Source organism: Lotus japonicus, chromosome 2 (genome assembly GCF_012489685.1).
Source record: "Lotus japonicus ecotype B-129 chromosome 2, LjGifu_v1.2".
NCBI lineage: Eukaryota > Viridiplantae > Streptophyta > Magnoliopsida > Fabales > Fabaceae > Lotus > Lotus japonicus.
In genome coordinates, this window is record NC_080042.1 from 95147812 (window position 1) to 95208377 (window position 60566).

Sequence of the window (60566 nt, forward strand, 5' to 3'; positions counted from 1 at the left end):
TTGCCTAGACGTGGTTCGCGTTCTTCAAGCGCCGACGGTGGCAGAGTCTTTCTCAGGCTACAACAAGATTGGAGAGTCTCTCTTAGACTTTTACCAAGGGAACATAATAACACTGTTGATTTTCTTGCTAGGAAAGCAGCTAGGGAGGGGACTCAACACCAGATACAGGGCCAACCATCATCTGATGTTTATGAGATGTTATATTTAGACGCTTGTGTGTAGTTTTTTAGCCTGTTTAATTTTCCTTTGTAACTAAAAAAATATTAACCAACCCCAACTCTTCTTTATCAACTACATTCTTCTCTATTCAAGGTAGAATATAATAATTGCACATGTTACTAGTACAATTAAATAAAGGTGTTTTAGTAACATTTTATTATCAATAAGTATTATTTTATTTTTTGTACCACACACTTAAACAATAATATTTCTGGAACGGAGGGTGTAATATTTATATTTATAGTGTAGCATTGCTTGGTATATTGGAAGTTGTATACCTCAAGGTGATATAGGTGCCATTAGGCAGCCTTTTAAGGATTTAATAAAATCACCATTCACGAAAAAGAAAAACTTACAATCATCATTTGGTGTTGCGTCATTGGGAAGTGAAATATATGAGACATGCCCAAAATAATTGTAGAAAAACCGCATATCATTAATTGAGTTTTAATACATTCACCCATAATTTTCTTTTCCATCTTATTCCACTTATTTTATCTTTCTAACTTTTTTTTTTATTTTTCTATAACAAGTAGTGAAATACTTCTCCTATTTTCTACTTGTATCTCTCACTAGGTGGGAGTGAGTTCGAGATGTTAGGAAATTGTTTTCCTTTTGAATTTGATAATTAGCCATAATATATTTTAAAAACAAAAGTTTGATAACTATACACATGTGGAACAATTTTTTTTTGTTTAACATGGTTATTTTGTCATATACTATAGATAATTTAAAATAAAAACTACTAAAAATAAAACATGACAAAATTTTATCATGTAAATACATGTGTAAAATTCGTTGAGTTGAGCTTGCATAAAAATAATTTTTAGAAATAAGTTTAAAGAGTATATTAAAGCTATACTATTGGGAGATTTAATTGGAGTATAATATATATATATATATATATATATATATCATCACATGCCCTAAGTTTTTTATAAGCATATATATCACATACTCTAAGTAATTTACAGTTGTATGTATGGGGTGCAATGTAACTAACTAATCATTTTATGTATCGCAGTTTACATTTTAAACAATAATATTAGTTGGTTGGTAAGCTTGTGGTCCTACTTCTGATGGGAGACGAGGTGACTATCCATAACCTAGCACAAGAAATGGATCGAGTTCTTAAAAAAAAGCGAGAGAGTAGTATTTATTATGATTTAGTTTGTTGCTACCTTTCAATCAATTGTGTCATAAGATAAATACACTTTATTTCGTGAAACAGTGTCTTAAATTGAGTAGCATCGTTACTTTTTTTTTTATGAAATAATTGATCTATATATTCTATGATTATACCGAATGTTATCCTTTAAATAATTTTACAAAACTAATCAGCATCAATATAATCCCCTCCCACCTTCCAACCTGAGCCAAAAGAATTGTTGAGAAACCCAAAAAAAGGGTGGTCTAGAAAAAGAACCAAAGAACACCAGTAAATAAATACTGAGATTCAAAAGGCTATTTTGTACAGGGTGATGTTTAAGGTTGAACTAACCAAAGCTCCACAGTTATATATACAATGGCCCCGTTTGGATAAACAGCTTAATTAAGCGCTTATGGTCATAAGCGCTTATGACATAAGCGCTTATTCATAAGCTATTTTTAAAAATTTATTGAAATAAATTAAAAATAAGCTGTGTATAAGCATAAGCTGTTTTTCATAAGCTATCCTGAGTAGCTTATGAAAATAAGCTGAAAATAGCTTATGGCAGACCATAAGCTGTTTGCATAAGCTCTCCCAAACACAAGCATAAGAGCTTATGCTGTCAGATAAACTCAAATAAGCTCTTCCAAACTGGGCCAATATTCGATGCTATGACTTCACAGCAAAACTTGTTTTCTCAGTGTTTTTTCTCTGGATTCAAAGATGACAACCTAAAACTCATCGTCATCTCATATTGCAGCAGAGGCCTTGTCTGCCTCTGCAATTTTCCCACAGGCACATGCAATCTATACTTAGATATAGATATGGTTGGTAGAGTAATAAAAATGTTCTTGTACTTGTAATGGTCCCGTTGGTTTGGACTTGGCGTATCGCATGTCGCGGTTCATTCATGATCATGGATTTTGCATAATTCTATCAAGCAAAAGGAAGGATATGATAGTTTCACAAAAGTATTCATTTTGAGAATTTTAGGGTTCTCATGTCTTGCTCAACCAAATCTAAGCTAATCTAATAAGTAAATCAATGAATTTTGCGTCAGAAAAATGTATTATCTAAGATTCTTCAACAGAACCTTAACCATGTAAATCGTGAGATCATGGAGAATCCAAGTACTCACTACATGCTCAAAAAAGGAAATTTGTAAGGAATCGAACTTTCTTTAGTATGTCATAGCATTTGGTCCATCTCCCAAAGACATACCACAATTAGAGTATACTACAGTAGTAATAGATTGTTCAAACTGTCTCCAAATACCCTTTTGAATCATTAATTTCTGCTAACTTGATCAGTGAGAATCAAATAAAATACTAAAGCCTGACAAAAAATACGATTAGCCAGTATTCTAGAGCCTTATTGGGAATAAGAATGATGATCCCAAAGTTTGTACGCCAATGCACAAAACAATCACTGACTTGGTTTTTCCTTAACTCTAAATATATACTACATTGCATCTCCATTTGGGAACTTCATTCATCAAAATATTGTTTCTCCAATTCCATCATTTCATGCATTGATACACCAAAGGCATCAATAAATTAAATGTACTTTTAAGAGGACAGTAATCAATAAAAGTATACAGAGATATGACAAATTTGGTTTATGCATTTATAGTTTACCGTACTATCTTCTGGTAATCTACTTCAATACTCTGGATTGTATATCATTTCTCTTAAATAAGGAAATTATCGCATTGGTCTAATAATTAAGTTCAGTAACTGCTTCAAAATAAATTTTAACCTTTTTTTGTCATTAATTTGAGGCAGATAACAAAGTAAAATCAACTGAACCTGCAGCTTCAATATTTTTACTGGGTTAAACTGCATCATTCACATTCCATTTCAGAAACTTCATGTGCAAAATAAATGCTTGGTAGCTAAACAAATTAATGACATAACTTGCAATAGAGGGGGCTGGGAAAATGTCATAGCCTGATATTTATGTTAGGGGTAGAATTAAGGCTCCTGTCACGTATAAACGGAAACGCAGAGACCACAGCTGGTATAACTAGTGTCTAGTGTGGGCTTCAGTATCTTTGATTACCCCAATAAGGTGGTTCTATAATTAAAATTTAAAACGCACATTGCAAAATTAAACGGTAAACCTTGAAATTTGTGCAGCTATCTGCAAAAATATTCAAGGATATGCTTTTGCATGTTCTTTGCTAGCTGCAGTAACTGAGATTGTGTCCTCGTGTACTATACTTCAACCTCTAGATTCTCAAAATCATTAAGATAGCCTGTGCTGTTGTAGTGCTGTGCTAAGTTAAATCTTCCATGATTATGGTTTTCAACAGTAATCACTACGCCTAATGATACATTCAGCTGGGATGGAAACTTCAAACCTTAGGATGAGCTTGGAATAGCTTATTTAGACTTTTCTTATAGTATAAACACTTAAGCAGATGTTTGATTAAAGTTGTGAAAATAGAAATAGCTTACCACCTACTTATAAGTAATTTTGAGCATGAAAAACTTTTGGGCATCCTAATAGATGGGAGACAGATATGAAACAAAGCTAGATACATAAAGCTATCTAATTGAACTGCTGTTAAAATTGGGCATCCTAATGCAATATGTGATTGATTGTAAACACTACTAAAACCAAGACTAAATATTTTTGTACTAAATCTACATTATGCTGGCTTCCACTTCCCACAGGGAATTGGATTGGAATTGAACACTCTTCTCCATTAAATATTACCTTTGAAGGAAACCCATCACCTTTTGCTATGTGGATACCAGGTGTGTGTTTCTTAGAAAAGGAAATAACAGATTGCTGTTTCCCTGGCACTTTTGGATTCGTTCCATTGTCTTGACCAATCAAATAGCTGGTTCCTTGCATTCCTTGCAGGAAAATAGTGTGGTTCATCCGTGGTAGGAATGTTCCATTGAAGGAATACACTTTATCATAACCCAGAGCTGCCTTCTTGAACTGCAGTGCAGTGAACCAGTTCTTAAAAGGGTCAGGCTTCCAATTGAACAACGTGATTCTAGCACTCCACCCACCTTTGTAATCTGAAGCCACATGCCAGTTTATGCTAACTCCACAATTGTCACCGCACGGTAACTTTCTCGGGAAGCGAAAATGCTTTAATCTAGCCCAAGCAACTGTCTTAACTGACCTGTTCTCGAACGGCACGAGCAATGCTTCCGACGGCAAAAGCATTGCTCTGGCGTCCGGGTTACAGTGATCAGTGTCGTCACACCCACAAGCACACGTGTTGCACGGGACAACAGACTCATTGTAGTAGGCAGAGAAAGAGACACAGCAGCGAGCATTTCGCTTGGTTGGTTTTGTAATGTTGCAGACAATTTGCCAGCTTGAAACTGTGATAACAGAAGCATCAAGTCCTTTAGGATCAGGAAATCTAGCAGGTTCCACTTTGAGAGGTGGTCCACATTTGTAATCCGGGTTAAGGACACCCATTATTTTCCACTTCTCTGGAGGGAAAATAGCTGTTTTGTTCATGTCAGGTGGAATTTTAAACACCTGCATTTGGAAAACAGACTTGGATTGTGTTTGATCCATGATGGTGGGTAAAATTGAGCCGTTTCTGCAGCAATTGGGTATTTTTCCAATCTCAGTATCGTTGTATTTCTCTGGAGGCAAGTCACTGATCACTGGATTCTTCTGACAGTTGAGGACTTTGGAGAAATCCATGTCCTTGTAGTACTGACCTGCAGGGCCGTTGACGCAACCCGAGTAGTCTATTTCACGCGTGAAAGCGCCTTTCATGCTAGATATGAATTCGCCTCTTGCCCACTCCCATGTTAAGTTCCAACGATCCAAGCGTCCCAGAGGGCTGTGATTCTCCATGGTCACTTGAACAAGGTAGTTGTTGTCATACACTTGAAGAACATCATAGGATATGGTCAGGTCCCCTTTCTGGCGCTTCAAGAACTTGGTCTTCTTAAGCGGAGACTTGAATTTGGGGTCTTTTTTACAACATGCCCACATGGATCTCTCTGTGAAAACAGGATCTTTCCAGTCAGATTAACACAAGAGTGAAAAGAAAAGGAATAAAGAATCAATTACTCCAAAAAAAATTAAGCTTTTGGATGAAAAGCCATAATTAATTTCATATTATATATACTTGTAACATGGCAAGAACAACAACATATATGTACTACGCAGAGATTCACATAACATGGTTGGCGTGCGTGCGTTTTGATACGAATGGAATTTGATCGTTACTAATAGTAATTAGTAATTACTACTCACTGCGAAGACTTGGTTGGGGGCACTTGTATCCATCATTGACCAACTTGATGGTTTTAGGCATGGGAGCTGCAGGGGGCTTAAGCCCAAACTGGGTGCCAGAGAGTTGAATCTGCACTTGAATTTGTGTCAAATCCATGGCTGTGTTGATGGAGGTTTCTAAATCAGGCGTAGAACCTCCAACGAAGGTAGTTCCGTTACCGACGGGAGCAGGAAGCTCGAAAGCGTCGAACATGGTGGCTCCAGCGGCAGAGACTAGAATCTCGCGGTGTTGGAAACCGATGAAGAGTTTCCACGCTTTGATGACATGAGTGCCGGCGTTGAGGACGGTGGCGGTGGAGTTGAAGGCCCAGGCTTGTGCGGTGGCGTTCTTGACGCGAGGGAATTCCTTCCTGCGGTTGAGGAAGTCGTAGGAAATGAAAACGCCGTTGCAGGTTTCTGCTGCTGGAGGAAGAGCCTCTGGAGCTTGAGCCTGAAACACATGAACGAAAGAGGAAATTAGCAACAATGCGAGCAGTGATGATGATGATGATGCAGTTTTCATTTTATTGGGTGAGGGTGAGCCTCTGCCTCATTATTAATTGAATGATAGAGAGGAAGAGGAATGGAGTGAAGACTGAAGAATAAGTCTGAACCTTAAGTTGTGCGATGGATTTGGCGGGGACAACTGCCAACCAACCGTCATTTCAATTTTCTATTTTTGTAATTAACTGCCCTCACTTATAGTGAACTACACTTTCGTTTCTATACAAAATCAATCCCTCTTTTTTTATCACTATCACTGTCACACACGTCAATTACAATATAGAATATCGGCCCAATATAGCGGAAGTATTCACCGTATATTTTTTCACTTATACTTAATCAATGTGTGATTTCAACTCACACTTGAAATCTCAACAGTCTCCCTCTACTCACACTTAACCAATATGAGACTCCAACTCACATCTTTTATAAAGTCTTTTCCTCACTCATACTTGTTGGGGTTGATTGCAATGTAAGTCCCACATTACTAATGAAGGAGAAAAAAGATCAAGTTATGGATCTTGGAGAAGTCTCACATCGCTTAGATTAGTGAGGGGTGGGAGGGTTCAAGACTATATATAGGGATCTCAGACTCCTTGTTTCAACACACCAAAGCACCAGTCAGTAGCACTTTAAGCTTATATCTGACTTAGTTCAAATATTTACTTTGGAGAGTGTGGGTGTACTGGGGTTATGGGGTGATTGAGAGTGAAGTCTATGTGTTGTAACAATTTTCACATAGTGTTTATTCTCTGGTTGTCGGTTTTGACAACGGCCGTGGTTTTTTCTTCGGTTTTGGAGTTTCCACGTTATATTCTTGTGTTGTTGATTGCGCTCCTAGTTTTACTTTACTTTTTCAGCTGTGTTATTTCCTAACAGTGGTATCAGAGCTTCCGGTTCGATGGATATCACTTTGTGTGGTATTGCGAAGGTGCTGAAGAAGTGTGACATTGTGAAGTGTTGTTTTGGAAGGTTCTGGCTAGGAACCAACCTGGTGCACGGTTTACAGTCGGTTTGCAGCTGTGATGATGCTGTGATGGAGGAGTTGATGCAATCATGATTACACAAGGCGTTCTGGGCATGAGATTGTCCAGGTAGCACACGGGCATTGGTTGATATAGATGCAAGGTGTGGTGATAGCGTGCGGGCATTGGTCGTTGATGCAAGGTACGTGGCTATGTCGATGGCTGATGAACTTCCGGAGAAAGCCAACATGGAAGTTGCACCATAAATTTTCAGCAAGGTTTCGGCATGTGAAAATTCTTGGAATGATTTAGTTCAAAGTGAAGAAAATTCTTGGGATGGTTTAGTTCCAAGTGTAGTGTACTCTTTTATGGTGGAGTATGATAATTTAATTTGTCGGTGTATAGACAATGAGAATTATGTTGTCGGTGAAGACAATGATTGTCGGTATAGACAATGAAGACTGAAGACCATTACAATCAAGGTGGAGATTGTTGGGGTTGATTGCAATGTAAGTCCCACATTTCTAATGAAGGAGAAAAAAGATCAAGTTATGCATCTTGGAGAAGTCCCACATCGCTTAGATTAGTGAGGGGTGGGAGGGTTCAAGACTATATATAGGGATCTCAGACTCCTTATTTCAACACACCAAAGCACCAGTCAGTAGCACTTTAAGCTTATATCTGACTTAGTTCAAATATTTACTTTGGAGAGTGTGGGTGTACTGGGGTTATGGGGTGGTTGAGAGTGAAGTCTATGTGTTGTAACAATTTTCACATAGTGTTTATTCTCTGGCTGTCGGTTTTGACAACAGCCGTTGTTTTTTCTCCGGCTGTGTTATTTCCTAACAGTACTTACTGAATGTGGAACTTCAACTCATACTTGAAATCTCAACAATCTTCCCAACTCATACTTAACCTTTGTGGGACTCCAACACACTTGAAATTTCAACAATCTCCCCTACCCATATTTAACCAATATGGGACTCCAACTCACACTTGAAATCTTAACGGTCTCCCCTGCCCATACTTAACCAATGTGGGTTCCAACACACATCTTCTATAAAGTTTTTTTCTCACTCATACTTAACCAATGTGGGACTCCAACTCACACTTGAAATCTCAACAATCTCCCTTACCCATACGTCAACAATCTTCCCTACCGTACTTAACCAATGTGAGACTTCAACTCACCTCACACTTGACATCTCACTAATCTCCGCTACTCATACTTAACCAATGTGGAACTCCAACTCACATACTTTATAAAGACATTTCCGCATTTATACTTAACCAATGTGAGACTTCAACTAACACTTGAAATCTCAACAATCTCTCCCACCCATACTTAACCAATGTGGGCTCCAACACACATCTTTTATAAAAAAATTTCCTCACTCACACTTAATCAATGTGGGACTTCAGCTCACATCTTTTATAAAGTTTTTTCCTCACCCATACTTAACCAATGTGGGACTCTAACTCACAATTGAAATATCAACAATCTCTCATACCATACTTAACCAATGTGTGACTCCAACTCACCTCACCCTTAAAATCTCACTAGTGGGACTCCAACTCACACTTGAAATCTCAACAACCTCCCTTACCTATACATAACCAATGTGGGACTCCAATTCACATCTTTTATAAAGTATTTTCCTCACCCATACTTAATCAACGTGGGACTCCAACTCACACTTGAAATTTCAACAATCTATCATATCATACTTAACCAATGTGAGACTCCAACTCACCTCACACTTAAAATCTAAACAATCTCCCCTACCTATACTTAACCAATGTGGGACTCCAACTAACACTTGAAATATCAACAATCTCCCGTACTATACTTAATCAATGTGGGACTCCAACTCACCTCACACTTGAAATCTCACCAATCTCCCCTACTCGTACTTAACCAATGTGGGACTCCAACTCACACTTAAAATCTCAACAATCTTCCCTACCCATATTTAACCAACGTGGGACTCCAACTCACACTTGAAATCTCAACAATCTCTCCTACTCATACTCAATTAATGTGGGACTTCAACTCACCTCACACTTGAAATCTCAACAATCTCCGCTACCCATACTTAACCAATGCGGGTTCAAACTCATCTTTTATAAAGTATTTTCCTAATCTATACTTTACCAATGTGGGACTCATGACCCCCTTTGCGAAAGTCATTACCATGGCCGCACGAACCATCAGCTCTAATACCACTAGTTGTGAGAGACAGGGGATCCCATGGAGCGAGGAGTAAGAAACCAAGAGATACCGACACCAATCTTAACCCAAAACCTTAAGGCATTTGGTTTATGGATTATATCTCTTATAAAGTATTCTCCTCACCCATACTTAACATATTTGGAACTCCAACTCACACTTGAATTATCAACATGTTAGATGATAGATTACACATGTTATGCAACCGCTCTTTTTTATATATATCTGCCACCTTTTTCTTTCTCATTCTCCCTAACGATTTCGACTTCCTTGCATTAACAATGGCATGGTAATATATACTTCTAATATAGGTTTTCATTTTTAGTTACAAGAAAGGGTAGAACGGAAATAAAATATCTTTAGAAGAGGTTGTTCATCAATTGAAATTTTACCTGGAACCTATGGCCATCACTTGTCCTATTATAAAATGTTAATCAAGCATTTAGACTTTACTTTGCCAGTAAAATAGATGTCACAATGAAACTGGTCTAAAACAATTTTATTTGTCCTCAACTAAATACTCTCATTCAGTGTTATCCGACTCGGACCGGTGATCGACTCGGTCGAGGCACTGGGTCAATGAGTCAATGGTTCAACCACTGGGTTATTGGTTCGATTGCTTGACTCGGTTTATATTAAAAAATTATAATAATTTAAAATATAACCTTAGTATATCATATATATAAAATAATATGCATTCTTCCTAACAAGAAGTAAAATGGTGTAGTGGAAATTTGGATTAGTTTTTCTCCCTCTAGATCCTGTGTTCAATTTAATATGCATTCTTCCTGTTTTTTAAATAACTCTTAATACTATAAGATTAACAGTTATAGAAAATTTATTTTAATAATAAGTAGATAAAAATATTTGTTAAAATATTATATACTATATTTAATTTATTATGAATTAATGTTTATTTAAAAAATAGCCCTGTGTTTTGAGCTTTTATTGATAAAGAACAAATTAAAATAAGGCCATGGAAACTATACGGGCCACTTGCAGAAAAACTGGCGTAAGCCCATACAGTGCACTATGTCATATTTTTTATTAAATCACATGAATCAAAGTGTGGGCCATGATGGAAACTAGACCCAACTAATAGCAACCCTAATATTAACCCTCATCTAGTCACATTCTTTGATCAAACCAAAATGCTGCGCAGCCAAACACCTTTCTTCACCACTCAGATTTTCCTTTTTACTTCTGCAGCTTCCAACAACATATCTGAGACGATTGATGTCGTGCGGTGGCGGAGGTGGAGCCACAATGGCCAGTGATGTTTTATAATAAAATCTTATTAAGTTTCATCTTCTCCACTTCTGTGATTTCTTCTTTCATGTTGTCTGTTGGAGACCGCTACTAATCATGCATTTTTTGTGCTGCATTTTAATGGAGATTTGAAAATTAGCATGTTCAAGACCTGATATAGCCTGTGATAAAAAAAACTTACCGGTCCAACCGTAGCTCCGGGTCACTGGTTTTTATGCCGACCCGGCCGGTTCAATCCGGTTCAACACGAGTTGATTGCAGCCCCAATCCGTTGCTCGACTCGAACCGGACAGGGGTCCGGTTCCCGGTTCAACCGGTCGAACCGGCCGGTTCGAGCCGAGTTTAATAACACTGCTCTCATTCTTGTTATTGTTTAATAATAACAGCGATCTTTGGGTATTTCTTGTGAACATATCCCCTCAAAAAACTCACTTGTAAGTTCCAATCCCACACTTCGGCCTCAACCATTTCAATATTCAAGAACATAAAAGCACTGACGAACATTCTACTCTAGATAATCAATTACAAGTTACAACTGCCATGCTTATCTTGTTTAAATAAGCATTGATCACTGTTTCTTTCCATGACTTCGTTTTAATCCGCAAAACTAACAAAAGGAATTATAATTTTAATGTCTAGATATGATTCACAAAAACCAAACACTCGCACACAATCCAATCACCCAGAATAACCACATTTTTCTTTTTTTTCACTGTTTTTCTCCCAACCTGTTAGCAAGTAATTTGGTTTTTCTCTGAGTGAATTAGGATAGCTGGCTCTATTTTCTTTCTTTCCCTAAGGGCATGGTTTTTGCTATTCACAATGTTGTCAAATCTCTTTCTCTGCACAAACTTCACTGTCTTGACTGAACCTGCTTGAGTTAAGCAATTGGTGCTGCTTCTCTCTCACAATACGTAGCTTTTGTCCTTGCTGCTCTTGATTGCCTTGTTGCAGCAGATGAAGCTTTGGGAGAGGAAGTTGACTTGGTCTTTTTCCGCTTCGCCTTCTTATGAACATGAGAAACCCCAGCAGATGAAATGCCTTGATAAAGGTTTGGTTTTGGTTGACTTCCTGAGGTTGCTCCAAAATCTGTTCAATCAAATTAATGGTTCAGGACTCAGGTATCATTAATAAGTACACATGGAACCAAACAACATACAAATTGGTAGCATTGTGACAACCCAGTAAGATTCAATTTATGTTGAGAAAATTGCTACATGTGGTGATTTCCTGCTGTGAAAAATCTCTAGTCAATGCAACTATGGGTTCATAGCTGTCTGGCCTTGATCGTACCATTCGAATTTCAAGAAATCAATTATATATGTATCATTGTCACTTCAAATCCCAGCCATTTAGGAAATTTTGACTGCAGGGGGAATCCGGATCCAAATACCAGTTATCTTGTGCTCTGTATAGGTAATTCATGTTCAAGAATGCTCTCCGGCCTCTCCCCCTTCAAGAAAGGCACAATAGTTCACCACTCAATGCTCAATCTTTGTGGCCAAATTTGAGTGAGGTGAAGATATTTCAAGGGAGGTGACTCATAAAACTCAACATCTTAAGGTTTTAGGTAAAAATGGGATGTCCGCCTCTCTTGATCGTCCTCAGTTGGCACTTGGCAGGCAGGTGATGATTGCAATGTTTCTCAAATAACTTGCATATAACTATATAGCTTTCTAAATTGTAAAATAAAGTCCATACCCATGCATCTAAATCATAAAGTAAGAATATAATCACACCATATTCTTATCAAGCATTATGGTCCAATAATTTAGTTTATTTTGGGAGCAAACTGCAATGTGATACCCTAAATTAAATATAATCAGAACTTTAGGCAAAACTCTGTCTTGGTCCACTAAAAAGGTGTCAAGGGTAAAGCCAAGAGTCAGTAGATTCCTGTCCTTGTGAAAGAGTTACTCGTGACAGAACTGCCAAATTCTCACCATGGGGGCAAAGAATCTAGGTAGCTTTTGCAAGACTCACGAATTTATCTAGAAGAAACTAAAAGAGACAACAACAATAATAATAAAATACACATGAAGTTACTACTAGTAGACCCGTGAAAGGTCCTTCTGTTGTATTATTCAAGCTAGGGAGACAACAACACAGTTCCAAATGAATCCAGGATATCAATATTCAATAGCATCAAATTTTGAAGCCAAGACCAAAATTTGATTGAATTAACTTCTCTTTCCTCATAATCAATTGGGGAACCCATAAACGGATTAGGGTTCCTTGCCGTTCGGCCAATCTACATTCACACGGTCTAAGAAGCTAAGTCGTTTAATCAAGATCTGCCGGCTCATATATTTCACAACATCAGACCGTAGAGATAAACTTAAAATTTGAGCTGTCATATCTTAATGGAACGGTTTAAATTCCTTAACTACGTGAATTTAAGAATTTCCTGACTGATGTGAATCAAAATTCCCGAGAAACTAGTCACATAAGCTTCTCCCAAGAATTTATTCCGGCTTTAGAATGAATTGTACAACGATTTTCAAACATGCAAATATTGATTTTAGAGAAATGAGAAGAAAAGCATACCTTGGACGGAGCGAGATGAGGTGATAGTTGAAGCATTGGGGTCTCTTCGCTCACTCAAACTACCAATTGATGTTGAAAAATCAGGTGCTGTTTTAAATTCATTCATCTGCATTAAAAAACAACAGCAAAAGAATAGAGAAAATCATGAAACATTTCATCTTAGATAATTGCAAAATGGAGATACATACCCAGCTTGGTCCAGAGCCTGTTGGACCATCCCATCCGATGTGAGCCACGTGCTTAACATCTGTTGGATACCCTATGTCCATCTCCCTCTCCTTCACAACTGCAAGAACCATTTCACAATTTAGCCCCAAGGCACACAAAAAACAAGAAAAAAACAAAGTACTGGTAAATTAACACATTGGGGTGTGCAAAGGTAGAAAAATTACCAAAAATTTGAGTAATGTATTTGAAACCTTTGCAGATCCCTTTAATCTTGGTTGCCATGGTGGATTGGAATTCACTAGCTCGATCAATGGTGCCGTATAAGGATGAGAAAATGTGGAAGCACAGAGATTTTTTTTGTTTTTTAAGGAGCAAATGGATTATTACCTGTCTGTCACAAAATGAAAATGGGTGCAGTGAGATGAGAAACGATTGATTTGTGTTATATACAAAACAAAAAGGGGGAGAGTATGTATGAGGTAAGGCTTCAGAGCATGTGATATGGAACCTCCCCTTTTTTTTATTAGTCTGTGAATGAAGATTGGTATCATTTTATCATCTTATTATTGAATAAAAAGACAATTTTATTGCAACATTAAAGGGAAGACTTTAGTTTGAAAATTGTAAAGGGAAAATGGGGTTCGGGGCTCCAAAAAACAAAAGGAAAAAAGTTTACCTGAAGAGGATTATGAAGCTAGAGAAAACATTGAAATCGGGAAGCTGGTTTTGTTCCAACTCTGGAATCCATTGATCATGTTGTTTTAGAGGGAATGATCAATGCTGGTAACACATGCAATGCAATGCAAAGCCTCTGTTTTCCACATTTCATGAAGAATATCCGTCCAAATAGCACGAGAAGTTGAGGAAAACAAAGAAAATCTAAAAATGTTTACTTAATGGTGATGGTAGGTAACGTGGGTTGAGTTGGAGAAGAGAAGAGAAGAGAAGAAGAGGGAGGGTTTGTTATGTTTGGAATAGGAGGTGGGGTTCCACGAAAATCTAAAAATGAAGAAGGGAAAGGGGTGAGAGAGAAGGGTAGAACAAAGATTTAAGAAATTAAATTATTAATTAATTAATAATAGGGGGGTATGTGTAGGTATATGATTATCATGACATATATGGGGTTGGCTGGCTTGGCTTGATAATGATAATGATAATGTGAATGAATGAATGAATGTTTGGTTGTTGAGCGAGTAAAGCGGGGGCCTACGTATCTATCTATCTACCTCTCCTAGTCCTATATCTCATCTCATCGCATGGTAATGTCAAAATTTGTCTCAAATCAAATTAAGGATGCCCTGGACACAGACGCTGTAATTTAGTGTTTGTCTTCAAATAGCACCTCATTTATTACATTCACCTGTTCTGCTGCACGTTTCCAATGCTCATGACTCCTACACCAAGCGACAAATTAAATCGTACACTTCTTATCTTTGTACCGTGAAGGAAACATAATTTTTTTTACTAAATGCTTAAAAAACTCAATTATTTACTAATTATATTGGACTATATTGAGAAATCCTTAATTATTTTCTTCATACCCACTCATCACTAATATATGGATAGTTTTCCTAGGTCTAGCATAACAACTTTCATCTATATAACGATTTAGATTCCACTCACTCATCTTGCTTGCTGCTAAAAAATGCATTTGAGAGGTGCTAAAAGGGTTTAACGAGCGGTTGGTTCAAGTAGCTAGTATGCGTTTAATTTCTCTTAATATTTTAAAAAGGAAATACTATAGGATTGTAGTAATCTTCTAATCGGGTTAACAACCACAGAAAGAAAGGAAAAAGATGAGAAAGGACGATCCTAGTCAGCAGCAAAGAAGGATGAGAAAGGACGATCCCAGTCGTCAGCAGTAGAGTAGAATTCAACCTTCTATTCTCAAAGCATGATGTTGTGTTTGAATTTTGTTGATAAAAAAATATTTACGGGGTATGCAGTCTCACCACAATATAGATGTTTCCGCCTTAAACACAATTGCATCTGATAAGGATACTTGTAAAAAAAAAAAGTTGCTAATAGGGGAAAAATATGAAATGACAACAAAAGGGACATAGAATTTCTCTCTAGCTCCTCACTCAAGACCTTATAATTTTGTTTACTTAAATCAGAGGTTAATTTTGTTTCCTTTAATTTTAATTAATTAAACTAGTTGTAATAATTCTATTTCATTGAATCACTTTCTTGTCTCCTCTTTATTACTCTCAAATATAAAACCTAATAATTTGTACTAGATGAATTCAGCCGTTACACGTTGACAGTGCTCTTCTTTTCTATATTTTGCTATTTGCTATTGCTGGCGACATCGTCTCAGTTTTAATTATAAATAATTAGATTTCAAAAAATAATTAAATATGCTTATTATCCAGTTGTACCAGCTTAACAACTCATGAAAACGATTTCAATTTTTATAAGGAATACAAGTGGGAGAAAAAAGTGAATCATCAAATTCCTTTGCTGCTGGATCTCAACTAACTGTATCCAATGGATTTGTGTTGTGTGCAATTGTATATATGCAAATAAAGAAATGAAATCCATTTTTAATTTAATAATTGCTTCTGAAGGCCACACGAAAAATGGTGATTGTTGACATTTTGCATCAAGGGTTATATAGGTCAGCATTTTTTATATATAACATGAAAAATGGAACAATATTGTTAGCTAGTACTCAAATTCCATTGCGTTGTTGGCATATCTGACATAATTGTTGGAGGCACGTTTCCAGTTGTGTTTTAGAAGGACAGCCACATAACATAACCCTCTTGCATTTCTTTCTTGGTTTCTCATTATGGAAGGAAATGTGCCCCTGCTGCTGCCTGCACAAAATCTTTAGTCAGTAGTATAATATAATTGATTCCTATTTAAGATCCTTCATTAATAAACTATGTACAAATTATAATGTAGAAATTAAATTAGAGAAAAATGATTGCATGGATACAATATATGAAGACTTCGCAGGCTTATTCCTAAAAATGGCAATTGAAATCCACTATATATTGTTTCCTTCATAGGATCTGTGCAGAGTTTGGCAAAAAAAAAATATATATATATATGTGCAGAGCTTCAATCAAAATGGCCCAAAACAAAGTAATAAAATAATCATTTATCGTCTGTAATGGTATAGGTGAAAATTACTTTATAATAATGACTTCAACATTGATAATTATAATCCAAAATAAATTTCTACAACATTTTATTTATTAACTTTACTCTATTTCCCCCTCGAGATTTCTCATAATTCCACTATATTTTCTCAAGATTTCCACTATATTTTTGATCAAAGGAATCATATCATTGATTCAGGTCCAAATAACCCAAAGCAGTACAAAACCAGGCCAGAGCCCAAAGCCAACATTCCACAGGGCTAAAATTCTAGACTCAAATCACGCCCACCAAACTAAGCCCGTAGTTTCAAAAAAAAACTCAGCCCGATATCCCCTTCTTTGTATTTTTCAACATTAATATTTAAAAACTTGAATAGAAATTTGTTTCTAAAAGAACTTTTTTTTTCCTACGTGCTTCAGTTTCCTTGCATACTAGTTCTTTATCTGTATCATATGTTCCCTACTGTTGCAAAACAATTCATGGAGGTATTTATTCATGATATAAAATGACACTGTGCAGAATAATGAAAAGACCGAGGTACTCAAATTTGTTCTATTCCATGAAATTTTCAATCAATGAATTTCCTATTTCCCCTAATGTAGAAGACTAGAAGTAAAGCCAACTGAGTTGAAAAACAAAATTGTGTCAAGAGATTAAATTGTGATGAGTTAAGTTTTTATGATCAGCCTGTAACACTTCCGCTGAAGATCTCAATGGTGTCGCCCTGCCCGACTTGGTGCCATCGGAAAGACCTGTCATCATACATAACATCCTGCTTGTGAATGAAGAAGTAACTCTGTGGAAGATCAAATTGAAGCCTCTGCTGCAACTTCTGCAGCTCCTTCCTTAACTCCCCCACATTATCAGATGCATTCACTTCTATTGGTATCTTCTCTGTCCCGCTTTGGGGCAATATCTTGAGCTTCAACTTCTTTGACTCTCCTCCTCCTCCTCCTACACCAGTGCCAGTTGCAGCAGATGTTGTTGGCACCATGGCAGAGGATGCTCGAACACTCACATCGATCTCACTATTATCTGAAACATCACAATCTCGCAGAAACTGATGATCATGCAGTTCAGTACCTGCTTTGTGCAGAACAAGATTGTTCTTTGAGACATGTTCAATGTCATGAATCTTGTCCTTTAGCTTCAAAACTGTGTCATTAACATCCATTTCATAACTGGTTTTCTATTTTGTGTTGTACTGTTGTGCGTATGAGTGAGAAATGAACTACAAATTACGAGTCCAGCTGTTCAGGTATGGAAATCGCTAAAACTCAACCATATAATAAAAGACTGAACCGCTATAAAAAGTAAACTATTTATGTTGGTCGACAAATAGAAACCGCTCTAATATTCTAAATAGATAGCGTTTCTAAACAAGCGCTATAAAAAATAGTATTTTTACTTTTTTTGCAATTTAATTTAATGTAAATAACTTCCACAATAATTCTATGAACCCTACTAAGCACATCCAATGCAAAACTCTCTTTTAACAGCCTAGAATATTAGTCAGTAATCTGAGCCTCGTTGAAAGAACAACTCTATAACTTAACATTTATAATTGGAAACAAGAGGAACATCATTTACTGAGTAACATGCCTTGATTCTAAATATAAGGTCACCCTGTTATAAACATTTATAATTGGAAACTAAGGTGTCCACAACATACTATTTGGTAGTTTCGTGGTTCAGCTGAATCTTCAAAAGGATAACCTCCAACTAGCATCACATATATAAGGTCACCTACAAGACCCAAACATCAGCCACCTACTCATTAGGGTGGACCCACTGCATAGTGAGGGGTTCAGTTGAACCCCCTGAAAAATAGAAAATTTCCACTTACCCCTTTGTATAGTTTTTATTTTGAACCCCTTGAGAGTTTTAATTTGCACCAAAGACCCCATTTACTCTTCTCTCTTTCTCTCACACACGTACAGACTCACTCATCCTCACCCTCTTTCTCTCACACTCTCACTTCGCTACCCAGGTCTGCGGCTCTTCCTCTCTATCTCTGTTGCAGCGTTTCGATTTCTCTTGCGATTTTCACGCTTTCTCTTGTTGTTGTTGGATTGAGTTGAGCCTTCACCAGCGGTAAGATTCATCTTATCTCTCACTCCTTCTGTTTTTATTTTTTTTTGCTTTACTTCCAATTTCATGCTTTGGATTGTTGTTGAGAAAATTTTCCTTTCCCTGCTGTGTTTGATATATACGGCTCAAATTTTGGGGCTAATTCATCAATGTTAATTTTTTGAAATAAAAGATTGAAATTTAAGGTTTAGTTGTTGAACTTGGAACTTGAGTTGCAGTGCTTGGTTGAATTTTGGACTTTGGTGCGTCAATCTACTAGGGCAGTGGACAAAACAACATTTGAATATATTACTTGATACATAATTTAGGGTTGAGAATTGAGACTTTGATTGTGTGTGTCAATCTAATTGGGGGGAATAGAAAGAAAAAAAACAATGCAATTAGGAATTAGGAATATTCTTGATATAGAATTTGGGATTGAAACTTGAAACTTTGATCATTGTGGGTTGTGATTATGATTGATCAAATACCAATGCTTGTGCTTGATCAATAGTAATGAAAATTAGTCAAGTTACATTTTTCTCTATGGATTTAGTTATTTTCAGATCTTGGAACTGGTTACGGTGCAGGGGGAAAGATTTCAAGTATTCAGCATATGAATGGACAAACAATCCTAGTTTGTGCCTGGCAGGAATATTTTAAAGTTTAAACGGTTGCTTTGCTGTAGCTGTTTGGGCAAGATATTGAGATATTGGTCCAAACTTAAGTGGAACATTTTTGGTGCCTTGGCAGAGAATGTTAGCTAGTGGAGTTGGCCTTGTCTCAAAGAGGAACGATTTTGAACCTGCATCAGATCATGTGAACCAATTGTTCCATTATTTAGACCATGGCTTTGATTTCTTAATGAAGGGTCTGCTACATTTCATCTAATTAAGGAGAAGTCACTATTGGGACTGTTATAGCTAATAGCTACTTGCTATCTGTGGTGGCTCTAATTTTGCTTTAGAGGGATGATTTAGATTTCATCTTTTATCCTTCTTCCTTTTGTATTCCTTTATTTTATATAATGTTGATCAATCTAATAATATATAGTTTGAGACTCATAACAATCTTACGTGTCAGACATACAGAGCTTCTGAAATAATGGACACGTGTCAATCAAATAAAATTCAACAAATAATCAATATGAAACTTTGATCAAACATACACTAAACATATTCTTTTTAAAAATTTGAAATAGAAACTTAAAATTGAGAAATAAACTACGTAACAACCATCGAGAATGATGGTTTTAACTTAAAAACTTTGAATTTTGAATACAAAGTCTGATAATATTGAAAAAGAAACTTAAAAATGAAAAATAAACTACTTAACAACCATCGAGAATGATGGTTTTAACTTAAAAAATTTGAATTTTAAATACAAAATATGAAAATATAATATCCTGTACTTAGCTGAACAACAAAAACGTGCAAAACATCATCTCATTTTGATTTTAACTAACTCTTAACTAACTTAAAATAATCTAAGTGAGTGCTTAACAGATTTTAAATCAATCTGTTAAGCTCTAAACAATATCAATGGAATTTAAATTTAAAATTACTTTTCTGGAAAAGTAAGACATTTAAATTCAAACCCTTAATTAAAATTCATCTATCAACAACTTTATAAAGCCAAAGTTCATGTGATTTAATTCCTTATATTAAACGTGAATTCCTCTCCTTATGGCATTTCCAGTTAAGGTTGAACCACGTGCTCCTGAATACAAGCAGCTAGCTATCTCTCCTTATTAGATAACAATTTTTTTTTTTTTTGAAATTTACAATTTTGTTATACTTTGTAAATTTAGCTAAAATTTTGGAATATCTCTCTTTAGTGTGCCGCCCAATGTATCAAAATTTAAATTTCAATTATTCTAAAGGAACTTTTTAAACGTGAAATAAGGGAAGTTAAATTTCAAATGGTTAAAACTTAAAATTCACTATAAATTTAACACCACCACATGTGAGAGTTATCATACTATCAGTCTTTCTCCATTAGCAACCACAAAATCCATCACCATTCTCATGGGGTTTCCATATCTGAATCCGATACAAAATGAAGATACTGAGTATGTGAATGCTATCAAAGAGGCTAACGAGATGGGCGCATCAGGAAATCATAAGACTCATCTGTAATCTACCCCAAAACAAGGGAGTTTGAAGTAGAACCATAAGACTCATCTGTAATCTACCCCAAAGCAAGGGAGTTTGAAGAGTCACCTGAACCTGTCCCAATCTCCAAAAGATCATTTGTTTGCAATGTTTCTAAATATATAAATGATTAATACTTGACATTGATGATTAAATTTGGTTTCCTATAATATCACAATTTCATTCACGTGCAGGACTCGAGGGCAGCTCTACTCCAATATCATGTCAACAAAAGTTGGAAGGTATGTTATCCAGCGGAACAAGATTGAAGACAAGGTCAGTACTACAAGCAAAAATGGCAGCACGTGAATTAAAACATCCAGGTTATACATATTAACAAAAAAATTACATGTAGTAAAAACATGTATGGTGCAAACAACTTATAACATAGTTTTTGTTTCATGACAGCTGAAACCCCGGATCCAAAAGCCCAACATTTAGAATCTAGAGTAGGTACTCCTCAAAAAAATCATCTGCACATTGCTCATTCAGGTGAAAAATCATTTAGTGTACCCACTATGTGCTCTAATAATCAATTTCAGCATTTTGAATTTTGAATTTTCTTTTCACCTCAGGTATGATACAATGTATTTCTGGTAACACTACGCAAGATCCGGTTTCAGAAGTTATAAATCCTTCCAACTCAATCAAAAAAGGCAAGAGAACGGTTCTTGGAGATTCTGTCTTGCAAAGTGTCGTGTGGAATGGAATCCATATGAGTTACCGAAAAAGTCAAAACTCCCTTGATATGAATCAAATCAAGTTGAGGAATCATGGATATTATGACATGAATGAGCTAGGTGTGGAAACAGGTGATTTTATCTATTGGATTTGAGAAACACAATTTTTAACATCAATTTTACTACAAAATTATCTCCCTAAAAAATTATTAAATGCACAGGAATTGAGAATGTGTCTCCCAATATACAAATGACAGAACAAATGCAAAAGGAAATTGCTATAGAAGCACGACGGCATAGAAAGTCAATAATGAATATACCATATTCATCGCGTGGTGGAAATACACCAGGTTTGACTTCAAACTGAAATATCTTTACTGCATACCTTATTTTCCTAATTAAATCATATATACCTTATTTCCCTACATAATAAATCAATTTACAAGAATTGAGAACAAATATCTTAACTGGGTACCTTATTTTCCTAAAAAAATCATGTATCTTATTTTCCTAAATAATAATTCAATTCACAGGTATTGAGAATATGTCTCCCAATATACGAATGACTGAACAAATGCAAAAGGAAATTGCTAAAGAACCACGACGGCAAAGAAAGTCAACAATGAATGTAAAACATTCATCGGGTGGTGGAAATACATCAGGTTAGACTTGCAACTCAAATATCTTTACTGTATACCTTATTTTCCTAAAAAAATCAAGTACACGTTAATCACATTATATATGCGGCGGAGTTTATAATCAAGTGAAATTGGATGTTATAAGGTTACACGGCTCAACATACCACATCATCCACATCAAACTTTCTCAATAAAGATATGTTCCAAAACTCAAATTCCGAGCATATCATGACTAACATGGCATCGCAAGGTTCTGCAATGCGGAAAAACAGCTTGAGTGGAACCCACCTAGAAATCATGCAAGGTAGAGCTATAACTCATCCTATCTATGATTATGTTTATTCCAACTTACATTAAATTATAAATATTTATTAAATGCACTCGAATTGATAACATATCTTCCAATATTCAAATGACAGGACGAATGCGAAAAGAATTGGCTAAAGAGACACGGTTCCAAAGAAAGACAAGAATGAAAAAAAAAATTCATCTTGTGGTGGAAATCCATCAGGTAAGCCTTCATATACATGTAGCTTTAGTGGATAACATATGTTCCTAACTAACTCATGAACAAATTAATCACATTATGCACCCTGGAAAGTTTATAATCAAGTGCAATTATATTTTATAATGTTTCATGGCCTCGCACACCACAACATCAATTTCAATCAATCTATATATTGGAAAAATAAAATTCTAACCATATTATGATTAAAATGGCATTTTAAGGTTCTGCTGAAACCATGCAAGGTGAAGCTACTCCTCAACATAACCATGATCGTGTTTACTCTGACGTACATCAAGAAGGGGAAGTTGAAGGTAACATCATAATTTACTGTATTGTTTAGTTAAATATTCAAAAATATTTTTAATATTTAGACTATAATAAAAGATTATCTACTTATGAGTTTTTGATAATACATTTGTAAACAAATTACAGCTGCTTTCAATCTGGGGGAACCGAATTACACGTGCTCCATGTGTCAGGCAATTGTTTGGTACGAAGAAAGGTCAGAAAAGACTAGAACAAGTCTAAGTCCTAATTTTTCAATATGTTGTATGAAAGGCAAGATTGAGCTTCCCTTACTAAAAGAACCCCCATTGTTGCTATTAAATTTAAACAATGGTACCGACCCTAGAAGCAAACACTTCAAGCAAAATATCAGGGCATATAACAGCATGTTTTCCTTCACTTCTATTGGTGGTAAAGTTGATACTTCTCTTAACAATGGCTCTGCACCACCCCAATTCACTCTGTGTGGTCAAAACTATCATCGCATTGGCAGCTTGCTTCCTGAAAATGGTACCAGACCGAAATTCGCACAATTGTATATCTATGACACAAACAATGAGATAGCTAACAGGATGAATCATTTTAGGAATGGACACCAAGATAATGATGACGTCAAAGAATTTGCTGAGTGGATTCTTAAATTGGGAAACGGTGAATCAGCAACCAATGATGACGGTGAAATGCTTATTGATGTTCCTCATGATCTTTTGATTACTAATCCATCTGAACCGTTGCTCCAACTTATACAGTTTGTTTATCCAGATATGGTTTCTCATCTTACAGATCCAACCTTTTAACAAGAAAGAGCTATATTAGCCCCCACATTAGAATCAGTTGAAAAAGTCAATCAATATATTTTATCTTGCATTGAAGGGGAAGAAAAAGAATATCTGAGTTGTGATTCTGCTTGCAAGTCTGATGAGGACAACGATGTTGAAGCTGCATGGTTAACCCCAGAGTTTCTACATGAAGTAAAATGTTCTGGAATTCCAAATCACAAATTGGTGTTGAAGAAAGGGGTGCCTGTCATGCTTCTAAGAAACTTAGACCAATCCTCTGGATTATGTAATGGAACTAGACTTTTAATAGAGGATTTGTGCCCAAATGTGATCGGTGCGACTGTTGTGACTGGAACAAATTCTGGAAAAAAAGTTTACATTGGTAGAATGAGTTTGATTCCCCAAGACTCTGGTCTTCCATTCAAATTTGAAAGGCGACAGTTTCCATTAGCGGTTTGTTACGCAATGACCATCAACAAGAGTCAAGGGCAGTCTTTGAGCCATGTTGGATTATACCTTCCTAGACCAGTATTCACTCATGGTCAGTTCTACGTAGCAGTATCAAGAGTCAAAAGTAGAAAAGGGTTAAGAATCCTAATACTGGACGATGAAGGAAAAATTACCACTTCAACAACAAATGTTGTCTACAGGGAGGTCTTTAAAAATATTTGAGGTTTGTTCTTTATCTAATATTTATAGTCAATTGAAATTACTTTGTACTTTCAAATTATCATATAATATGTTGTTATTTCTATTTGGTACTTGAATGATGAGATTCCAATCCAATTGTGTGATTCCTTTTATTTTTGTTGTTGAATATTATGATTGAAGGTTGCAAGAGATATTGTGTGGCAAAATACCCATGGAGTCTTTCAGCCCGACAAATAACTGTGTTGGTAATAATAGTTTTACTTAAAGCTGTTAGATGATTTCTATTATTGATTCTGATAATTTATTTGAAGTACATATTGCATTCATCTTATTTTGGAATAATCATATTAGTCAAATGTTATGATATTATATGTTCCTATGATGCTTAAGCTATTACATGCTGGGAATACAATTGTCTATCACTACATACATGAAATTGAAAGCTACTTAAATATGCACTAATATGTCATCTGACTACAAATATGTTATTATTTTAGTAATATATATTTTTTCTCTCTTGAATAAATAGTTTTAGTCCTAACCGGTTAGTGATGTAATTTTTATGGTGTCTCATTCTTTGCAGGTGGAGACTTGTGAAAAAGAAAAATAAAAAGAAAAAATGTCATTTCATACGGAAATAAATCGAAGGCATTTTTACATTGCTATTATTTATTTTATAATGAATTTTCCAGTTCAAGTGGTTTTCACGTTTTAAGGATCTTTTTGAATCTATTTGTTATGTAATTTGGTTCATTGTACTTCTAAGTAAAATACTATTTAAGATGTGAGTTATTTCAGTTTTCTACATTACGTCAATTTGGATGAAATTTATCTTATATTTAATTACTTTGTTTTTAATGCATGGTGAATAACATATGCAAGATTATACCTATGAATATAATACACACATGATTCTGTGTATGATGGTGTCTTCTCTAAAACCAAAGTAAAAATTAAACATAACCAAAACATACCTAAATGTATCTCGACTCAGTTACAACAAAAGGCCATATAAAAAACATTATTTATTGCTTTTAACTTCATTTTTATTTCTTTTACCATATTATTTCATCCGTGCGACGCACGGGTTCGGATACTAGTTTGTAACGGTTTGGGGCATCCCATTAATTTATTTTGGCCTTTCAAAAATAAAATAAAATAAAATATGGGCTACATTTGAGTGAAATGTGTGTTACCAATTTTTTATGTTTCTTCTTCACTCATCTGCTCTGCACTCAGCTTGAATCTACAGTGGGTACCTAAGCATATATTGCAACAGAGGCCTTCTCAAGAAGAGAATACGATGGGAAGGTAAATTTTCTGCAAATTGTTACATTCTTTTTTTTTTTTGAGAAACAACTGATATATATATATATATATATATATATATATATATATATATATATATATATATATATATATATATATAGAAAATGAAGAATAAAGCCATGAGAACAATCCTCTCATGTGGACAAAAAGTCTCAAAAAACTGCTAAAGAGATGTGGTTAGGAAACCCGGCCAAGGAGAAAGCCTCATCAAAACCTCTCCAAGGGAAAACCCAGTGGGAAAAACCCAAGGAGAGGAAAAAGAGTACTCTAACCAAGGCAACCAACCACAAAACAGAGATAACAAGCAGAGGAGACATAACTTAGGCAAAGTGAAGTACATGAAGCCGCAAGCTTAAAACTGTTACATTCTAATTGAATAATAAGAGGGCTTTGAAAAATTTATATTTAATATTGGTTACTCAATATTGTTATGTCGGGTAATGATTACAGTGGCGGATCCAGGACCCAGGGGTCAGGGGGTTAAAATTTTTCAAATGAACACATCGATAAAAATATAATAAAAAACAACTTTAATATGTTCATAAATAAGAAATTATACAAGTCATAGTTGTCTAAGCGATTTCATATTCTGAAATCGTTGAACAATAAGCTCAGAATCCATGACCTTCCTAAAATTTAAAACAGTAATCAAAATTCTTATACCAAGGGAGATAAAAAAATCACATCAACACAGTAATTATGATTAAAGTGTTGCAAAAGTGAGTAATGACACAAAATTGTGTGTGAGTATCAATTGATTAAACTATGTTGGCGATTTTAAGAAAAAATAAATTTAAAAAAAAAAAAGAAAAGAAAAGAAAACGCCAACATGGTTGGCGATTTATTTAAAAAACGAAAATAAAAACAAAAACGCCAATAGCATTGGCGATTCTTTTAAAAAGGAAAAAAAATAGAATCGCTACTGACAGTGGCGATTTATACTAGTTTGGTAAATAAAATAAAAAAATACCCCAAAACTGTAATTTTCAAAATAAACTATACCACTTGGGTACAAAATTCTCTTTCTAAATCAAGTCTTCAACTTTTATTCCAGTATCTAGTTACTAATTACTAGCACAAGTCAAATTTAGTACCGAGCTTGTAACTTGTAAGTTAATCAAACAAATAACAGATAACCTTAAATTGAAATGCAGAGAGAGAAGAAAGGGAGGAAGGGAAGCCAGAGAGAAATAAGATTTGATTACCTGAACAGAAAAGGAAGAGGGAGATAGAACTGCAACTAGTGGTGATTGGCTTTGCTTCCAAATTGCCCAATTCTTATGCAGAAGGAAACATGTAGATCTTATAGTGAAGTCTATATGGTTGGTCAAGTAGTCCAAGTGAAACAGGATGAATGTAAAGAAAACCCAAGACTTATGCTAAGGCTGTTTATCTACTCATCACTACTAAAAAGTAACAACAGCACTATATGGATGAATTGTTTAGTTACTTGTAGTTGAAAACCACATCCTAAAGAGTACAGAGAGCTAAAACCTCCAGATTGACAACTATAATTGGGAAATTGGTCCCTATTCTTTGTAATACATTACCAGAGTCTTATCATGTGAAACAGAAAATCTGTATTAGTCTGCATATTGATCAATTATCACAATCCTTATTAACATTTAATGCTTAGCCCTTTTGGGGGACACAAGACTCCAATTTTATTCTTTCTGATTTTTGCATAGGTTTTCACTGATCAAATATCTTGCATACTAATATCTTGATTTCAGAGTATGATACAAGCAGAACCAAAAAGAGCAACAAACAAACAAGAAAGAAGCAAAAGCCCCTAGCATTACAAGAGTTCCAAGAACAGAAAGGGACAAAAGAACCACCATTGTAGCATAGGCCAAAATCAATAAGCAAAGATGCTATGAAGGGTTAGGAATTTCAACAAGGTATTCCAAACAACACTGAACTCTGACAATTTGTCACCAAGAGACACAAATTCAACAAGGTGAGTGCAATGAGAGTATTTTTGTAATCTTTGTTTTTTATTTTAAAGTTTTTCCCAGCAAATTACCCAACACACGAGTCATAGTTGCTCTTTCGGGTGAAAATAAAACAAGAATTTTAAAATTCAGCTCAATAATTAACCCACTCTTTCAGGGGCTGGGTTAATTATTGGGCCGAATACTAAGTTAATGAGTTATTGGCCGGACCAATGAATTACCGGTCTAATAACTTAATTTAGTGTATTTTAAAATTAATAATACTGATTGATATTAATAATAACTTCATACTCTAAATTTTAAATCATTAACATCACACAAATACTTAATTAATCAACCAACACGAAAGATTTTACTACAACAAATTATCACAAATGAGTTTTTTTACATATAATATATTGTTTTTTTATAAGCAATGATTATATTGAATGAAAGTATAAGAGGTAATTCAACCCAATACAAAAGAGAAAGCAAGAAAGAAAGAGGAAAATGTACAAAACACGACCACAAGGATCCGCTAAACAGTACTACAAAACACTTGCCTTGTATAGTGGTAAACTTTTGTTTAGCCTCCAAAGACAAGGTTTAAATCCATGTCAAGGAATTTTTGAAAAAAAATTCAGAACAAATAGATCTTGGGAGAAAAAATGGTGACTCATTGATCCAACCAAAACTTGGTCGAATCATCGGTTTATCCATCAAATCGGTCGAGTTAAACTGGTTCATCCCGGTTTGTTTCAAGAACGGATCTAATGAGAGGCTCAGACCGACCAGGAGATCGAATCTCGGTACAATTGACCAATCTGAGCCGAATTTTATAACTATGGGTGAAACCCAAGGTATTTCACCCTAGAAGCACCATATAATTGGTAAAAGAATATTTTATGGTTTAGTATGTAAGGATGGTAATTTAATTTGCACCCGCACGAAACCTATATAGTTTAAGGGGAAAAGACTGGATTTGGGCTCAGGTTCGACAAGAATAAGAGAGTTGTGGTGGTGCGAAGGTTAGGGTTTGGTGGTTGAGGAGGAAGGAAAAGGAACTGTGCGTTGAAGAATGGCTTTAAAGAAGAGGTGATGGTAGTCCTGATTTGAGAGGGGGAAGGAAAAAATGAAGTGGTGTAGTGTTGATTGTTTTGGATTCGAATGAAAATAGGAATTAGAGATGGTGGTGGTTTCAGAAAAGCTGAATGATGGTGATGGCAGAGGTGGTGGATCTACCTTCAGTAAAAGAGAAGAGCGATGATGATGGTTTAGATGGCGGCAGGGATGACGTGCGATGGGAATGGTGAGAGCAGCTTGCAAGTGAGACAACGCTAGGGTTCAAGTGTGAGAGAATGAGTGAAAAGAGTCTTTATGGTTTGTTAATTAAATGGCTAGGATACTTTTTTCCGTCAATATTTTTTCGGCGTAGAGCCCATGCCAGGCCAAACTCAACTGAAAAAAAACAATACAAAATCGATTTTTTTCATCCTTTGAAGCTGAAAACCAACCCGGTTTGACTGATTGTTTAAAAAAGGTCTCGATTGGGCCGGTTTCGATTAAACCAGGTCAAATTGGACAACTATAAGCACGAGGGTTTGGTTCATTCTAAAGATACCCAAATTTGTCTCGAGCTACCTACGTAAATGTCTCATGTGAAGGGGCATATTTTTTGAATTTAAGTGAAGGAATTTTTCTTATAAGCAATGGTATATACATATATATATATATATTAAAATGAAGTACAATGGTTACTTTAACCCAATACAGAGTAAGAATAAAATAAGATAAAAGCAAGAATTACAAATAGTCGAAACTAAAACCACATCCTTGGAGGGAGAACAAAGAAAAAATGTGTCATTAAAACCTTATTAGGAAAAACCCATTTGGGAAAAACCCTAATGAAGGAAAAAGAGACATGATTCTTGAATAGAGCAATGTGACTTTTCAAATTACTTCATACATTTCACAAAGATTGTTGTTTTAACCTCCTTTCAACTTTTTTAAAATGTTTGTTGTTTTATAAAGTCAATACATTTTTCCCACTGTTTTCCATCTATAGTGTATACTCTTATTCATTGAATTTTATCTCACTTATCACATTTCTCTTACAAAATTGAAATCTAAAACATATTGAAGCCCTCAAGAAACCTCTTCAGTCTTGACCTTAGCTAGCTTCTGAATTTTGGTGGGTGAAGAAAACTCTTCAGTCTTGACCTTAACTGGCTTCTTGTCTGACTCTGGTGTCACAAGGAGCTGTATGCGTGACTTGTGAAGGATTTCGCACTTCCAAACATCACCATCATCTGGGAGAACTTGGCCTTTGAAAATTAGAGTTTGCCTCGAGATTGGAATTCCCTGATACTTCTGCACCTTCTCTTTGATCTCTATGACTGTGTCGAAGTAGCCAACTTCAATGGAAAATGGCTTCCCTCTTGGCACCACAAAAATTACATCCATCTTAATTTCGAATGTTAGTGTGATTACAAATGATAATTTAAGCAAGTAATGCAAATGGTCTGTAACAGAATCCAAATATTCTCCAACACCAACCCCATATATATAGCTCCAACTCCATTCAATTTTAAAGCTACTTTTGTTGAGGTAAAATAAGCAAGTAATGCAAATGGTCTGTAACAGAATCCAAATATTATGATTTTGAATTTTTAATAAATAAATTTATTACACAGATTTTAGTTTTTGCTGTTTGCTAATTTTTTATACATTTTGACACTATTATATTCTTCTTTTCTATAATTTATATTTTCTATTTTGTGTCTATATACATTTAAAAAAATAACAAGACTTAATTTGTAATCTTTGAACATTCATTATTAGATTAAAGAATCACAATTTATTCTCACCATTCTCATATAAGAAGACATGCCTTCTCGTAAAATACATGATCATATGCTAATATTTGATATACTAATAATGAATGAGAATAAAATACTTACATGAGTATTAAATGTTATATTTATATATTTTTATGCATTGTAAAATTACATATTTAATATAATAATGTATAAATATTGTAAAGGAAGAGAATAAAATTCATTACAATATTATACATATAATAAATATATATATATATATTTATATATAAAAAATTGTTCAACAATTATTAAATTTTATATTTAATATAATAATGTATAAATATTTTTAATTAAGTAAATTATATAGGCAACATTTACTTAAACACATATTAAATATTATAATATTATATTTAATATACTAATATATAAATATTTTAAGATATAAAATTAATATATATATATATATATAATGTATAAATAAAATTGACTTGAAAAAGTATTAAATGCTATATTTAATGTTTGTAATATATAAATATAAATATAAATATTATATTATATTATATTATATTATATTATATTATATTATATTATATTATATTATATTATATTATATTATATTATATTATATTATATTATATTATATTATATTATATTATATTATATTATATTATATTATATTATATTATATTATATTATATTATATTATATAAAAAGAATAAAAATATTATATAAGTAAAGTTGACATGAATAAGTATTAAATATTATATTTAATATTTTAATATATAAATGTTTTTAAAAAATAGAACCGTGGTGGTGGAGGATGGCAGTGGTTTTTTCAATAATGTAAAAAATAAAAAATTTAACCAAAAATCTATAGTATAAAATGAACTTACCAATTGGATTGTTTGACATGAAAAATTACTTCGTCACAAAATCATTGGTTTGATACAGAACTAGCTACGTAAACTTACTAGAGGTAATTTCCGTCACAGTATATACAAACAACCACTTTTGTCCAATAATGAAATTTGCGACGGAATACGTTCCTCTCTAACATCTTGTCGCTAAATTAAACTCAATTACACAGACTTTGTGACCATTTTTGTTTCGTCGCAAGCATGCATACAAGGGTTTTGTGATGGATTTAATTTTCGTCGCAATATTGCAGACTAGACTTTGTGACGAATGTGCTTTCAGTCGCAAGGCCCAGTGACAAATACATTTCCGTCGCAAATGTGCTGACACAGACTTTGTGACCGATTTATTTATGTCTCAAACACGCTGGTAATTTTTTTATATCATTTTTCCTTTCACTCCGTCTCCCCACTGGTCTGATTTCATTCCCTCATTCTGTAGCTAGCTGTCGCTCTCTGTTCTGGTCTACCCTTCCTTCCGCCTCTCATTCCTTCCCACGAGTCAACTTCTCCAGCTACGTCGTCGCCTAGAACCTCATCTTCTCCGCTGGGGCCCGCATCCCCAATTCCCGTCCCATATAAGCATGATCAAATCAGGTCATTCCTTATTCTTCTATGTACCCAACTCTTGAAGTGTGCTTATTTCGAAGTTTGCATAATTTGTGTGTACATGTGTTTTTTTTCCTAACTAGAGAACGAGAAGCTTAATTGTAAGTTGTTTCGATGCCAATTGGAGTATGCTTTGTTTCACATTTCCTTAACTATTTATAATTATCTTTCTGGTGTAAATTATAAAGGTGTGAGCATTTCACTTTGATGTCATATTGACTGGCTTGTGTGATAATGATATGATTTCCCCTTTCCAAATCAACAAAATGTTATCCTGAGTTTGAGTTGATGTAGCGACCAAAAATTCCTTCGCAGGATATGTTGCTAAACATGGGTTGCCAATCCTGAATGAATTAGTTTAATTATTTTGCACTACATAGAACTGGGCGTCAAACTCAGGGACGAATAAAGAGTAGTTCTCAAACAAATCGTCGCTTGACATTACTTATACTCATTTCTTCACTTCCCCCTCGAACCCAAGCATAAATGAGCCCTTATTCCCTAAGACTTCCTTATCTATCCAATCTAGGGTTGTCCAGGATGAACCGTCCCAAACCGGACCCGCCTAAACCGAGCATTTTTCTGTAAAATCGGGTCGGTCAGGCCGGAAAACGGGTTTTTGGTCTGAAACTAACCGAATCCTCCCGCTAGATAGCTCTAATCCAATCTATTTTCCTTAGAGGAGATGAGATTTCAATCGAAAAACTTTTCCGGAGACCCTTAACCGGAGAATATGCAAGATTCAAGGGAAAAAGGAGTCCATATAATCAACTTCACATGATGAATCACTCTAATCTCTTTCAAGATCCTTAGTAATCTCTATTAACTTGTCACTGAGTTGTTAAAATTTATTACAAACAACTATTATCTTCTCGAAAACCACAGGAAGGGGTTTTAGTTTGTAAGGCGGTTGAAGAAATCATAATGCTTTATATTTAGGTTGCTATCACAACTACCTTCACCCTCATTTCCCCTAATAAACAAATTTCAACAATCGATGTTGAAAAGTTAACAGAGGAAAAAGCTGGATGATAAACCAAAAAACGAAAACTAACACTCTTAATCTTGAGTTCACTTTTTAAGGATTTCAAATAAAGTTTTGAATGCAAAATATTAGTTTGAAAAATCATGAGCAGAAGTACATAAATTTATAAGGAGGAATAAGAGGGAATAAGCCCTCTAGAGCATTCTTCTCACTAGAAATTAAAAACAAGTGTAAAACCTAAAACGAGATGAAAAATTAAAAAGTGACTACATTGAAAGTCATGACTTTATTTAAGAATCAAATCATAATTGTTTAAGTATTATTACTTCTTATTCATAATGGTTCAAGTTTTCTAACTCAAAATAACCCAGCAATTGAACAAATTTGAAATATCTCATCTTAGCCATGAGTTGAACTAAAAGACAAGCACTTACCTCAAATTGTATCAACAATTTAAAATACTCCCTCCGTTCCTATACATAAGGAGTAATGTTTAATACACACCTCTCTTTTGAGGTGGAGAGGTAGAATGGTGAGAGAGATAGGAAGAAAAGAAAAAGTAAGAAAGAGAAAATATGAGATGTGATAGATGATAAGATGAGAGAGATAGAAATAAAAAGAGGTGGAAATGGAGTGTTTAAAAAATGAGGTGGAAATGGAGTGTTTAAAAAATGAGGTGTGTATATATCATTACTCATATATAAGTCACAAATAACTAATTCTCTTAGATTAAGAAAAGTAGTTACTAGTAATAAATTTGTAAAAAAAAATGATTTACTTTCCTAGATTACCCTTATTTACTTTCCTATGATTTTCTTTCTCCAAGTTAATACTTCTAAAGTTTATCATCTCTTTCATATTAAATATGAGGGTAAACATGGAAAAAATTATTTAATACTTCCTAGATATTAGAAAGTGACTTATATTTTGTAACAATTTTTTTCAAAAAATGTGACTTATAATAGGGAACGGAGGGAGTAGTTGTTTATCTCAGATCGTTTGCGTTCTCGCATTTGATCACTCCATTTTACCATTAACACCCATAATGTTCATAAATTTGTCAAACTTAACATTGTATTGCATTCCAAGATGAGAGAGGCTCCTTTTCTGACCAGCTTTGAATGTCTACTTGGCTCATAATCGCCTTGGTTGGTCCAAAAGGCTCACGAGCGAATGAACATCGTACGTATTAGTCAACTAGGATGACCGAAAAATTAAGCGAATGCTCATTCAATAAAAGTTCAAGCAAATGGTTAGGTTATGCCAAACGAGACAATCTGTCAAGGTTGTGTATTCTTTCTACAATGTACTTCAATCACTATAATTGCTTAAGAGCACCGCTATAGGGTACGAGAGAGAGAGGCACGATGAGGCACGAGTGACGTGGCTCCTTCCTTTTTTAATTTCCTGTATCCTCTTCTTCCTGAAATCTATTCTATTCGATGTGGGGAAATGATACCTTGTTTTGACTTTGAACATTTTTGCTTTTTTGGTTGCCTTCCTGCGTTTTCTTTGTTGCAATCTTCTTGTTTACAATCTAATCAACTTTAGAAGCCTTCCTTTTTGAAGGAGGACGCCCTCTACCTCGAGTTACCTTAGGTTCAAGAATCTTAGTACCTTCTTCCTGAATTGAGTTGTCTTGGTCTGTAATTGGTGTTGTATTCATTCCGGGAGGTGTTTCTTTGCAGCTTAACTCATTCTTTAAGCTGTTAGAAGCCTTCCCTTTTGAACGAGGACGCCCTTTACCTCGAGTTACCTTAGGGTCAAGAATCTTAGTACCTTCTTCCTGAATTGAGTTGTCTTGATCTGTAATTGGTGCTGTATTCATTTCGGGAGGTGTTTCTTTGCAGCTTAACTCATTCTTTAAGCTATTGATCCAATTCATTACTGTTACTAAATCATCATTATTTATCCCCACAGAAGCAACTTCATAAAAGGCGTCACATGCTTTGTTAAGTCGTTGCAATTCAGTATTTCCAGCTAAATTATCAAAACCACATTTGACAAGTGTGTGCTTCCTTTTTATATCCTTTCTCCAACGTGACAAAACATAACAAGATGGAACTGAATCTGTTTTGCCTGTAAGCTTAAGCACAAAAAAGATATGCCTGCATAAAATTCCTCTAAACTCAAATAAGAGGCACGTGCATTGAAATTGACAATCTTCCTCATTGAAAGATATCTTGAACACTATATCTTTCATTTTGTCAAATACTTTCTTGGTTTCTGTAACAGAATATATTGACTGCAAGCCATCCATTTTCTCAAAGCAAGTATTGCAATACATCATAGAAGCAATCTCTACTTGAAATTCTTTGAATTTTGCATTGGTAAATGCTTTTTGGAATTGAGACTCAAAGCCAAAAATACTCACACAAGCTATTTCTGTATTAAATGAACCAAAATCAGCCAAGCTTTCCTTCTCGATTTTATCTCTCAATGCATTGTCATATTGTTCAACAAACTGCTTCAGTGTGGTCTTCGAGTTTACATACCCATCAAAAAATGAGTTCATACTTTCACTCCGCTGTGTTGTTGACATTCCAGCCCAAAACGTGTCTCTCAAGAACACAGGAACCCAACGATCTCTCTCATCAAACAACCCTTTCAACCAATCATTATCATGCAGCTCATAATCCTTAATCATTTTCTCCCATCTTTCCATGAAATCAGACCTGCTAAAAGAATCGTATACAGCACCATGCAGAAGCTTCTTGATGGACTCATAATTAGAGTGTCTGCCCAACTTCTCTGGAACCTTTTTCATTATATGCCACAAGCACCACCGATGACGAGCCTTTGGAAAAACAGCCTCAATTGCATTTTTCATTGCTCTATCTTGATCAGTAATTATAGCATTGGGAGCACGTCCATGCATACATTCTAACCATCTTGAGAACAACCAAGTAAAAGTTTGAGTATCCTCATTTGATGGCAGAGCACAACCAAGCAACATAGAATGGCCATGATGATTTACTCCAACAAAAAGGAGCGAAGGGCATGTCATACTTATTTGTCAAATAAGTGGTATCAAATGTGATAACTTCACCAAAATATTCATACGCAATCCTAGATCTCGCATCTGCCCAAAATACATTTCGTAAATGGCTGTCATCATCCACATCCATGACATAATAAAATTGACTATTTTGTTTCTGTTTTCTAACAAAATAGTTTTGAATTGCTTGGGCATCTCCTGTCCCAAGCCGCAAGCATCTTACCTTGTCAATATAGTTTCTACAATCTTTTTCTCCAAAGGTAAGATTGTCATACCCATTTGCTTCAACAACAAAGGCTCTAAAGTTCATACTCACATTAATCCCAACTTGATCATTAAGTTCCAATCTCCTTTTTATACGAGGCTCCAAATTCTTGTTACACCTAAGAAATCGTGCTTTTGTTGGGCTTAGATCATGATTATGCCCAAGATTAACTCTTGAAACCACAACTGTTCCATCTGAACTAACACATGCACTCAATCTAGCCTTACATTCTGTTTTTGTAGTAGGATTTGGCTTCAAAAGATTCTTCTAATTATTCTTATACTTCCTTGCTCTACTACATCCTATAGTAATATATTTTTTTCCCATCATCTCCATTTTTAGAATTTATTTTACAAACTCCAAAACCCATAAGTCGAGCATAATTCTTGTAATACCTGTTAGCTTCATCTTCAGAGTTAAATGTCATCCCAACTTTAGGTTCTTCATCCTCATGAGATGCTTCTAATTCATCATTATCATCATCATCTTTTTCATTAACTTCAGTAGTCATTTCTGCTTCTTCACGTGAGGAAACATTGTCTTCCACTGTTGCAAGAATTTTTCAAAAAAACTAGTGAATTAATCAAACAAACAAACTAGACATTAGACAACTATCAATTGTTAAGATATATGAACACAAAATCATACTTATATTGTGAAGCGGCAGGGATGAAGAAGCCACCAAGTGCAGAGTCAACAAGGTGGAGGGATGAACTCTTCCCACGGGATGACGGCGACAACAAATTCTAAAGCACAAGGTTTTGGGCGCAAGAACAAGACAGTGAAGCAGCTCTCTTCAACGCCACGACGGCACAACTCTTCTCATCAACTCTTCTGGAACAGATGAATTTGGGCGGAAACAGAAGATTTGGATTTGGGCGGAAACAGAAGATTTGGCGGCAACGCTACAGTTTCTAAATCAGAAATTTTGGAGGGTTTACTTTGAGTGTGGACTGTTGAGTTTGTAATTTTTCACTTTTTAAATAAAAAAATTTATAAAACATGGGCTGACGTGGTCGTACACGCTCGTGCTCCAGGTCTCGTGTCTTCTATCATTTTCCATTGCTTAATTGATATTTTCACCGCTGTGGACATTCACAACAGTGACAACACCACAGTGCTTTTTGTTTCTTGCAATCTTGCTCCGCCTGTCTTTGCCTTGCCACACATTGGTATGAGGTACACCTCTCATACTTTCCGGAAGAACAACATGAAAATATTCAAAAATAGTAAAAACTAAAGAATCGAGCAAGTTAGAGGTGTACCAACATTCCAACAATGCACATGCAAAAATAACACTGGTAAGTGGGGATTACTGAACAATGCTGCAGAATTGTCATTAACAAATGATGGGGCCATATCGATTTTGAATATTAAATGTGGAAAGTTAGAAGTGAGAATCATTATTATTTAGGACCACTTAATGATTGAGCTGCCGACAATAGTCGCATTGCGGTTTTCATGATTATAGGTATATTGAGGTTTGGGTCTCTGATCCTATTAATTGTAAAAATCACATTATTAATTAATTTTCTTTCATATATTTTGAAACCGTAGCCTTTATGAAACCTGGGTTCAAACTTTAGGCAACAGTTTTGGTCCATAATTTGAGTTCAAAAAAAAAAACTCACGAAATTTACAAATATATAAAATTTTTGTTGAAAATGTCTAAATAAAGAAAAATGTCCATATTTATTTTGGTTTTTTAAAATAAATATTTCTAAATAACACAAATAAATATAGTAAACTCATATGAAATTCTTTTTTGGTACATTGGGAAGATAGTAAACTCAAATGAAATTCTAGAAACATATAATAATTTGTTTTTCATAAGTTAAAATAATTTATACGAATTTTTAGAGAAAATAATTTATGTCAATGTTAGGAAACTTAAGGCAACACCAGTAAAACCGTAGCCTATCCAGAAACCGGGGTTATGGCAACAAAAACGGAAAATCGTTGCCTTTTCAGACTTTTGGCCACGGTTTAGTGACAAGGCCACGCGCCCGTGGCCTTTTCTCCAAAAACTACCCCATTTTGCTAAATAAATATTTTTTTTACATTATTCAGAAAAAAAAAATCTATATTTTGTGGCTAAAATCTCCAAGATTTAATTTTTTTTTTGATACGTTGCACCATTTGAAAGAATACAAGTTGTAACTGCCTTTTCAAAGATTTTTGTGGTTACAAGGATGTTGTTATCCTACTTGCCCTGCTATGCTATTGGAGTTTTGCACTAGGTGGAATCTGAATAGCCAATGAAGCTTTGTGATGCTATGGGAACATCTCACCTTTCTCCTCATGAGAGTATCACTAGCAACGATAGCATTTCATTTGTATTGTCGTGGAGAATGAATCATACTTTTAGTAAGCAATGTGGCGGCTACGCCTAGCGTGGGTCAGTTTGAAACTGACCCATGGTGGTTCAGTTAATATTCCCCATCTAAATTACAAAAATGTCCATTTTTTCTTTTATATTTCCTTTCTTCTCCTTTTCTCTCTCAACCTTTCCACTCCACCCACCCCAGCAATTCACTCATGCCATAAATGGAATCGAGCTTCTCAAATCCAGACTTAGTCCAGATCACGAACCTCCCAAGGTGCCCACCAGGTGCAAGCTTCAAAAGGTTGAGCCTTTTCTAATGAGGGAGCGAAAGCTGAGAAAGTTTCTGTTTTGATTAACCCCTTTTGGTTCCAGATCTAAGATTTCGCCTTTGTGGTTCTAGATCTGAGATTTCGTCTATCAAATCGTTGATGCCGTCAATTTGGGCGAAGCTGAATACAACCTTCTTCATCTTCCTCTTCTTATCGAGCTTCTCAGTGCTGTCTTTGGCCTTCTGAGCATCAGGGAAGGCTCTGATCTGGTTGAAAACCTTGATGGCCTGGTGGCGGCGGTGCGGGTTTTAGTGTTGGATTGGAGGTTCTGGTTTCCTTTTATTCTTCTCCACCTTCTGGTACTGAATTTGGGGCTTCTGATGGTGGGTTTTCTGGTTTGGATGATGGTTACGGTGGCTGAGCTTTGCAATAATGGGGATGGGTCAAGGTTGAGGAAGATGAAGGAGAGGTTCCATGGAGGTTGAGGCTGTTTCAGGCTTTGACAGAGGACGACGCATCTCCGGCGCGGTCGTCGTGGTGGCACCGTGGTTTGGTCATGGAAGTGAACGACGGTGTTTGATTTGTGGTTTTGTGACGATGGTGTTTTTTTGTGGCTAATTAGTACTGGATGAACGATGAAGAGAAATAGACTTCCACCGCGAGCCTGTGCGACCACCGCTTCAAACCCCCATCTCCGCGGTGAGCTTCGTCAGGGCTGCATCTTCCTGATGCTCTCCATGGTTGACACCATCGAGATCAGCACAGCGGTGAAGGTCGGGTGAGAAAGGTGAAGGATATTTTAGTAAAGTAACATATATTTAATAAATGAATTATTTTAATGTTAATTAATCTGAGCCGTTAAAATTTAAAAAATGTTAAATCAACGGTGGAGAGATCAACTGCACCACCGTGAGTCAGTTTGTAACGCTAGGTAAAACCCAATGTGGCATGTCTATTGACAAAAATTAAGGAATGGATATTTCCCCTGTCCCCTGCCTCCATTGAATTTTCTTTCTTTATTGCCCCTGCCACTAGAATTATTCTTGGATGCAATACCATTTTCTGTAAGAATTTCTGAATCATCCATCGTATATATGCACAACCAATTTGTCTTTCCTGTTGAATCAGCATTGTTTATGCTTCCGAAATGTTCTAAAAGCATGATGTGTGATCTAATGGTTACACATATATATATTGATATATGCCACTCAATCCCTTTAAAAATCATCGAAGTCAGCACTGATTAATGAATATCGGGTATAATATGACTTTGGGATAGATTCATACAACACAAACAATTAATCTTTATGTAGACATTACCACCTAGAGATAGACTCCCTGTCTCATGTTCTCTTTAATTATTGGAATATCAACTGCACAAAATTATCTACCATTTGTTTGGTAGCTGATTATTTTATTTAATCAGAGATACTATATTTGTGTATTCATGGGTCCTGTTTAGGGTGGGAATAAGCTGGTCCTATGTATGCTTTGTGTAAATAGGCCTAGCCTGTTTAAAAACCTTAAAGCCTGACTTTTTTTTCGAGTCTAGCCTGACCTTCTCGAAAGCGGCTTGATAGCGTATTTAAAAGCCTGTTTCACACCAAGAGTTTTACGTTTGCTAACAAACTTATTTGTACAGAAACTATCAAACTTATAAACTAACGAGTTAAATTATATATAGTAAAATAATTTTTTCAACACTCAGACTCATAATATTATAAGCTATTAGGTAGAGATGAAACTAAACGAGAGATTAAGTTGGTTTCTTAGAGTCGGAGAGACAGTATAAAATCACACTCCATATTAAGGTATTTAAATAAGTTATATATCTATTTCTAAATAGACTTATAACTTTGAGTTATTATATATGTCAATTTTTTTTTTGTCTTGACCAAGGTATCCCCACAGCCGACAGCCGTGAGACTAATCCCTCGCCCCACGGTCAGCGCACTAAGCGGTAGGAGGCTGGCCAAAGAGTTTTTTCTATTCGCAAGAGTTGAGATTCGAACCCCCAACCACTTGCTTAAATTATATATGTCAATTTGCTTAAATATATAAAAATGTCAATAAGTATATAATATCAAGATATTATGATAAATTTCTAATATATAGACATCATCAATGGTAAAATATATTTATAAAATTCATATTTACAATGTGACAGAAAAATACTAATCATTTTTACTTAAATAGGCTAGCCTATAAGGCTTAAAAGACTTTTTGAATAGTCTGAGCCTAGCCTTTTTAACTAAATATGCTTTTCAAAAAGCCTTAGCCTTGCCTATTTACCAATTTGGCATGGTCTGGCCTGGGCCTGTGTAGGCTAGGTCATAGGCCCCTATGAACGGTCTGGCCTATTCCCACCCCTAGTCGTGTTCATGTACACCAAAATCTAGCAACATCTACATATATAAGTTTTTCTTTTTATCGCTATCTTTCTGTCATATCACATCACATATTATATTTACCACTCATATCTCTTCTCTTTTTTATCTCACTTTTGGTAACTACATCATGTTGGTGCTCACAAAATATTTTCTTGTTGTCTATTTATTAAAATTTTATATTGACAAGAGATATGATAAAAATATTCCTTATAAAGAATCAATATTCAAAAAATCAAACCGGTCACCGAATTAGTCGAGGCATTCAATGTTCAACGCTCGAACATGTAGAAATTAAATAAAATTTTAATATTATTTACTATAATATGTAATATATTAACATAAAATATTAAGAAATTTTTAGACAATTAAATTTCAAAATCATAAACTATTCATCTTATATAATTTAGTGATAAAATATATTTTTTGTTGTCAAAAAAAATAATAAAAGGTTAGGTTTTTTTATATTTAAAAATAATCGCATCTTAATTTTCCTCTTATAAACAAAAAAAAAATAAAAAATAAAAAATAATAATAATAATAATAATAATAATAATAATAATAAAAGGCAATAAAAACTTATTGGTTCAACCGGATTTTCAACACCAATTCTAGACTAGTTTAATAAGTTTATGGATGGTTTTGAAATATATATGTCAGTTTTTAGATGACTGAATTGATTACCATATTGATTCCTAGTAAAACCGGTTGGACCAATTGATCTAGTCCAGTTTCTATGAAAAATAGAGTAACTCGTATTTTTAAGCTAGTATGGTAGAGTTAGTCCTAACATAAATTAAAAAATCTGTACATTTCTGATCCCACCATGCACATTTCATATGTGCTTGAGCATGTAGATACCCTGGTGGTGTGTGTTGATTCAGAATGATGTATTGCTACATCATGAAGACAAAATCATTAAAACAAAAATCACAAATTACATTTGAAGGATATTTTGATGCTTTTGGAGCAATAACTGGGACATGGATCCAACAGTGCTGATTTTCATGTCTATTATAATCTAAGCATATGCACATGCACTTGCCTCCATCGATCTCTCACCTTGACCATTTGAAAATTTTGACGGGCATGTGACTCCACGTTGGGTGCTGGCATGTACTTAGAGAATATGGTTTATGTTTTCCAGTGTCTTAGCCATTCTGTACCAAAGAGCTTGTCAATTGGGAAAGTGTAATTTCGAGAGCTGAATGTAAGAAAAAACAAAATATAGCTGGCCAAATTCAATTTCAATGGTACTGCGATTGCACCACCACTGCAAGATAGTAGAGTATGGCTCTCATTTCTCCAAGTCTCTCCTTTTTCCATCTCTGCTCTCGTGTTACATCAAATTGAGACAATTCATGATTCATGATTCGAAGGAATTGACAAACTATAGTACGTACATGATTTACAAATTATAATTGATAGCATTGTAATGTACTAACTACTAAGTATGCCGGTGTCTTATAATCACTCGTCATATATATGGTTGTTTCTACATCTAAATCAATCAATCTTTGTTTAATTTGATTTTCAATTTGCACAATGTTTCAAAAGGAAAACAAATCAAAATGTAAATAAGAAAAAGGAAAAAAAAAAAAAAACAGTGACATAGTAGATAAATTTTCTCTGATACCACCATGAGCCGCGTGGTCTTCTCTTCAGCATAAGCTTTCAATCATCAAATAATTGACGGTCTTTTGTGTCTATAAATTGTCAGCTCCAAAATTGCCATATTCATTATTTTCTAACTCATTCGATAGTTCATAGAGGTAAAGCTATTATATATATCTTCTGCCTTCTTTCCATATTAAATAGTGTTTAACTATTCTTATACTTTCCATTTTAATGTTTAATATATTATACTTGAATCTTTTCTGTAGAACCCGTAGCACATATCCACCAATTATTGGAGCTTGCATGGTAGTCGAAGCCAGTCTCTGATAACATCTTGATTAAAGCGACCTCCTCAACCAGGTATTCAATTAGCTAGGGGACTGCTGATATCTTCTTTCCCCATTTTGCGTTTATATTATTTCTTATTCTACCTTGATAATTGTGACATGTTAATTTTATGACGAGTATATTTTTTGTATGACTTTGATAAACTTACTATGTGTGATATTTCAATGAGACATGGTGACACAATTTTATTACTGGAATAACGATGGGACAAAGCTTTTAAGAAAACCCAAAGTCAACATATACAAGATTTGACGTCTAGCTAGCGTTTAATAAAATATGAACAGTACGTGTTGAAAGTAAAAAGAATGAGAAAAAGTTTGATGCACCGACGGTGTAAAGTTTTTTTACACCGTCAACCAATCAAATTTCAAGGATGTGAGAAAATCTCTGATTTCATTTAATTTCATTAATTGACATGTCGCATCCTTAAAATCTGATTCGTTGACGGTCGGTACATCAAAATTAAACTCAAAAAGAATTAATTATGAAAAGAGATATGAGATATTTGAGCTCCTTACTTCATTTTCACTTTATTTTATTTTATTTTTTAATCAAATTACTCATCTCATAACATCTCTTAAATTTCTCTTTTATCCATCTCTTTTCGAATGGGAATGAAACTTAACTCAAGTGAAATAAAAAAAAATTATAAGATTTTTTAGTGTAGATATTGGAAATTCAATAATTTAAGATTTTCAAAGTAGACAATTTAGATGAATATAAATATATGTTTTTAAATTTAGATTGATCATCGAGTCAATTGAGGTGTTGCGTCAATTGTTACACTCTGATTTTTTTTTTTTACAGTAAATGTTAGTTGTACCACTCTGATATCATAATTTTAAATGATATTAATTAATTCAAATATAATTTAAAAAGTGTATTTTATTATATAAATGGGTTTCTCCTACACTACGTTGGGGTAGCATGTTTCTCCTACCACAGCCAGTGATGCTGGGTCCGATACCCTGCAGCCACACCACTTTCGATGTGTCTATGTAAATAACCCTTTCATTCCAAGGTTGACCGAGTCAACCAAACCTGCCAAGTAGACCTTTTATTCCATATATATATATATATATATATATATATATATCATCATAGATAGTAGGCTTGGGGGAGAAATTAAGCTTGAGGTTCTGGGACTCTCATCCAAGTCCTTATCTACCAAAAAAATACTCATAGTAAATAGGCAACTTCTTTCATACACCTAATGGAGGGTTTTGTACTTCTTTCTTTCTTTTGTCATGTTTTCTTTGGGTGTTAGCAAGTTTTTCTGTTTTTTATTTCCTCTATCTTCTTGTGCTGATTAGCACCTTTGTATTTGGGTTAGCACCCTTTGTGCTATATTTAAATACAATTGCTTGGCTTATTAAAAAAAAAATTAGTTGAGAAAAAAAAATAAGAAATTGATATAATATATAATATATAAATAGACAAATAAAGAAAAAATTAAAAGTGTCTGAAATGTGTTGTTACTGTAGTGGTTCATAAGTCAATATGTATATAAAACTTTATTTTTTTACGGTAAACATAGAATAGACATTAATCCACACTCCTATATATACACTAATATCAAGTGAGAGATAGAAAGATACGAGAGAGAAATAAGAGATATGATAGATTGTATGATGAAAAAAGAAAAATAGATATAGAAAGAAAATAAGTGAAAATGAGATAAAAGAAAAAGTGAAATGTGAATAAATAAACTCTACTCTAACCTTATCTTTAGTTGACTTGAAATTAAAACATATATATTGGTTGTTGGTACACTATGAAAGAAATTTAAGGTATAGAAAAGATAATAATAAAATCGTAATGGGATGTTTAAATCAATCAAATAAAAATATCGGATAAGGTGCATGACCCACCCATCTAAGCTAAAGTAATTTGACCTAAATATAATTTATCTTGAGAGTGATTTAATTTAGACAACCTAATCAATGTCAATTGTATGGTGAGCAATGTCAAAAACTAAATCACGCATAAAGGACCATATTTTTTTTACTATTAGCACTTAATACATTAATGTAGCTAAATTTTATTTGTAGAAAAACTCAGATTGTTTGGAAAAAGTTTGATTGACACTCTAATTTAAGTGGAAATGAAGTAGGCTAGAGAAGATGACTGAGCTAAAAGTAATTGTAGGTGAATGGTCATAATTCGAATTCTGATGATAAATAATTTGTACTAATTTACTAACAACTAATATTTATATATTTAAAAAAAGTGGAAATGAAGTAGAGAGAAGAGAAAGATAGGAAGGAAAGAGAGAAAAAAAAAAGATATGTGATGAATAATATAATTAAAAGAGGAAAGAAATAGATAAAAAATAACGTGAAAATGAAGTGTGAATGAATTATAGCTCGTGTTATTATTTTAGTACACAAAATCATAAAATAAGTATATCAACCTGTCTGGACATTAAACAAGAAGACATGTAATCTACCTTTGTCTCCAAGGACTCAAAACGTTTTCATCAAGGACGAAAAATAAATAGAAGAAGCAATAGAACCAAAAACACTTGTTGTCCTCATCGATCTCCCTCTATGTCTATTGCTTCAAAGACGAAATAAACAGGAAAAATGGAAGAACCAAAACTGTTTGTTCTTGTCTTCTTCTTCTTCCTCTTCTTCTTATATATGCCCAAATGCTTGCTTCAAAGAAAACCTCAATTGTTTGTTTTTCTTTTTAACATCACCTCCTCACCTTAATTTTCTCTCAGCAAGCTAGTATGGACTCGATTTCAGACCCACCCTTTCAGAAGGCATACAAGTTCCTATTGGACAAGACCCAAAACCATGAAGAGAATCATGATTTCAAAGTGGTTGAGGAATGCGAGCTTCCAATGATCGACCTGAGCCGCTTAGATGAGATTGTGAAGGAAGAGATAGCAAGGGCTTCACAGGAGTGGGGTTTCTTCCAAGTTGTGAATCATGGAATTTCCAGGGATGTTTTTACTAGGTTGAGATGTGAGCAAGAGAAAGTGTTCAAGCAACCATTTCAAAAGAAGATCAAAGAAGACAAGTTCTTCAACTTCTCCGCCGGTAGCTACCGTTGGGGAACACCCACCGCCACCTGCCTTAGACAGCTATCTTGGTCGGAAGCATTTCATATTCCTTTATCCGATATAATAGATCACTCTAATGGATCAAGCACTACTCTACTTAGGTAATTAATATTCACCTTATCCTATATTCACTTTTTTTATTTTCCTAGTACTTAATTCTAATGTGTATTCTTTAAATAAAATTATTATTAACACTCATTTTAATATTTTCTATTTAAAAAATAATGCATAATATGATTTTCGTCGACATATAAGTTGACAATGCTTTTAACTTCCACAAATGTTTACAACGGTTAAAAATTCTAACTGGCACTTTTTTAGTGGGTGTTGTAAATGTCATTGATTTGTTGGATCTAACGGTTATAAACCAAGCCTAATTTATTTAAATGGATGCATATATGTTTGCAGTTCAACAATAGAACAATTTGCTACCATAGTGTCCAACCTTGCGCAAACATTAGCGGATATATTGGCGGAGAGAATAGGTGATAGGTCAAGTTTCTTTAAGGAGAATTGCGTGCCCAAAACTTGTTATCTACGATTGAATCGATATCCTCCATGCTCCATTGCTGATGGGATTCATGGTTTGATGCCACACACTGACAGTGACTTCCTCACCATATTATATCAAGATCAAGTTGGAGGTTTGCAATTGGTCAAAGATAACAAATGGGTCGCTGTTAAACCAAACCCCAACGCTCTTATAGTCAACATTGGTGACTTATTCCAGGTACTAATTATTGAACCCTATATAGAATGAAATTATTTCTAATTTGTGCATCTAATTAACCTATTGGTTAACATTATTGTCCAACTATATATTTGTAGGCATGGAGTAATGGGATCTACAAGAGTGTTGAGCATCGAGTTATGACCAACCCAAAAGTAGAAAGGTTCTCAATGGCATATTTCTTTTGCCCTTCAAATGCTACTGTGATAGAGAGTTGCACACAACCCTCTATTTACAAGAAATTCAGCTTTCAAGAATACAGACAACAAGTTCGAGATGATGTTCAGAAGCTAGGTTCCAAAATAGGCCTGCCTAGGTTTCTCACATCAGTGCATAATTATCAAGATTATTATGAATATAGAATTTTCAACATCGACTAGGTTATATATGTCATATGTATAGACTCGAGGAATATGTACTTCTATAGAGAATTCAAGGCCCCATGATTGTGTCAATGTATCCTTCTGTTAGTACAGTACTATATATAGAACTCACGGCCGCCGGTAGGAAAGCTGGTTTTTTGTGTGTAATAAAACTATAAAAGTATCCTCCTCGTAGGGGATTATGGATTTTCATCAACTCTTGATTGATTATAGGTCCAAGCTCATGATTGATTATATAGGATAGGTAAGCCGTAAGCCTATTATGTTATTTGGGCAAAAAAAAAAATGGGTTGTCTAAATAATCCTAGCTAAAAATTGGGTTAAATCACCCTTGGTGGGGTGTTCCAATAATATTACAACATGTGTCTTTATTAATCCAACTCATTTTATTAAAAGGTTAAATATGTTTTAGTCCTAAACTTAAACTGAAATTTGAATTTTGTCCCTAATATGCACAAGGATTTCCTTGTGTAAAGTTATACCACCAAATAAATTGTCCCTTCTATCCTTACTCCAAAAATTAATACCATCTTCATCCTTCTCATCATCTTCATCATTTTCAACCCAAAACAACTCAGATTCATCCCGCCCAAACCCAGATTAAGAAAAACATAATTTCATCTTCATCATCACCATTCATCATCATCTTCAACCACTATACCCACATCCACAAACCCCACCCAAACCCAGATTCATCAAAGCACAACCTATAACCTCAACACCTCCCAAGGAGATTGAGAAATCAAACCCAGAATTTTGTTGATTTTCTTTTACCAAAATTGCGACACATTATTTACAATGAGATTGCAATACTTCATTACAGAATCAGTAGCAAAGCAATTCAAAACAAAAGGATTCGTTCGAATAGGATCACAACGCTACATTCAAAGCCATCAAATGGATCAGACCAAAACAAGCAATGGTTTATGGGAATCGGAAAAGTCTGAACCAAAATAAATGGTTTGCCCCTAAATTACATCACCGATCCAGATGAATTCTGTTCCTCTCTTCATGCCCAACATCCCTTTGCTCTCCCTCGCCGTTGATGGTGGTTGCCGAAACTTTCGCCGATGGACGGCGCCGACGACGATCCTTCCTTGTCCGATAGAGAAGAGGGGGAGGAGCACGATGCTGCTGAGGAGGATCTTCTGTCACGGTTTTCACTCCTCGATGCTCCTATACTCATCTTTGTTTGCTTCCACAAGGCTCTCCGCTCTGAACTTCACCAGCTTCGTCGATTGGCTGAAATGGCGTCGTTGGAGGATTGCCGAGAAACAGTACTTAAGCTTCAGCGGAGATTCCAGTTTCTGAACTAGCTCATAAGTATCATTGCGCTGCAGAGGATGAGGTTAGTTTCACTCTGCATATCAATTTTGGTAGGCGTGGAAGTGGAGGTGGGTTCGGTGGGGTTGGGGTGGGGTGGGGTTTGGGTTTCAGTGGGGGCTCTGTGGGTGGTGGTGGTATTTGGTGGAAATGGGTGAGGTTGCTGGTGGTGGCGAAAAATTGAAATTATGTTTTTGGGGGGTTTGTGGATGTGGGTATGGTGGGTTGATGATGATCATGATGGAGAAGAAGATGAATGGTGATGATGAAGATGGAATTATGTTTCTCTTAATCTGGATTTGGATGGGATGAATCTTGGTTGTTTTGGGTTGAAAATGATGAAGATGATGGAAGGATGAAGATGGTATTAATTTTTAGACTAAGGGCTGAAAATGATGAAGAATGAAGGGACAATTTATTTACTAGGGAGACCCCTTCAATAATCTACTTTTGTTGGGACAAAATTCTAATTTCAGTTTAAGTTTAGGGACTAAAGCATATTTAACCTTTTAATAAAATGAGTTGATTAATAAAGACACATGTTGTGATATTATTGGAACACCTCATCAAGGGTGATTTAACCCAATTTTTAGCTAGAGTTGTTTAGACAACCCAAAAAAAACAAAAGCCTATTACATTATTATAAGCCTATTACAAACTACACTAGGTAGGAGAATAAGTATAATCAAGGTGGCAGTTTCAATATCTTACTACTGAATTAACTGAGTAGGCCATAATCAATAATTATGGGAAGATAAGGGTACAAGGTGGCTAAGTACCAATTATGATGGGTATATTGTAGAAATATGATCAAGGACTCTTAAAGGTGGACCCAAACTCAACAAAAAAAGTCGGCTTGAATTGTATCAAGAGCTGAAACACTTGGATACATACGGTAATGATCAATGGAGAACCTGTTTGATCAATGATGATTATTATGGAATTCTCATTTGAATTTTACATTACTTTCAATTTAAAAATGTAAACTATCATTTGATTCATAAAAGTGCTTTGAAAAAGGTTTCATTATTTTTGTTGACATAAAAAAGTATCATCAATGATAGTTGATACCATACAAACATTTTTTTTCTTGAATTTATCTGATTCTAAATGAGATCAGATTAATTATTTTTTTTTGTCAAAGGTCGTGATTGTAGTCATTAGATAAAAAAAAAACACAATCTTAGAGCCCTACAGCTCATGATGCTAAGGAGCTGTTACAGATAACCTAGGCTCTCAGGCCCAAACAAGAGGAAATAAAAACCAATTCAAATTTTATTGACCAAAAAAAAAAAAAAAATTTTATTTGAATTTAATCAGAGCAGCCCATTTTAACGCCATTATCTCTGTTGAAAAAAAAAAACAACAAAACAAAACCTATATATGTTTCTCACATCTAATGCTTGTTTGGATTTTCATTGAAGTCATCATAATTCACATTTGATTTAATGTGACAGTTTTATTTCTCTATTGAAGCATTGTACTGATGTGTATTTATTTTCACGCAAACTCACTTGGTAAATATATAGCCAATGGTCCCAACGGGCTTCTGAAAATAAAAACAATGTTTGTCCCAGGAAAAAGCGCAGTTGGAGTACAATAATTGTTATAGAAATTAAAGGAAAAATAGCTTTTGAACACGCATGCGTTTGTGTCTACTGCTAAGGAAAACGTTAGCTATTATGCCTTTCATGGTATTGGATTTCATAATTCATTCGCCTCCCCTTTTTATATGATATGCATATAAAAAAAGGTGCAGCTGCTATATTAGAAAAATGCAGGGGATTGATTAAAGGATGGATCAGAAAGAGTTAAAAGTTACTTTATGATCCTCCCTCCTCCACTGACCCCAGCTATCACACAACATATAAATCGTTGGCAATGTTCTCCCCATGTGATCACTTGTTGTCTTCCATTAATTAATTCATATGAAAATGAACACTCCTTCCCCATCTTTGTGGCATGACTAGTCCTAGCAACACTCTCTCATTAATTGATTGAAACTCATATCATGTAAGTGCCACTAAATTGAAAGTGAGATCCACATTTTTAATGGAAATCACATGTATTTCAACAAATGAGATGATAGTGGTGAAGAGGTGACCGTGACGCCCAAAAGCATACTTTAACTTATTCCAACATCAAGGTGATTGGAATTTGGTTAGTTTTTGCTAAATATACCTCAACTTCTTCTTTCTAAATTTTGCTCCAAATCTGGGATTGATTGGAACATGTCCTTTTATCGGATTGTGTTGTGTACCTGCTGCTTCAGTCATTCACTGCGTCCAATCATCTACGCTTTCCCTACTGATTGTAAGAGTGAAATATATCAACAACATTGCTCCCATGCTTGACCTGTGTTTTGGAACATCAACACAAACAATTAACGGAAAATTACAAATTAGTAGTGAATATTGTCATTAGAAGGTAAGTAACAGCTGATCTTACAAGGTGGCAAAGAAAAGTAGAACCCTTTTCGGATCAAGTGCCCATGAAGAAGGTCTTCTGAAACTATTTCTCCGAGTAATGCATTTGCTTTCACTGCTGGTGGTGCCACTCATGTTGCTGGCTGTAATAGTAATCTCATGATGAACGTGATCCAATGACCCTACTGCCATCACCGCAGACTTTTCTGGCGTGCAAGGCCCTGCAAAAGATTAGCTACAATTCAGTGAGGCCCATGTCAAGAATCAATGAATTAGCTCACAAGATTGTTCAAACTACTAGTAAAAAATGCCAATGTCTGTGGCCCCAAGCATAGGTACCAAAATGCTACAAAAATACTATCTATGGACTATGATGTATTCATTTGTACCAAGCTGATAAATTCACTTCCCCTAACCAATTTTCCTTCTAGCTCAACTAAGGTTGACCCAGTGTTCTAACTACTTAATCAACAACCACAAGGGACCAGGCCCGGCAATTATCACTGCATCCTCATATCATAAATTTGCAATTTTAGTTATTCTAGTGTGATTAAACTTATGTTAAATGACAATTCAAAACACAGACATAGTGGATACGTGATGATGATGATAATTAATGACAAACTATAATAAATAACACGCATCATAATCCAGAAATGCTAGCTGACCCTTACAATCAGGGGACACCCACCTTGTCCTGACACTGGTACAGGTTTGTAATCAAATATTTAATTACACCACATAAAGTAAGGTATGGAGGAGACAATTTTAATTTGTCACCTATGTCCTACTTATCAAAGAATCAGATCCATAAAGTGTCGAGTTATGGAAACAAACAAACAAACATGTAGATAATTATATAAAAATTCTCTTCTACTGATATGTACAGGAAAAGAAAACAAAAACAAATCAAAAGTAGAGGAATCATATTTCAGTTTCCATTCATTATATTTGATAAAAAATAAATTATATTATGGTTATACTAGAATATAATAAAAAAAGATGAATGAGGTTGTGATTTTGCAAGAGCAGTGGCACCTTTTGGAGAGCATAAAAGAGGGACGGTATCATCAAGAAGTGTAGCATTGCCATTCACCTTCCTGTCGCCCCCACGCTGTAATCCTTTCCTGGAATGGCTCCTCTGCAATTTATTTTTTAGGAGTTCCACCAAAAAAAATTAAAAGTAAGCTCATTAATTATAGCCAAGAGAATAAATGAACAAGACAAATTGGGAAGTTGATATGTTCCTTCCGTATGCAAATTTTTAACGAAAAGGAAAGTAAGAAGGAAAAAGGTTTGGATCCATATCCCTTACTAAGATATGTTCAATGAAAGAAATTTGGATTGATGTAACTTTTCTAGGATTTGGTTTTATTTGGAAGAACTCTATAATTTGAATTTATCGTATAACATAAATACTTATGAAAGTGTTTAAAAAAATTTATGTAAATAACTTATGATCTACCTATAAGTTATTTTAAACATATTTTTATAAGTTTTTTATATAAGCGTATGAATAATAGTTTATGAATATTCATAACCTATTTTCATCACCAACATTTCACATTCTAAATTTAAGTTATTTACTCAACCACGACATTTCACATTCCTTGATCATGGATCGGAATGAGAGAGAAGCGAGTTGTTTTTCAGGTCCATCTAATATATATTTCCATGGAATTAAGTTTATTTTGTTGTTGAAAAAAAAAAACAACCCTCTCAGTTCTCTTTTTTTCTTTCTTTCTTGTGATACCAAACTAGGCATGGAGGGGGAAATGGTTAAATAAAAGTAGTAGGAACAATGATGGATAGGATATGGATATTAAATTCCCATTTATTATTATGAAGCTCAGCATTAAAAAATGCAGTATTATTATTACTACTAGTAACTTTGAGTAAATTATGAATAATAATAGTAACTCGAAGAAGAAACGATACACTCAATGACTCTAGCTAATTTGGTTGTATAAAATTATAAAGAGAGAGGGAGAGGGAGAGAGTTAATTACGGTAATTCTGGAATTAGCATTGGCATTGGTGGTGTTATCTTTGGAAGAGGAAGAGAAGGCGTCCATATCAATCACAAAGCTATCGGGTTTCTCGGCAAATGCGTCGTCGTCTATGTCTTCCGAAGAACAGGATGGCAAATCCTGCAAATTAATTAATTAGAATATTGAAAAACGACATTAATTAATGGAACAGTAATTAATTAAACAACTGAATGAATTCTCACCAGCTTAAGCTTAGGAATTTCTGCCATTCAGTACTTGTTTGACAGCCGGAGAATTAAGTCAGAACTAGCTAGATATCAATAATAAACATATCACCGTGAGCGTGAAGTGAAGAAGCACAAGCCAGAGAGATAGACAGAGTTTTTTTTCTTCTTGTTTTGGTATTCAAACGCACTATACGCGATTGATTTAGAAACCCAAACGGAATCAAACCCACTTATGGAGGCTAACGTAACGCAATCTTCTTCTTGCTGTTGCAGCTTGCCAATGGAGAAGATATTATTGATGTTATTGGAAATCAACAGAGGATGTAAGTGCTGGATGCTCTGTATCTGTGTGTTTTTGTTGGAAGCTAGCTAGGGAGAAAGAAACAAAGGTCAGAGAGGAAATCGGTGGAGTGTGTATGCGTCGTGCGTGAGAGAGCTAGAATTTAAGACCCTTTTTATGGCTTGCTTTCTACCTCGTCTTCCTATTCCTATCCTACCAATATAATTATCAACTTAAGTCTTAATTACCATTATTACTTGTCCAATATTTTCAAATTTAATTAATATATACTAACTTACTTCATCCTACATGTGTAGGGTGTTAAATATGTGTTGGCGGGACAGGTCGAGCCTATCTGTCATTAGCTTGTTAAAATGTGGGTGGATTGAGTTGACTCACTTTTAACCTTTCAGTTAAAAGTTTCAACTTAACCTACGTTTTAGTGGGCTAGCGCACTATAAAAATATAATGGAAAAAAGAAATTATCCAATTAGCAAAAAGTAAAAATATTGCTCTTATTTCCTTGTGTAATAAGCAAAAAGCTAATATTTGAAATCAGCGACTCTAGTACACTAAACCACATTAAACAAGAAGATCTAGTTGCTTCATATTTCTATTTTCTATTTCAATGTTTAATCTTAATTTTGTTATTAGATTTGGATTCATCTCAACAGTAGTAATAAACAATAAAAAGCTCAACGAAATTATCCACTAAGAATAATAACCTCAAATTCATAATCAATTTACAAGTTGTAAAAATTCACAACATAGCAATTCATAAATGTCTTTTTAAACAACAAAAGCATAAATCAATCCAACAATATCAAAAAAATTATAATTTATCAAAAAGGTGAGAAAAAAAACTACCAAAGGTGCTTTTTGACAGCTTGGCGCTGATGTGGCGGGTGAGATGAGATTTGCGTCACCTCACGCAAATTTGCAATGGAATTCGCGTCACTATTAGCGAATTCACTGCATGCAATACCCTTGTCTCCATCGTCCCATCGTGTCATTTTTGTCCTATTTGAATTCGCCTAATTTCAGTTGAATCTTTTAAATTCTTGACCAACCACTGTCAGATTTCTGTCCACACCATTAAGTTTGCGTCACACCACGCGAATCTCATCTCACCTGCCACATGAGCACCAAGCTGTCAAAAAACATTCCATGGGGATAAATATGCTCTTTACTAATTTTTTTTGGCATTATTAAAAAACCCCACTTTTAAATAATATATTTTTTAATTATAAATATATGTAAGTTTCAAAAAATAGTAATAAGATTGGATAATATATATAGCTAAACATGTTTGATATATATTAGAAGGAAAAGGAAAATTATTTATAATAAAATATAAATGGAAAAGAGTTATAATTAATAAAATTGAAAATGTATAAAATAAAAAATAAAAAATACTCCCTCCGTTTCTGATCTTTTGTTGTTTAAGGTTATGCACATTGTTTAAGAGTGCAATTATTGATAAATTTGTTGACATAAACACCCTTATTTAATGTTGAGTTAAAGTGAATAAAGAGAATGATAGTTATTGGTTAAAAAACTTGTTATGATTTTGATTGGTGAAAATAAGATGTGATAGATGAGAGATATAGTATTAAATGAGGGTATACATGGAATAAATTGAGAAAAAATGCATTGAGTTTGTAAAACAACAAAAGTTTTGGAATATAGACCAAAAGTTAAAACAACAAAAGATCAGGAACGGAGGGAGTAGATATGAAGGAAGAATAATGGGGTCAGTGGCGGATCCAGGACCCGGGGTCAGGGGGTTCAAATTTTTTAAATGAACACACCGATAAAAATAGTGAGATTTATACAAAAGAAAGAGAAAAAAAAAAGGCATATGTTCACTTCAATTCATAATTTTTCTAATATCAGGTCCATATATAAAAACATGAAAACCGTAAAGGATCGTGGTTCTGATTATATCTTCTGGCCATAGACTATGCAGCTAAATATAACCTCCACAGAGGAAACTACAACTTTTTTCCCATTCAGTAAAAGATACAATCTAGATAAAGAAACGAAGCATATGAACAGAGACATTAGCAAGTTGTGTTGAAACAAATTTTTTTCATCAGTTGCACTAGCTTTGGCGTAAGCATACAACTACAAAGTATCTCTAGGGATATCATGGAACTATGACAAAAAAGCCTTATCAAATACTAGACCAATGTGACAAAGTGATTAAATCCATTACACACAAGATCAATTCATATCACAACTTGATTAGTCTCAACCCTTTCAATTAATCCCATCTTTCCACTGTATCTCCACAACTTCAAGCCAAAACATCGAACATCACATTAAATGATATAAGTCAGGAATGGTAAAGGCACCTAAGTGTATTCTGCATTTAGCTTTTTCAATTTTTATGATGCAAATGAATAAGAACAAAAGGTAACAAGGGTTGAGAATATTGCATACAAATTCTTCTGCTTTGGACAGTTAGATATAGTCATCTTCAGTTGATTCCTCTTCCTCATTTTTAGTTGCTTCCTCATCTTCATTTGATTCCTCTTCTGATTCCACTTCTTCATCATCAATTGCTTCCTCAACATCAGTATCTTCCTCTTCCTCATCTACAGTTGCTTCCACATCTTCAGCTGCTTCCTCAACTTCATTTGCTTCCTTAAAGTCACGAAGCATGAACAGGTAACTATTTACACATGAAACAGAGTTCTAATAATGTTATCATCCTTTAAATTCACTAAAAGTTGGGGATTAATGAAATGAAACAAAATGAACAGCCAACTTATGCCTTACTTTAAACCCAAGACCATGACAGCACCCACACTCCTTTTGCCCATGACAGAGAGCACTTCCTAACCAGCCAAGGACAACATAAACAAAGTATCTGTGAACATTAACCATTGCCACACAAGACCATTGTTTGTTTATTTATCATACCCTCCATAACCAAAATCCCATGAAAGCTAAAAGCAGTAGCAAAAATCAGAAAAGCTCCAACCAAGAAACACTGGCAAACAGCGAAACCAGCTCCATCCCCCAACCAGCACAAAAACTCATCTCAGATCACAACACACCCACAAAACAGGTGAAGAATCCATCAAAATTAATGGGAAAAAAATCAATCAAAATCAAAATAGGTGAAGAATCATACCCACGAAAACAGGTTTGCGATCCCAGAGGCTGAACAGATCAATGCGGTGAGAAACGATTGGATCTTCAGATCTGAGTTCACCCAATTTGCTCAAACGAACCTCCAACATTTTCGAACCAGCCTCGTAATCAACCCAAGCGTTGAGCTTTTCCCCATTGTTGACAACCAGCTTCAACACATTCGCAACTGCGACGGAGGCGAGGGCGAGGCTACCAACATCGATCCCAGTCTTGCCGTCTTGGCCTTGGGTCTGGGAGAAGGAGAACTGGAGAAGCCGAGATAGAGAGGCAGAGGCGCGGCGCAGGGTGCGTGGTGGACTGGAGGACGGTGGTGGCGTGGTGGTAGCCGGTAGTGCAATGGTGCGTGTGTGTGTGCGCCTGACCTAGGGTAGTGAGAGAAAGAGGTTGAGGATTGGGGCTGAGTAGTGAGTGACTAGGTGTGTGAGAGAGAGAAAGGGTCTTGGGTGCAAATTAAAGTTTTCAGGGGTTCAAAAAAAATATTATACAGGGGGTAAGTGGGAATTTTTTTTTTTTCAGGGGGTTCAGAGGGTTCAACTGAACCCCCTGAGTCCAACGTGGGTCCACCCCTGAATGGGGTGACAGGGTTGGGTAGAGCTGTCAATATGGGTTCCAACCCGCGAGCCAGCTCAACGGGTTGGCTAAATGAGCCGGGTTGGGTTGGTTAAATTCCAGCTCGAAAAGAACTTTGGTTAGTGCAACTCGGCTCGTTTAACCCGCGGGTTAGACGGGCCAACCCGCGGTTTAAGCGAGCCAACCCGTCGGGTTAGAGTTATTTTTTATTAAAAAAATTATTTTATTTGTCTTTAATTTAAGGTTAGTTTTATGGATTACTTTTAGATAGAAAATTGGAAATTTTCATTTCTTTAAATTTGAGACAATTTTTTGTGTTTTATTTATTGTTATTCTATTATTTATCTTATTTTAAATGTGACGGTAAAATAATTGTGTTTTTAAATCTTGTCAACTAAATTATTTTACTATATTTTGTAACCAAAAAGTTACTTTACTATATTTCAAATATGACATACAAATTAATGGGTTGATAAACCTCTTTCTTATGAGTTGTTACCAATTTCTTTAAGTATTTTTGTGAAATTATTTTTTTAGAACATTTTCTAATCCAATTTATCTATTTTTTATATATTTTTTCACCCAACTCGCGAGGCAGCCCAACAACCCGCGAGCTCGTTGACCCCGTTTTTAACCCAACCCATACGGGCTGACCCATATGGGCCGGAGTGGCCCGTATTGACAGGTCTAGGGTTGAGGTTGAAAAACATTAATCCAAAAACTGAATCAGAAATCACAGGCGCTTGCTAATCTGTCTCTCTTGCGGCGAAATTAAATCGAACGAAAACAGTTAGTGAGTGTCTCTTGTTCTTCTCTCGCCTTTTAGGGTTTTTCTTTCAATTACGATCTTCTTTTGCTGTTCGTTCGAGGAAATCCTTGAACTGATTTCTGATTTTATGCAACTTGGTTATTTTCTTTTTAAACTTTAGTCTTGTTTCTCATTTTGATCTGGATTTGTAATTGTCACAGCTTGTACAAATCAAATTCTAAGCATGGGTGATTCTGATGAACAAGGTATGTCTGCTTATTGCAATTTTATGTGTGAATTGTCATCTGTTCAACTTTTTAGTTTGCTTCTGTTCTCTCTATAAGTATTTCTGCTTATTTTTCCTTGCTTTCTTTTCAGTGTGTAGTTTCTTCAGAAAACCTGTCAATAAGAAGAATATAAGGAAACGAACTACTGATCATCAAGAAGATGATGAGGATGACACAAACACTGAAACCTCTTTATTACACACCCAGAGAAAGACCTTCAAGCCAGACAATAAGTTGTACTTTTCCACTGGCTCTACAAAACCCTCTACAGCTGCAGAACCAACTCAAGAATTTCAGTTCGAGTCTTCAAAAGAGATTCAAGTTCAACATGATAGCAAAGCAACCGCAACTCTAGAGACTGAGACTGACTTTTCCACAGATGCCCGAGCCATACGTGAAAGGGCTCTCAAGCAAGCAGCCACTAGTCTCAAGGGGAAAGCCAAAACTTCTGAGGATGATAAGTTGTACAAGGGAATCAACAATTACAAAGACTACAAGGCTGGCTTCCGTAGAGAGCAAACAATTGCTAGTGAAAAAGCTGGCGGGGCACATGGTCCTCTCAGGGCTTCAGCTCATATAAGAGTTTCAGCTAGATTTGATTATCAGCCTGACATATGTAAGGATTACAAGGAAACTGGTTACTGTGGGTATGGTGATTCCTGCAAGTTTATGCATGATCGAGGGGACTACAAGTCTGGATGGCAATTGGAGAAAGACTGGGATGATGCTGAGAAAGCAAGGAAGATGAGATTGGCTGCGGGTGAGGATGCAGTTGAGGAGGGTGCTAATGTCACGGATGAAGAGGACGATGATTCATTACCATTTGCGTGTTTCATCTGTAGACAGCCATTTGTGGATCCTGTTGTAACCAAGTGCAAGCACTACTTCTGCGAGCATTGTGCATTGAAGGTATACCCTTACAGCTGTTGCAATTAGGTTTCAATTTTTAACAGATTCATGTTATCAAGTGTTTTGAGCAAGTGACTCAATATTTTTAGTTCAGATTTTTTTGTTACTCATTCAAGTTAGATTACATTCTGTTGCTGTTGTTATATGATATGTGACTGATTAATTAGTCTGGTGGATTAAATGGTTCAGCTCTGTAGGAATTGTAGAATTACCAGACATGTAATTAGGGGATACTATATGTTATCTTCTAATATTTTTTTCCTTGATGCAGACCATTAGACTTGTGATTTGTCTAATGTAGCAGTGCTCAACTTCTATCTATTATATGATGTCTAACTTTCTGTTCGTTTTATTTGCAGCATCACGCAAAGAATAAAAAGTGTTTTGTCTGCAACCAGCCAACACTCGGCACTTTTAATGTTGCTCAGGAGATACGCAAGAAGATGGCTGAGGATAATAAATAATCTCACTCAACAGGATCTATGATCTCTCTGCTTAGAGGAAGTTATCTTTCTCTTTCCATTTTAATTCTGTGTTGAAGAGTGATGCTGGGAACTATGGAAAGAGTTGAAAACATCCGGAGGTTAAAACGGTGGGGTTAGGTCTTATTCATATTGCTTTATTTTCTTGACTAATAGATCCCAGAATATCTAATAGTGATATGTATCACATGTTGATAGCACACACTGGTTCTTTTTGCAGTGTTACACAGTTTGATACTAATTTAATTTCCAGTTACAGATTTTTCTTAACTGAGGTACAAGATAACAAAACATTCTTTAATATTGTGGGTCATCCATCATTAAGTCCAGTGTTGTTCATCTGCAGTGAAAAAGTTAATGGAAACTTACATGGAAGTCTTTTTTTTGTCTAAACATACACAAAAGTTAGAGCACTAAGGCCTGCAATTCCTCTCGTGTAGTGTATGGTCTCATGCTGAAGAAATGGATATATTCTTCCTTCGTGCATTGGCAACATACGTGCTTGACATATTCTTCTGGTTAGCCATATTTTAACTCAAAGTATTAACCTTCTCCATCCTTTAATATAACTAGCTCCTTCAGCATCCAACCATTTATGAAAAAATCAACTTGTTGACTTGTATATCAGAAAATTTGGTTAAAGGATGTCTGAAGGCAAGAGATTCTATGTATTTCTGATGGAATTTATAGGGTTCTTAGGCCTTCTTGTTCTGTGCCTATGGCTTGCGTTGCGACCCAAAAGCCCTTCATACTCCGTTGTGTTCCTTTCCATAGAACAACACCCAGGTGAAAATGGCTCCATATTTTACAGCCTTGAAATCGAAAACCCAAACAAGGATTCAAGCATTTACTATGATGACATAATATTGAGTTTCTTGTATGGGCAGCAGGAGGATAAGGTGGGAGAGACAACCATAGGCTCATTTCATCAAGGAACTGGCAAGACTCGCTCCGTATATGACACTGTTAATGCCAGACATGGAGCATTCAAA

At 35.0% G+C, this 60566-nt stretch overlaps 7 protein-coding genes and 1 pseudogene across 10 annotated transcripts in view; 3 read left to right on the forward strand and 5 right to left on the reverse strand.

Annotated features, from left to right (window-relative positions):
- Nucleotides 1-3815: 3815 nt before the first annotated feature.
- Nucleotides 3816-6202, reverse strand: LOC130736082 (COBRA-like protein 10). Its single transcript, XM_057587934.1, has 2 exons — nucleotides 5612-6202; nucleotides 3816-5355 (listed from the first exon to the last, which is right to left on the reverse strand). The coding sequence occupies exons 1-2, from the start codon at nucleotides 6150-6152 to the stop codon at nucleotides 3953-3955; spliced, it is 1944 nt and encodes a 647-aa protein (XP_057443917.1). The 5' UTR covers nucleotides 6153-6202; the 3' UTR covers nucleotides 3816-3952.
- A 4880-nt stretch (nucleotides 6203-11082) lies between these two features.
- LOC130741418 (CRIB domain-containing protein RIC10-like) lies at nucleotides 11083-14491 on the reverse strand. 2 transcript variants are annotated; one of them, XM_057594316.1, is made up of 5 exons: nucleotides 13989-14491; nucleotides 13537-13703; nucleotides 13333-13430; nucleotides 13145-13250; nucleotides 11083-11686 (listed from the first exon to the last, which is right to left on the reverse strand). In XM_057594316.1, exons 2-5 carry the CDS (start codon nucleotides 13592-13594, stop codon nucleotides 11478-11480), a joined length of 471 nt encoding a protein of 156 aa, XP_057450299.1. In that variant the 5' UTR covers nucleotides 13595-13703; nucleotides 13989-14491; the 3' UTR covers nucleotides 11083-11477. The 2 variants fall into 2 exon arrangements, with proteins under 2 accessions (XP_057450299.1, XP_057450300.1); XM_057594317.1 differs by having other exon boundaries at nucleotides 13537-13699; nucleotides 13989-14330.
- A 2614-nt stretch (nucleotides 14492-17105) lies between these two features.
- Nucleotides 17106-29913, reverse strand: LOC130741417 (ubiquitin domain-containing protein 7SL RNA1-like). The gene is made up of 3 exons (XM_057594315.1): nucleotides 29605-29913; nucleotides 22490-22497; nucleotides 17106-17607 (listed from the first exon to the last, which is right to left on the reverse strand). Exons 1-3 carry the CDS (start codon nucleotides 29911-29913, stop codon nucleotides 17106-17108), a joined length of 819 nt encoding a protein of 272 aa, XP_057450298.1.
- Nucleotides 29914-34212: 4299 nt separating this feature from the next.
- LOC130737343 (protein FAR-RED IMPAIRED RESPONSE 1-like) lies at nucleotides 34213-37399 on the reverse strand (annotated as a pseudogene).
- Nucleotides 37400-42761: 5362 nt separating this feature from the next.
- LOC130741419 (gibberellin 2-beta-dioxygenase 8) lies at nucleotides 42762-47366 on the forward strand. Its single transcript, XM_057594318.1, has 5 exons — nucleotides 42762-42794; nucleotides 42906-42999; nucleotides 45713-46158; nucleotides 46466-46787; nucleotides 46886-47366. The coding sequence occupies exons 3-5, from the start codon at nucleotides 45722-45724 to the stop codon at nucleotides 47165-47167; spliced, it is 1041 nt and encodes a 346-aa protein (XP_057450301.1). The 5' UTR covers nucleotides 42762-42794; nucleotides 42906-42999; nucleotides 45713-45721; the 3' UTR covers nucleotides 47168-47366.
- A 3020-nt stretch (nucleotides 47367-50386) lies between these two features.
- On the reverse strand, nucleotides 50387-53579 carry LOC130741420 (uncharacterized). The gene is made up of 5 exons (XM_057594319.1): nucleotides 53152-53579; nucleotides 52928-53068; nucleotides 51958-52060; nucleotides 50942-51140; nucleotides 50387-50848 (listed from the first exon to the last, which is right to left on the reverse strand). Exons 1-5 carry the CDS (start codon nucleotides 53176-53178, stop codon nucleotides 50770-50772), a joined length of 549 nt encoding a protein of 182 aa, XP_057450302.1. The 5' UTR covers nucleotides 53179-53579; the 3' UTR covers nucleotides 50387-50769.
- Nucleotides 53580-57829: 4250 nt separating this feature from the next.
- Nucleotides 57830-59844, forward strand: LOC130741422 (zinc finger CCCH domain-containing protein 1-like). Its single transcript, XM_057594320.1, has 4 exons — nucleotides 57830-57941; nucleotides 58118-58162; nucleotides 58275-59092; nucleotides 59452-59844. The coding sequence occupies exons 2-4, from the start codon at nucleotides 58141-58143 to the stop codon at nucleotides 59554-59556; spliced, it is 945 nt and encodes a 314-aa protein (XP_057450303.1). The 5' UTR covers nucleotides 57830-57941; nucleotides 58118-58140; the 3' UTR covers nucleotides 59557-59844.
- A 116-nt stretch (nucleotides 59845-59960) lies between these two features.
- The window catches only part of LOC130741423 (protein NDR1-like), a 1014-nt gene continuing 408 nt past the window's right edge, over nucleotides 59961-60566 (forward strand). The window contains exons 1-2 of one of the 3 annotated variants that reach the window (XM_057594321.1): nucleotides 59961-60092; nucleotides 60265-60566. The exon at nucleotides 60265-60566 is cut by the window's right edge and continues 408 nt beyond it. In XM_057594321.1, coding sequence (XP_057450304.1) covers nucleotides 60026-60092; nucleotides 60265-60566 — 369 coding nt within the window. In that variant the 5' untranslated portion in view covers nucleotides 59961-60025. Of the gene's footprint in view, nucleotides 60115-60202 lie in introns of all 3 variants that reach the window. The other 2 variants (XM_057594323.1, XM_057594322.1) reach the window with 2 other exon arrangements.

What these genes read in the sequence shown, in the direction of transcription:
- LOC130736082 (XM_057587934.1), bottom strand. Translation starts at nt 6,152, where the DNA reads ATGAAAACTGCATCATCATCATCATCACTGCTCGCATTGTTGCTAATT. An exon ending in CCCCCAACCAAGTCTTCGCA is followed by an intron (nt 5,356 to 5,611) that starts GTGAGTAGTAAT and finishes CTGTTTTCACAG; the next exon opens with AGAGATCCATGTGGGCATGT.
- LOC130741418 (XM_057594316.1), bottom strand. Translation starts at nt 13,594, where the DNA reads ATGGCAACCAAGATTAAAGGGATCTGCAAAGGTTTCAAATACATTACT. An exon ending in ATACATTACTCAAATTTTTG is followed by an intron (nt 13,431 to 13,536) that starts GTAATTTTTCTA and finishes TGGTTCTTGCAG; the next exon opens with TTGTGAAGGAGAGGGAGATG. An exon ending in CTCATCTCGCTCCGTCCAAG is followed by an intron (nt 11,687 to 13,144) that starts GTATGCTTTTCT and finishes TTGATTGAACAG; the next exon opens with ATTTTGGAGCAACCTCAGGA.
- LOC130741417 (XM_057594315.1), bottom strand. Translation starts at nt 29,913, where the DNA reads ATGGATGTAATTTTTGTGGTGCCAAGAGGGAAGCCATTTTCCATTGAA.
- LOC130741419 (XM_057594318.1), top strand. Translation starts at nt 45,722, where the DNA reads ATGGACTCGATTTCAGACCCACCCTTTCAGAAGGCATACAAGTTCCTA. An exon ending in TCAAGCACTACTCTACTTAG is followed by an intron (nt 46,159 to 46,465) that starts GTAATTAATATT and finishes ATATGTTTGCAG; the next exon opens with TTCAACAATAGAACAATTTG. An exon ending in ACATTGGTGACTTATTCCAG is followed by an intron (nt 46,788 to 46,885) that starts GTACTAATTATT and finishes ATATATTTGTAG; the next exon opens with GCATGGAGTAATGGGATCTA.
- LOC130741420 (XM_057594319.1), bottom strand. Translation starts at nt 53,178, where the DNA reads ATGGCAGAAATTCCTAAGCTTAAGCTG. An exon ending in AAATTCCTAAGCTTAAGCTG is followed by an intron (nt 53,069 to 53,151) that starts GTGAGAATTCAT and finishes ATTAATTTGCAG; the next exon opens with GATTTGCCATCCTGTTCTTC. An exon ending in CTACTTTTCTTTGCCACCTT is followed by an intron (nt 50,849 to 50,941) that starts GTAAGATCAGCT and finishes TCCAAAACACAG; the next exon opens with GTCAAGCATGGGAGCAATGT.
- LOC130741422 (XM_057594320.1), top strand. Translation starts at nt 58,141, where the DNA reads ATGGGTGATTCTGATGAACAAG. An exon ending in GGGTGATTCTGATGAACAAG is followed by an intron (nt 58,163 to 58,274) that starts GTATGTCTGCTT and finishes CTTTCTTTTCAG; the next exon opens with TGTGTAGTTTCTTCAGAAAA. An exon ending in GCGAGCATTGTGCATTGAAG is followed by an intron (nt 59,093 to 59,451) that starts GTATACCCTTAC and finishes TTTTATTTGCAG; the next exon opens with CATCACGCAAAGAATAAAAA.